The 72089-nt window shown below is 42.8% G+C and overlaps 3 protein-coding genes and 1 long non-coding RNA gene across 10 annotated transcripts in view; 1 reads left to right on the plus strand and 3 right to left on the minus strand.

Annotated features, from left to right (window-relative positions):
* The window catches only part of galm (galactose mutarotase), a 13498-nt gene extending 2397 nt beyond the window's left edge, over positions 1–11101 (minus strand). The window contains exons 1-8 of one of the 3 annotated variants that reach the window (XM_026190754.2): positions 10987–11101; positions 9892–10078; positions 8882–9036; positions 7721–7834; positions 7490–7582; positions 5785–5866; positions 936–1086; positions 646–820 (exon numbers count right to left, since the gene is read on the minus strand). In XM_026190754.2, the coding sequence (XP_026046539.1) occupies positions 646–820; positions 936–1086; positions 5785–5866; positions 7490–7582; positions 7721–7834; positions 8882–9036; positions 9892–10078 (957 nt within the window). In that variant the 5' untranslated portion in view covers positions 10987–11101. Of the gene's footprint in view, positions 1–645; positions 821–935; positions 1087–5784; positions 5867–7489; positions 7583–7720; positions 7835–8881; positions 9037–9891; positions 10079–10170; positions 10295–10915 lie in introns of those variants that run through there. The other 2 variants (XM_026190755.2, XM_080288290.1) reach the window with 2 other exon arrangements.
* A 4385-nt stretch (positions 11102–15486) lies between these two features.
* On the minus strand, positions 15487–42353 carry LOC113034857 (rap1 GTPase-GDP dissociation stimulator 1). Of its 5 annotated transcripts, none has more exons than XR_013901128.1 (15): positions 42142–42353; positions 37145–37249; positions 35110–35232; positions 34409–34534; positions 32873–33001; positions 31319–31444; positions 30601–30744; positions 27781–27912; positions 24651–24785; positions 24365–24490; positions 23597–23736; positions 23341–23467; positions 19408–19495; positions 17746–17907; positions 15487–15618 (listed from the first exon to the last, which is right to left on the minus strand). XR_013901128.1 is itself a non-coding variant. In XM_026189972.2 (15 exons), exons 1-14 carry the CDS (start codon positions 42152–42154, stop codon positions 17780–17782), a joined length of 1683 nt encoding a protein of 560 aa, XP_026045757.1. In that variant the 5' UTR covers positions 42155–42353; the 3' UTR covers positions 15487–15618; positions 17746–17779. The 5 variants fall into 5 exon arrangements, 4 of the variants coding, with proteins under 4 accessions (XP_026045757.1, XP_026045758.1, XP_080144414.1 ...); XM_026189972.2 differs by having other exon boundaries at positions 19367–19495; XM_026189973.2 differs by lacking the exon at positions 15487–15618 and having other exon boundaries at positions 17143–17907.
* LOC145419787 (uncharacterized) lies at positions 29141–29686 on the minus strand. Its single transcript, XR_013901129.1, has 2 exons — positions 29553–29686; positions 29141–29449 (listed from the first exon to the last, which is right to left on the minus strand). It is a non-coding gene; the product is annotated as an uncharacterized LOC145419787 (long non-coding RNA).
* A 15189-nt stretch (positions 42354–57542) lies between the features above and the next one.
* chchd1 (coiled-coil-helix-coiled-coil-helix domain containing 1) lies at positions 57543–60749 on the plus strand. Its single transcript, XM_080287681.1, has 3 exons — positions 57543–57941; positions 58420–58538; positions 60498–60749. Exons 1-3 carry the CDS (start codon positions 57803–57805, stop codon positions 60606–60608), a joined length of 369 nt encoding a protein of 122 aa, XP_080143807.1. The 5' UTR covers positions 57543–57802; the 3' UTR covers positions 60609–60749.
* Positions 60750–72089: the final 11340 nt, after the last annotated feature.

Raw genomic sequence — 72089 nt, forward strand, 5'->3', positions numbered from 1 at the left:
GATGACTGTTTGTCAGTACCACACATACGGTCTGGTCGAGTTCTGAGGAAGACTTTGAAAGATCATACATGACAATGGATGCAATCAGGGAAAAGTGACTATATGTATGGACTGTGATACTTATGAGCTTGTCTTCTCTGACAGAGGTGTAGCAACACAGATTTCAACCTCCTAAAAGTTTGGAGAGGCAAAGCCCGTTTCTCCGAGGAGCCTGCTGAATGACTTTGGTATCTGATAAGTTGGGGCCTCAGGTGCCAGATTGCCAATCACACTTTGCTCATTTGTGATGACCAACTTATACCATCCAAGAGAGCATATGTTTGCATGCCACAACAGCATTTTGCTGTCTACCCTACCAGGAGGCATAAACCTAGATAATATATATACCTATAGACTTGCCAAAGTGTGACAATGCATTCAAGAGTTTAGAAGTCAATGAAAAGTAGGCGTGAAGGAATTAAAAACTATTCTGGAGATGGGAGCAATCAAAGAGTCTCAGACAGATGAGTCTCTAGAGAGCTCTGCAGATTAACGTGAAGGATATGTTACATGCCTATCCATGTAAGGCCAGGAAGTGAACTTGACCGAAGGCTAACTTCCATCTACAAGAGAAAAAACACAACACTGAGTTTCTATTCATCATACCTGGTTAACAGCATCAGGCCAGTTCTGCGTCTCCAGACAGAAGGAGCTGTGCTTCCTGTACCTACAACCACACTTTCCTGCGATGGAGCCATCCAGGAAGTTGGCAGTGTAGAACTGGACTCCTGGCTGGTTAGTAGAAACCTCTAAGACACGCCCACTTGCTGGGTGACAGACTCTTTAAAATGAATAAATAAATAAACAATTAAGATGAGACTTATTTGTCCTCCTTAACTTCAGTGGATGTCACATGTGTCTACAGTATGTTTTAGAAAATGACTTCTGTGTCAAACCTGGCAGCGCGTTTCTCTGTCCATGGACCTCCGGGTGATGACAAACAGAAGTTGTGGTCAAACCCTGGGCCTTGAAGTTCCTTCAGACGAGGGCCAATGAGAACTGGTTCTCTGAGGTCAAAGGGTGTGTCTTTCACCTCTCTGATCTCTCCTGTTAGTATTTAGTGAATTAATTCATGACTTCGTATCAGGAATGTTAATTAATGTCACACAATCGATTCTATAAAGGTGAATTATTGCAGTTACGAGTTATTTACTGGAGCATTAAGATATATTAAATGACAAAAAGTCCATAAGTAACATGTTTAGCAAACTAAATCATTTGCTAGTGAGCGTTCTGCACACTATCTTTGCTGTACCTAGTACTTAGCTGCATCTCGCACTACAGGCACGTTCCTCTGCTTTATCACCATTGTCCAGTGGTTTCCATCAGGAGCTTGTCTGTATCTGAAAATCCCACAGGATCTTAGCTTCGTCATTCTCATCCCCACAGTGACCTCTGGGAGGTTTCTGAATTACTGTGATAGAACGCCAGCCATACAACAAGTCCAAGAGCCAATCAAAGGCCTCCAAACATTATGTGGCCTTCACATGAGCTCACGAACGGTGGGTTTGGTTTATATAGTTAAGCACCTGCATACTAAAGAGGAAAATAACTAGAATTTGTCATTTCTGGAGAGACTGCAGTGGGATTGTAAAAATTCAAACTTGCATGTACCAGATGGGTCAGTTGTGAGAGTGCCACAAACATGGAGAGCCACACTATGGTGAGACACAGACGAAACCATCCACAAATGAAACTCAAATGAGGGAGGCAGGACATCAGAAAAGACCCACTTTTCTCTCTGTCAGTCTGTGAGAGCAGCGCTGCACCAAAATAGCTTGTTGCTGTAGACTGAACAAAAGTGTACCTAACAAAGAGGCACAGTGTTCTTTTACTGTCAGTAACATTCAGCACATAGCTCTATGCTGAACTGAGGTCAGGAGAGCGAGTTCAAAACTGATGTCTTTTTCTTTCTTTCCAAAACTGGTTGGAAAAATTAAACAGGGAGTAAACGGGAGCAGAGGATGACTGAACCAAATGGCTCCAGTTCAAAAGTTACACATCTCTGGGCTTTGAGGAAGGACTCGTTGAAAAAACGACACATGTAGCTACATCTTGAGGGTAAAATGATCACTGTAGGGTGAAAACTGTGGTCACAGCGGCAGGTTAAAGAGAAAGTTTTCAGCCGAGATTTTCTGCCTGTCTCACACTAAATCACAGGTGTTGAACTCCAGTTATGGGCTCAAAATGTGGTCGTAAATATTTTGTACTTGTAAATCAGGATTTGTATGTGTAAAAATAATTTGTGTGTGCGTAAAAAAGATTTGTGTGGACTTAGCCAAAAAAACCCTGCAAGTGACAAGTACAAATTTTGACCCCTATTTTTCTTCCTTTCATCTGATTGGTCAATGTCATGTCAATCACAAATGTAACAATCCAATCAGAGAACAGATGGGTTTGGCTGCCGGAGGGGCGCTTTTTTGAACTGCAGGTCCTTGAAGGGTGATACAGTTTGGAGGATCGCTATATAAATATCCGATAGCAGCTAGGTCCCCTAACTTTCAGCAGCTGTTGAAAGGAAAAAGTTGTGCTATATCAGTGGTTAGAAATACCATTATTACTTTAGGATTAGTTTAACACAAAGTCAGGGCTGACCCAGGACCATTGCTGTGAGTCACAGTGCGCAGCATAAAGGTCCTTTCACATCGGACGCAGGATGTGCTGCTAATGCTAACTGCTAACTAAAAGCAAAGGATCCAGAATTTGTTGCGCTGGCTGCTGAGCTCTGTGGGTTTTTGCAGCAGCTCTACCTGTACTAGATGCACCTGCTCCTTGTCTTTTCTATCTCTGACTTTATGTCCTCTACAAGAGTTTTGGTTTTTTTGCTGGTTCTTCAAATGTTCAATAAAAACATGTATGCTAATTCATAACGAAGAAAGCTTTGTAATGAAGACTGTCATTTCCAAAACACTGCCCGCCCCCACCCCGCGGTCCGCAGCGCTGTTGAAAAGGCTGTGGAAGTCCCTGTATTAAACACGTAGACCTGTGACACAAAAATCACCACACTCGGACGACCACAGACTGTTTTCCTTAGTGGTGATGAAGGAAAACGCTGGGTTGGCATGTAAAAGAGCATTTATTCCCTTCAAAGACCTGCAATTCAAAAAAAGCGCCCCTCGACAGCCAAACCCATCTGTTCTCTGATTGGATTGTTACATTTGTGATTGACATGACATTGACCAATCAGATGAAAGGAAGAAAAATAGGGTCAAAATTCATACTTTTTCTTTTGGCTAAGTCCACACAAATCTTTTTTACGCACACACAAATTCTTTTTACACATACAAATCTTTTTTACAAGTACAAAATATTTATGACCACATTTTGAGCCCATATCCAGTCCTCGAGGGCTGCTGTCCTGAAACTTTTCCATGTGTCCCTGCTGCAACACACCTGCCACCTTCAGCATTCAGTCAAGTTCTACAGAGTCTCGCTAATGACTAGAGATGGCACGATACCACTTTTTTATGTCCGATACCGATATCATAAATTTGGATATCTGCCGATACCGATATGAATTCGATATAGTGTTTTTTGATCAATGGAACTGTTTTTTTAATATCTTGCTGCTTTTTGTACAAGTTCATACTCAAGTTTTAAAAAACAACAACAACAACACTAAAGCTATTCTGTTATACCTGTATGTAAAAAATACACTGCACCCAAAATATTTCATAGTTCAGCAAAACTGATCAATCTAATAAACTTAAACCTGCTCCATCCTCCCTATTCTGGTATTTTAAAGAGTACTTAGCAGAAATATTAAGCAACCTAACTAATAGGGCTCTAAAACTCCCAGCAAAAAAAATAAAAAAATAGGGAACCACCCCCCACCCTCCACCTCATGATGCTTAATCGACATAATCAACTTTAATTTGATGCAGTGTGAAAAAAATGCATGGAAATAAATTATTTTTCAAGAAATATTAAATAGATTCAACATCTTTCTTCAACAGAACTGCAGACTGCACAGATAGTATCTTCCCAAAGGAAAAAATACTATAGCTTACTAGGGTATATTAGACTTAACAGTTACTATATACAGTAATGGACTTCTATACATTTTACATCAGATGAAAACTTTGGGTGTAAGATTCGGATTATTTATTAAAAGCTCGACATTTTAAATGAGAATAAGAAAGAAAAGTATGTCTTTGTGCCCCCTTTTCCCAGTTAATGCCCTATCGGCCCCCCTGGCTAAACTTTGCTAGATCCGCCCCTGCACAGTTACGTCAGCTGTGTAGAAAAAGATCCTCGAGTAGAAAGTAATATTAAATACATGCTAACAACAGCTTATCAAGCTTAAACGTGCTGCTGTTGTTCAGCCGCTGGTTTCCTCTTTCTGGTGCAAAGTGGACCAAAAACAAAGAAGAGAGACGGAGTCGCGACAGAAAAGCCGATCAGCTGATCATTAAGCAGTTTCATGATTGAAGTAGCAGCCGGAGAGAGAGGCAGTCGCTCCATATATCGCTTGTTAAGCTTAACGTGGGAATGCTTTGCAAACACTCAGAGATGAACTTACACACTTGCTTTACTTCTCTCTGGGATAACTTTGTCGGAGATGAAATGCCGGTTTGGTAGCGAGGCTACAAATACTCACAGCCGCTCTATCACGTGATGCACACTGCTGCGACGTGCTACAGTTATGAGGCGAGTTACGCCATGTTGCAAGTTTTGAAGTTTTGTGAGGTGCTTTTCTGATATTTAATGGATTGGATTACATTTTTTATTTCTCTCCGATATCCGATCCAGTAATTTACGTCGGACCGATACCGATACGTAATATCGATCGGTCCATCTCTACTAATGACCTACTTGTATTCAAGTGTGTTGCAGCAGGGACACGTGGAAAAGTTTCAGGAGGACTGGAGTTTGACACGCCTCCCACTAATAAAAACACATACTGGAATCATTGCTTTACAACAATCCCACTAGAAAAAGAAGTTGCTGATATCCTGAAATCCTGTAAATGGCTGGACAGAGCTGAAAGCTGACAGTATAGAGAACAACCCTGGAGGCACAGGAACAAGCCCTTTCCCCCAAATCAGCAGAGGCTGGGATCTACCACAGGAAAGACCCCAGATACTGTGCAAAGATGTCCCTGAGTCGAGCACGTAACAGCACATAATGTACATTTCAAATTCCTTTAATTTTAAATATGTTTATATTGTCTATCCTGTAAAATAGTCAGATGTCTATTCATATTAATGTACAGAATTCACCTGCTTGCTGCTACTACTGCACATTCACCCAATGTATATACTATATATATATAATGTTCTTCCTCTACCCCCCCCCCCCCATTTTTGCACATGTAGAGGAGCGTGTCAGGTTACTTTTCACTGTGTGTTATACTTGTATAACTATGCATGTGACAAATAAAGAACCTTCAACCTTGAACCAGGGAGCGAGATGCTAACGGGCAGGGCATACGTGGAACGCCAGGAGAACATGAGAAGTTCAAGGACTGAGAGGGGAGCTAAAGAGTCAAATGGATATGTACTTTAACTGATTATAAAGTCTGCAGTCTTGTTCCCGAGACAGTGTAACTGAAGTGATTTGAAGCACCAAACTGTCAGAGACTACCAATATGCTTGTATGCTTTTGACAGATTGATTAATTCTATTTGCTTATTTAATGAGAATTTTCCTATTATATCATTCAGTTTTATATTTGACATCTGTTAAATAAACCACTTCATTCCATTGACTTTTGCAGTTAAAGAGGATTGAAGTAAATCTTTACCTGTAGGAATTGATGTGTCATCCACAGGCAGGTACGACTGTGCAGTGATGGACACCTGATGGTCGTAGATATCTGCTACACCCTGGAGCACAGATAAGATTTTTCAGATCATCTGTCATCCTCTCCATACATATAGCCACGTTACTCATCTTGATGTGAGGAGGAAGGGGTTGATCTGTCTGAGACTCAACCAACACTCACTAATACCAGAACATCCTGCCAAAATAGGCCTGCCTCCTCCTTTAACAGTTTACGAAATAAAATTGTGAAAAACTGACTGAGAGTATCAGTGTTTGATATCACGAGTTTAAATTAATTTAGGGCAGAATGCTATTTTAGATTTCTCATTGGAATCACCTTTAAATCCATATAGTATGTAACAGGAAATGATGTCATCAGTAAACAGGAAGCTAGATGGGAGGTTGGGTTGTATTAAAGACGGAGCTCATATGTTTTCATTGTTATATCTGTACATCGTGAAGAAGTAAAAGTGATGGTGCCTCGTAGCAGATGTTGCAGTTTAACCTTTCCCCGTGTCGTTACTGTGGATATTGGACTTTTTAACCAACAGGACTCAGAAAGTTCGGGTCAACGACTCTCTTTCCGGTCTCCGTTCCACCTCCACTGTTCTCCTGTCACTGCTGTCAGGCACTCACAACACCACGGGCCCGCTGTGCAGGAGTTTGTAGGGTGGTGTGACGGCTCCAAACTCGAACTGAACGTGAGCAAAACCAAAGACATGGACTGGCTGCTTCAGTCACCACCACCATCCATGGGAAGCCAGTGGAGGTGGTTGAGGAGTACAAATACCTGGGAACCATCTTTGACAACCTCCTGAGATTCTCTGCTAACACAGAGGAGATTCTCAGGAGGTGCCACCAACGGCTACACCTCCTTAGGAAACTCAACTCCTTTGGAGTCAGCACAGCCATCATGATGACTTTTTCCTACGCCTTCCTGGAAAGCATCATGACCTTCTCCATCAGCTGCTGGTTCCACTCCCTCAGCCTTCATACAGGAACAGACTGCAGCACACTGCATCAGTGTGCTCTACAGTCATTGGCCTGTCAGAACTCTGGCTCAGGTTTTCAGCAACAGGCCCTCAGACAGGCAGCCTGATCATCAACGACCCCTCTCACATTCTTCACCCCGCATTTCAGTGGCTGCCCTCTGGGCGACGCCTCCGCTGAGGAGCGCCACCTTTGTCCCCTTAAGCAGCTCTGCTTTCTAACTCCAATAAGACCATTTCCCACACCAGAAACATAAACTACTCTACACTCTTTTTATACTGCCCACACTTTATTCACTTACAGTTATTTATTCACCTTTCAGTCACTTTAATTTAACAGCTTTGTAATTTTAAAACTGTGTATATCCTGTGTATTTATTATCTCACTCTTATTGCCTGCTTACGCCCTGTCCTTAGCTTCAACGTCATGCTGCTCTGTTGTATCTTAACTGCCCCTTGGGGATAAATAAAGTCTCTGATTCTGATTGTGTTACTGTCGTTACACCTGTGGACCAAGAATCAGAGTGTGGATGTGGGGAAGGAGTTTAGAGGACTGCCCGTTCATAGCAGAGGCAACACACTGAAACCACACTTCCTAGTGGGCAAAATATTGTTTTGTAAGCCAGGAGACTAGCAGTGCCAACCACACAAACACCACTGTGCAGAGGCACCCAGAAACGTGTCCATGTCACTTACCTGTCCGGCCAGGTTGAAGTAGGAATGGTTGGTGAGGTTGATGGGGGTAGTTTTGTTAGCCTGTGCTTGGTATTCAACAGTTAGTTCTTCCCCCTGAGCAAACAAGTTCAAACTCAATATCTGTGCTGGCAAAACAAATGTCTGAGTATCACTAAACAGCAACGTCGAATTAGCTCTGCCAAAAGGAAATTTGGGATGCAGTAGTATGAATTCATAACCAGATGTGTCTACCTGCAGTGTGTAGGAGACAGAGACCTGAACTTCACCAGGATAACCCTGGTCTCCATCTGGACTGGTAAGACTCAGCTGCACACCACCTTCCACTGCTGCAGCAAGCCAGATAGCCTGCAGAAGCAAACACACATGAATCGTGGAGTACACAGGATACATAAAGTGCAGCTTACAGAGCTCAGTAAAATTCAATCTACAGCTGCCAACAAGTAGGTGTTGTGAAGTGATGGGTGTATATTTCACTCTGTGAGACCAACCCTGCTGTTTTTGATGTGTGAGGGTTTTCCTGTGGCGTGGATTGCACATGTAAAAAAGGGCAGTGTGTCCAGTCTTCTTTTCAGCCATTCTTTCATTTGTTCAAATTACAGGTGGAGCCAGAAGGAACTCATCAACATGAAGAACAGAATCGGCAATGCCAAAAGCCTAAGAAGAGCTCTGTACAGTAGTTTAGTGTTAAAAGCCTGTGTCGGTCATTTTAGTCTAAACCCAGAGAAGGAAGCCCCTTAAAAAACAAAACTAGTTGAAGAATTATGGCAGGACTTCTTTGAGCAGTCTTGTAGGATTGGGGTCTAAAAGACATGAGAATTTGTGAAGAAGTTCATGAAGTCATTACTAGTTAACGTTAAAGGGATGGTTGGCTCAACAGAGCTCTGACTGTTTGTCAGCCTGGCTACAGAGCTGCAGAGAAACCTTCTTATTTTCTTCAATCAGTGATGAATAGTAAGATGTTCTGGCTTTACGGAGGGCTTTCCTATAAAGCAACAAACTATTTCTCCAAATGATGATGATCTTCTACATTTGTGACACACCATTTCCTCTCCAGCCTACGAGTCATCTGCTTTAGGCTACATGTTTTACAATTATACCACGGAGTCCAGTACTTCTGATTTAAGGGTTTTTTCACAGGAGCTACAGTATCCAGAGTCGTACGGAGTAAAGCTTAAAATTGTTAGCAGGATAATTGATGCCTGTGGGAGTCGTGTTCAGGTAGCTGCTCTGCACTGTGTGCACAAATTGTCACACATTACAAATAATGGTCAAACACTTAGCTGTGATTGGTGAAACATGTACACAGAGGGAAAACACATCATTTATACAGTTTTCCACAAATTGTGCTCCATGTTAAGATTGGAGCACAAACTAATATTAACCAGACCTCACCTTGTTGAAGCCTCGCAGGCCTCCATGCAGTGCATTTGGTCCATTGTTAAGATCCAGCTGGTACTCCTTTCCCTCAAGGACAAAACGTCCCTTTGCAATCCTGTTTGCCACACGGCCCACCACAGCGCCCAGGTACCGCTTATCTGATACATAACCTGACAACAAAGCATAATACTTCTTATTGATATATGGAAGCTGGATATTGTAGCGGTAAGACTACACACTTTTGGGGCGGGAGTCACAAGTTCGATTCCCACCCAGTACTGAAAATTCCTGAAGAACTTGATTCTGTACTGGACTCAGCCGTGAAAACTGGGGACCAGAATAAGGACCAGACTGGTGCACTCTTGCCTATTTCATGCAGACGTGTTAGCTGGATCTGTGATGAGAGGTGCAGCGATGTGCAGCATGCAATGTTGAAAAAAAACTGGAGTCCTCGAAATCAAGACAAGTGATGATGTTTCAGCTTTCGTATATTTATAGAGAAGACTTATAATGGCCGCTATTTTCTTTGTGAATCTTTGTTACATGGCAGTTTATTACAAGTACCATTAGTGTTAAAACTAAACACTTGACACACTGGAAAGTGGCAGTGAGACAGAGCTGCAGGCCGTACTGCTAGTGACACAATAAGTATCAGGAATATAATGTGCACGTTTCTGAAAAACACTGCTGGGCGTTGTAAGAGGTTAAGATCAGTGAGCGCATCACCAATCCAATATATTAGTGACAATCATCTCTTTACTAAACAAATAATGGGTGTTTCCAGGGGTGGGAAAAGACACAGAAAGTCTACTGCATGAGCTTCACTTTAGCCGTCGCCTGATGTTCAGATTCATGTGAAGCAAAAAACAACCCACGATCACGTCTGCCTGCACTAGAGAACCTGAACAACAGACATCACTTTCAGGAGTTTGTGCTTAAATTAACCACTTTAATCATCTCATTGCTTTTTATACAATTAAACCGGTTTATGTGCAGATAACAACACAAGTTACTTTCCCTCCTACCTTCCAGGTTATCATAGCCAAGGACTACATCCTCCATTTGTCCATCGTTCCCTCTGTAGCTCACTGATCTGATAATGGCACCTAAGGTTAGGACTTCCACCTTCACCTGAGGAGACTGGACAACCCACAGGTCCACGGTGCCCTGGCCAGGCCACTCTCCCCATGGATGATGGCTTACCTGAGTCATCTTGGAACGAGCACAGGAACAGAACATAAGCTTAAAATAATGGTTAAAATGTTACTTCACATTTAACTCAAATAAGTTTGGTCAGCTCTTACATTCCCACAGGCTCAATATATCTTGTTCTAGCTCACAGTAGAGTCAGCAGTTTGTACAGAGGCTACGAACATCTGTGTAAAGCCTATTAATGCTGACTGGACTGTGCGCAAAAGAGTCAAAATACCAGCTTACAGTATTCCCACGTGTCTCTTACATACACACCAACACAGATAGTAAAACCGGTGTTGAGCCAAAAAGTGACTGTCTGCAAAAAACTGATTTCCGGTATTTACCAAAAACGGATTGTTCGTATTTAAAGTGCTATAAGTAACGTGTTGGGCTATAATATGTGAAACATATGTCAACTGCATCCCTCATGGATGACATAAAGTCTGGAGCCACAACAACATTCGTGTAACAGTAACAGCAGTGACTTTTATATAACCTTTATTTCTGCAGTAAAAAAACAAATCTCATTAACATTAACAATGTCTTTTGTAAGAGCAGCGCTGGCAGCAAATATTACGATAGTTCTGTAAAAGTATTTGAAGTGGGGATAAAGGAGCGGATTGGTTATAAACTACAATAACACAGAGTTGTAAAGACACTTGACAAACAGATCATTTTTAATTCTACATGTAACCTCTTTGTAAACGCTGTTCACCGAAGTCTATTTACCAACATACGTGATGATATTACACGTGAAAAATACACGGAAACATTGGAAATCAGTTTTTGGCAGACAATCGCGTTCTGGCACAACAAGTTTGCTCAGTTTAGCGTATACAGGATATGACGCTCAACCTCTCTTTACAGTCAGCAGTTATTCAGCACGACACGCTCCGAGCAGCAGCAGTACACCCGCGCGTTCTTACCTTGAATACTTCACGCACTCATTACTAGACTTTGGACCTGGTCGTGTTTTCCTGCTTCCGTTACTGATGACGCAGACGCGCAATGGGTGACGTCAAAGCTACTGGGCACGCCCACGTGGCGGGCAAAAACTATGTTTTTTAGTATAATATAGACACGTAAACAGTCGCTCATTAATGGCGTGTATATAACAGAAGAAGTATTACTGAGAAGACTGAAAAGCTAGTCTCTGTGTCGACTTTACTCACAAACTGCCTGTAATATCAGTTCCAGCTGATATGTTTGTTAATAACACAGCTGATGCCCACAAAATGTAAGAAAAAAACAGGACTAACGTAGCAAAGCGCTGTATTTATGTGCTAAAACCCAAATGATGGCATTCGGGTGCCAATTAAAAAAAATGGAATAATTTTTCCACAGAGGAATTTTTCAGCACTGACTTTTTACATTTATATATTGTTTAGTTTGTTTTAAATATCCATTCATCTTCATCCGCTTTATCCGAGGCCGGGTCGCGGGGGCAGCAGCCTAAGCTGTTTTAAATATTCAGGTTAAAAATAAGCCTTAATGAGGTATTTTTCAAAAAGTTACTTATTGATGATAATGTTAGTCTTTATTGATTTCATTATCATCTGCTTATGCACACATGTTGATGACTGAAAACATCTCCACCAGTTTACTCCTTGACACCTTTAAAGGTAAGAAAAATATGTATAATTGTAGCTATATTTCAATTAACCTCAGCACTCTGGAGGACGCAAAGAAGACCCGGACAGTTTACAGTGGTGTAATGACGAGCACGTCGAGCACATGGGGAAACCAAACAAGGTGCCGTGTCTGTGAAGTTTCTCAGTCATCCAGGTCATCATAGTTTAAGGAGCTTTAAGGAGCTGGACTTCTTTAAGTTGCATGAAGACGTTTCACCTCTCATCCGAGAAGCTTCTTGAGTTCTAAGGTCAAATGGTGGACAGTCCCAGATTTAAACCCAGTGGGAGTATCCCCACCCCAGTGTGTGAATGGGTGGATGACTGGATATGTAAAGCGCTTTGGGGTCCTTAGGGACTAGTAAAGCGCTATATAAATACAGGCCATTTACCATTTTACCATGATCCTCTACCTAATCACATGAGCCAAGGAGTGAAAACGGGTGGCTCTGAGTCAGAATTCTCACATTAAAGCCAGAATTCTGAGAAAAATAGTCAGAACTATGAATAAAAAGTCAGAATTCTGACATTGAAGGCAGAATTCTGAGGTTAAAGTCAGTCCATTTTGTTCCACTTGGGTGGGGTGGGGGCTGGAGCCTATCCCGGCTGTCACAGAGCAAAAGGCACGGTCAATTTCTCACATTAAATTATCCAATAACATTTGAATAATAACAGTACTTTCTGAGAATTGTAATGTAAATACTATTTATTTAACATAAAACATCCACAAAAATACACGGAAATGAAAGCTACACAACAGTTTTTTGTAGAGAGTTTTTCCCCCTTAAAAAAATGCTGTTAAATCCAGAACTGAATTTAAAATCTTTCTCCTCAGTTACAAAGTCTTGAATAATCAATATCTTAAAAACCTCATAGTGCCATCACCCAAACAGAGCACAACAGAACACGTCTGCTCTGTTCGGGGTGAGTGTGGCTCTAGTGGTAGCATGGTATATCTGCTAGTTGAAAGGTCAGTGGTTCAATCCCCGGCTGCTTCAGTCTGCGTTCAAAAGTGTCCTTGGGCAGAATGCTGAAGTCGCTCACCAATATGTTAGACAGAAAGAACTTGTACACATAAATGTGTTGGTATCGATGGGTGAATAAGGCATGTTTGTAGTGTTGAGTGCTCAGGCAGAGTAGAAAAGCACTATATATTAAAACCTGTCCATTTACACCACTTTGGGTTTCATCATTAGTTCTTATTAACCTCTGGCTCTCTTCCACAATGTGTCTTCGTCCCCTCACCAGTCATGGCAGAGGGTTCCCTCCCCCTGAGCCTGATTCTGCCAGAGGTTTCTTCCTGTTAAAAGGCAGTTTTTTCTTCCTACTGTTGCCAAGTGCTTGCTCATAGATGGTCATCTGATTGTTGGGGTTTTTCCGCATTATTGTAGGGTCTTTATGTTATAATATAAAGCCCCTTAAGTCAGTACAGTTTAGGCTGGCTGTGGCTCAAGAGTTAGTGCATATCATTTACTTTTGGAAAGCTGAAGGCTTGATCCCTGGCTTCTCCAGTCTGTATTTTGTGTCCTTGGGTTGGAGGGTTGTCGAACTGCAGGCCTCGAGGGCCGGTGTCCTGCAGGTTTTAGATCTCACCCTGGGTCACCACACCTGAATCAAATGATTAGTTCATTACCAGCCTCTGGAGAACTTCAAGACATGTTGAGGAGGTCATTTAGCCATTTAAATCAGCTGTGTTGGATCAAGGACACATCTAAAACCTGCAGGACACCGGCCCTCGCGGCCTGCAGTTTGACGCCTGTGGGTTAGATAATGAACCCTCAGTTTCTCAGGATGCAACCATTGGAATGTGAAGCGCCTTGAGTCAGCTGTTGCTGTGACTTGGTGCTTTATAAATAAAATTGAATTGAATGTTGGAATGTCAGAAAACGTGCTTAGCCATAGATGAAAGCAGCGTATGTATAGATCCGTCAGCAGAGCTTCAGCTGTATGTTCAGTGTGTATCATGCTCTGGCCTCTTCAGAAACACAGGTCATTTCACACCAGCCAAAGAGTTGTTTCTGTTCAGTTTCTGATATTTTCTTAGATTTCAGATTTTGTTGTGTGTTGTTGTTGTTGTTTTGCCTAAAACCCATAACATGACTGAAAAAAATGACACCGTAGAAACAAAATAGAGGAAGACACTGTATAACTTTATTGTTTTCACTCTAGAACAAAGCTTCTAAAAGGCCAAAAAAATGCCCTCCCTATAAATACACATCTGTTCACGCATGTTGAGTGATTTGTAGTTACATCCAGAACATACTTTCACACAAATATTACATTAAACATCACAGCAAAAGTGTGCTTCACGCCCATCAGCACATTATTCACTTTATGTTGTACAGAACACACATGCTAGCCACTCCCCAAAATGACCCAGCTACAGATGCACACTGAAAAAGTGTTGCTACTACATAAGAATGTTTAGTTTATATACAAATGTTAAAAAGTGCAGTGTATTGAATATCTTCTTCACATTGTGCTTCCTTTAAAATGGATTGTAGGTATGGATATTGCTGTTATGCTCGAGCCCCATTAGTCTGTTGAGTAATCTGTAAAATTCAAAACATGGATGAGAGTAAATTCATTTAGACAGCGCCAAATCACAACAACAGTCGCCTCAAGGTACTTTATATTGTAAGGTAGACCCTACAAGAATGCAGAACAGTGACTTTGTCCAACAGGCAGTTCATTTGTTGTGTATTTTTTTTATTCTACAAATGCATCCATTTGAAATAAAATGATTTGGATCTTTTATTTAACTATATATAAATGTTTCTGTAACACTGAGCGGTATTAGCATGAGCTGTGTTGCTGATCGGACGTTCCCATCGTGCTCTGGGAAAGTCTTTATGCTACCTTTTTCTATTCTAATTTTTCTAGTTACAAAAACATGACATGACCACTAGGAAGTCTTCAATCGTAGAGCTTTTCTATAAGTCAGACAACATGACTGCAATCCTAAATATGTTAAGTGCTTCAGCCAGCACTGTGACATAACACAAACAAAATTCAAAGAAAAACCAACATCAAATGTCCTGGTATAGTTTTGCCATGGTCATCAAAGACCACGAGGACCGTGGACAGGGAGGAGCGCTGGTTTGAGCGAGGAATCAAGGAGGACATTTATGTGAAAAGGGAAAGACCATCAAGGGTACATGTGTCCCTATAAGGAGCTTGGAAAGAAAAGCATCTGGACTTCATCCTCAAGAAACTTAAAGAAGTCCAGACGTTTTTCTTCCCAAGCGCCCTAGACTACGATAGCCTGGATGACCTGAGAACCTTCACAGACATCTGTCACCATCTTACAATGCTGTGATTGCAGACATTCCCCAACTCTCTGTGAATGGTGGTCGTCGATGAGTGGTTGTTGATCAATGATCGAGAAACTGACCTCACAGCCATTGTTCATCAGTGGTGCTGGTTTCAGTCATTACACAAATGTTACTGTTTATTTTTATCGGGGAAACCTGCAGTCAGCCGAGACTGAAGACGTCACCTGGATGAGTTTCTCCGACTAACAAAAAGTGCTACGTCCAGAGGAACACAGTCAACTATCCTTACTTCGATGATTGCGCATGCATCAAGACATGTTCATCTGGGTCTTTAACTTAAGATGTAAAGCGCCTTGAGGCAACTCTCAGTTGGTGCTATATAAATAAAACTATTGAGAAGATAAATGTGATCTTTCAGAAACACACACCTCATAGCCAGAGGCTGTTCTCAGGCTCTTCCTTTGTTGCTGTTATTTGTATGTTCATCCTTCACATCTGTTGCAGTTCTTATTGGAAGAGTATATGCCATAAAGCAAGTTTTAATGTTTGAGTCCACTCATCAGAATATCACTGGTGATTTACAGACAGCCTGGTTTGATAGTAGCTGACAGGCTTATTATAAAACGTAGACTGTGTCATCTTCAACAGGTTCAACCTATCAGAAAATAAATAGAAACATCACCTCAGCTGCCACAATACAGACAAACCAGAGCATTGCACATTCACTTGTACATCACAATCTTATCCAGTAGGTCGTTTTGTTACTGGAGTAATTAAAATAAAACTACTTTAGGTCAAACAATATTGCTTCAGAATCATCACTCTTCATATCACCGGCATGACAAAACAAGTTCCTTGATATCGTCAAAGTTTCTTTTAATCAGTGATGCAAACACGTCACTTCTTCACCTTCGGGATATTGAGAAAAAGGTCCGTTTGTTTGGTGAACTATTCTGGCTGCATATTCAATAACATCCGATCCATCCATTTTCTAATGCTTATCCGATTTAGGGCCGTGGTGGGTGTGAGCTTATCCCACATATGTTGAGAAGCGGGGTACACCCTGAACAGGTCACCAGTCACACAGAGACAGACAACTACGCACATGACCGATGGCCACATTAGAAGTGGCAGTTATCTAACAGCAGGGTTCTCTCTCCATACTTTGCAAAGCTGGCTGGTCAACCTGTTGAGGAATTACCATTCCCTGTTCACAAGCTGCTAGAGCCCAGCAAAGGTTTTCTTAGCTTTCTCACTGAAACGTTTACCTGACTAATATTTTCATTCTTGGTGATTTTATGATTGTTCCCCGTTAGTATCGGCTCACCAGCACGTGCGTCGGTCATACGAGCTGAGACGCTTCATTTGGTTCTTTTACTTGTCAAATCTGTGTGTACATGCAACGCTGAGGATGCTACTTTCTCTCACCACGTGCCAGCCTTTTAAAATCAAGGTTGCTGAAGTAAGAGTCGTGACCATGCTGCACTCTCGCTTGTGATCAGCTGGCTTGGCCCATTTGCAGAATATGTGCTGAAGTGTGAGGCTCTATCTCTACATCGGTTTAACGCTGTCTGCACTGCTGTCCTTTGAGGTCATACCGCCTTAAATGAAGGGCACTCAGTGCAGGAGAGCTTGCAGTGTCTTATGAAATTTTAACAAATATCAGGAGGCTGTCAAGGCCTCAATAGCACAAATACTCACTGGTGCATTTCCTCAGTCTGAGCATGTTCCCGCCCTAACCAGCACTGTTGGCAGCTCTTCATCTTTTTCTTGTAATTAGAACATTAATTTTGAGAATTATAAATGCTTGGTTTGTGTTCACCCAAACACATTCCTCTTCTCATCAGCTTTCTCGGCTTCAGACTAGTTCCAGTTTGTCCCATTTTCCCCAGTGCATTTAATATGATCATTTCTACATTATTACTTATCTCTGCGTCAGGCTGGGGTCCTGTCCAGAGTGCCCCCCCGAGTATTTCAATTGTTCTTAAATTATTGGTACCGTTTACTGACATCCTACTTCCTGTGCAGCACTTGGATTAGATTACAAGCCTGGAATCGCAACGCAGAAAGAGCTTCCACTGCACCACTGTGGTGCTCGCATTCAGTGATATTCAATAACACTTTATATAACATGAACATATATTATAATAAATTCTTTGCCAATGACCGGGTACTGGAGTTACAGATATTAGCACTGAGGTTTTATTCGTAACTTTTGTGTGCCCTCCACACCTGTGCACATGCGCCTCCATCAGGTGGCTCTTAGTAAATTTCTCCATCCATCCCCTTTGGTCCAGAATACTGTAGAACTCGGTGCACCTAACATGTGTTCTCCAGTTAACTTCACCTGCCCTCTTACCCTTTCTTTTTGCTATCTTTGTGAAATGTCTACGATGTTGCTAGTCATGGTACATGACTGCCTGAGACTGGATACTTTTTCTGTGGCTATTCATTCAGTCGTTACCTTTGAGCCCCACATACATACTCATTGCAGACCATCTGATTCATAAATGTCTCATTACTACTCACAGGAAAACCTAAATAAATGAGCTTAGATGATGTCTGAATTGTGCAGTGTAAAGATAATGTTGAGCAAATCAAACACGTAACTCAAATAGTCCTATAATCTGTTGCCTGCCACACATGCACACACCGGGACTAAAAAGGGCCCTTCATTTTTACAGAACAGGTGACAAGAAGCCAGTTCAATACTTTGCAATATTTGTGCAGTAAAATATCTGTCGTTTAAGTATGCCACTGAATAAGCTCGATAAATCCATACAGCTGATGGGTCCCTGTTGCTGCAGGATGCTGGTTTAGCTGGTGTCACCCAGGAGGGTCAGTATGGAGCTGGCCTGTGAGGCAAGTTTACTGCTGCTATGATCTGTGAGTTTACTGATGCTTTCCTTCATATTCACAGAGTTCAACGCCTCCTTCATGACACCTAGAGCACACAAGAACAGAAAGAAAAGAGAAAAGTAAGAGGTTGATTGAAACAGATCAAATTATGCAGATGCACTGTAGCATATTCTCTGATCATCATTGGGTGTACAGTAGACTTTGTGTTCTTTAGAGCTTGGTTTGAATACATTACACACCTGAGTCATTCTACACCAGGAGAATCTGTGACACGCTCAAACCTGGCTCCCTAAGAATCAGCCATTTTTCTACAATAATGCTGCCGTTCTATGAAAAAGTCTTTGAAATAGCTGAGGATGCATGAAAATTCTGCTTTTTAAATTCTCTTTATTTTTTCCACCATTTAAGTACACGAGGTAGCTACACAAACATTCAGGGCTGAGAAACACATTTAGGCTGTGCAACCAAGACAACTTTGCACCAAATTGGCACCAATGTAAACACACTACTACTACTGGAAATTCAGAAAACCGAATATCTAATAACCATTTTGAATGGCCTTCGTGTCCTGTTACTATTAACATCGCTATCTGAAACACAGAGCTGAGTGACACTTGTGACGTTGTCATGGTCCCCGGGGTTGAAGGGTGTCGTCTTCATTAGGACTTCATGGTCTATTTTCTAGTCTTGTTATTTAAGTCTTCTGTTAAATTAATCACGACTTTGTGTTTATAATTACTTTCTCTTTGTCTTCAACTACATTTCCTCTCTGGTTACACTGTCTCAGTGTCCATTGTTGTCCCACATAGCTTTATATCTCCTAGCTCTGGTTTCCTGTGCTTCCTGGGTGAATGCTGCTCAGTGTCTCCTGAGCAGCGGTTGAGCAGTAACACAAGTAACGTGTTACTGTAATCCAATTACTTTTTTCACGTAATGAGTGAAGTAAAGAATCAGTATTGTAAAAAAGTAATTATATTCCTGTTACTTTCTCGTAAGCACGCTGCGTTACTAAATCGTGATTGTGTTTGTGAGAGCGTCTCATGACAGTGGCGAGCGTGCGGCGTCTGTGGCAGCAACAGACGTGTGCAGATCAACAATGGATAACATGGAGTGATGGAGAGAGTACGACCGTGCAGCGTTTACAGCGTGGACGTACTGACATAATTTTGATTCTGTAAAATGTGACAAAAACATCAGCGTCCGCCGTTCACTCTGCGTGAAAAATTAAACTTCAAATCTGAGCGAGCAGCACCCGCCGCGCTCCTGCTAAACAGCTGAACGTAGATTTAAGAGCAACAGGACTCAGTGCTGCTGAATCTTGGATTTTATTGTTTTCTTCGGGCCTCCATATTTCATACTTCCTGTAACCTGCCTGTGGGGATTTAATCTCTGTGACACTGAGCTGTAAGCTAAAAGGTGCACACGAGGTTTGCTTGCTGCATTTTTGTGGCTCCTTTGACACTGACATCACAGCTTTATCATTCTACATCCACTGGACAGAATTACTGCAATTTCTATGTGTTGCTTTAAAATCAGACACATACTGGAGTTAGCCAGGCTGCAAATGAGACCTAAAGCACTGAACTTGACCTCGACCGCTCCCACAGGATCCTCCAACATCTTCTTCAGCATGGGTAACAGGTCTGCCTCCCCAAATGGATCCTTCATAGACTCTGCATTGTTTACAGACATGCAAAAATAGGTAAACATATATTCTTTGATGGACATCATCTCTGTTCAGTATTGACATCAAACATCTTGTGTTTTGCTAAATTGCAACAGGTCATTATTGTGTTGTATTGTGTGCTGATCTGTGGAACCAGCGCTCAGTGGCACCTCTCTCTCTAAGGGGGAGCCAGGATCCCTCCCGGGCTTCTAGACTTCTGATTGGCCAACATTTCACACAGTCAGGATCTGGCATGAGCGTTTGACTTTGGTTTTAGCGTTTACACGTGGATGGAGATGTTTTTTCAAAACTGCACGTATGGACAGGATTTAAAAAAATTTAAAACTGAAAATCTCCATTTTCAGAAATACCCCCGTGTACGTGGCCTAAGCTGAGTTGGTTGAGCGTGACTAATAACTGCATCATAAGGAGATAGTTAACATGGAGAGGAGTCTTTTTCCACTTACATTCAGATTTTCTCTTTGGTGGCGGATATGATCACTGATCCAGCGGGAAGAATTTGTAACTTGGACTAATCTGAATTTTAACATGATGCAGAATTGGTGAGCATACATGATTCAACCAATTCATTAAGTCACTGATATCTGAAAAGGTAGTTGTTGATGCAGTAAGGTCAGAGAGCAGAAAACTGAGCTGCTGAGTGCTCATTAAAGATGCAAGGTGTAATCGTTTTTCTCTGGGAAGACAACACTGGACGCACAACGGTGTCAAACATTATGCATTTGTGATCAGACGTGTACAAAGTGCTTATAGAGAAGCCAAAAGTAAAACCTGTGTCCAGTGTGTGGCCACCACATGTTGCACTAAATTAAACGCCTTTGCAATGTTAAGAAATTCTGTGGTAGTGCAGTTAGAGGCACCATGAATATGTAAAGTCAGCTACCAAGATGCTTTTACCAAAATGAACAATAACAGATAAAAGAATTCATTTAAGAAATTATTGCAGGATTTGGGAGTTGATAGATTACAATATACAACAAGCTGTTTAAATAGTTCCGGGCGTTTGAGGAATGATGTGAAATTGTCCACATAGGCAATGTTTTCATTCCTGCAGCACCCTTGAACCAAATGTGCAGGTGGTCAACAGCTGAAGAGCAGTCAGAGTAATATCCTTCACACAGGCCCCAGGAGAGCAAACGGTACGGCCACCGAGCATCGCCAAGTGTTGAGCCATAGACGTGGGTAGACTCGGCCTTGAGGAGGTGGTCGATGATGAGCAGGGGCATGACCACATGTGAGCGCCAAGATGCAGCTGTGGCAGCAGCGACAATAGTAGTAGTACCTGGCAGAGGAAAACGGCCTGCGTGGCAGGTCTGTGGCGCCACTGCAGGGAGGCTGACACACTGGAGCTGCAGCAGCTCGTCACGCCTCCTCTGCATTCAAGTCTGTACTGGGTAGTTGTTGTTGTGTATGTGTGGCTGGCAGCTGAAAAGCTGCAGCCGAGTGCAAAAGAAACAACAACTGAGAATAAAGAACAGTGTTTAAAAGTGTAGTGGTCAGGTCCGCCATGCGTCTGCTACAGCCTGGAGGAGAGAGACGGCTAGGCATCTGTGCTGGAGCCAGGCAGCCTGGAGGAGTGTTGAAGTGGCGAGAAAGTCCGGGGGTGACACAGCTGCGACAGCCAATCCAGTGCTGAGCAGGCCATGAGAAGGAGGAGCATGTTGAGGAATGAAATTGGACCAGCATCCCTGTTGGGCAGCCATCCCATCTTCATTGTCCAAACGGTCCCCATTATCGTTGGGCTGAGCGAGGGGCATCCAGTAGCCACGGATGCTAAAGCATCATCCTGCTCTGGAGCAGACGGCCCCACAGAAGACTGAGTATGGTGGGAGACCACAGACAGCCGAGGCTTGAGGACAGAAAAAACTGACAGACAGGCTAAAAACAAAGTCAGCCTTGGTAGAAGACAAACCAAGTCGGGAGCCTTCATGGTGTGTTGATTAGCAGTGGTTGCACCGTTAACCTTGTAAAGGATGTCAAGCAGAAATTACAGTTTCAACAGCAAAAAACTTTAGAAGCCAGCAAAATATGGTTTGAAAAACAGCACAGAGGCACTAATCATAGCAGCACAGGAACAAGCCCTGAGCACTAGATCCACAGAGGCTGGGGTCTATCACACCAGGCAAGACCCCAGTGTAAAGGTGCCCCTGTGACAATCCAGCACATAACAGCAGGGTGCAAGATGCTAGCAGGCAGGGCATACATGGAACGCCATAACCATCGTGTACAGAAACATCTGTGCTGAATATGGCCTGGAGATCCTCAGGTCACACTGGGAGACGCCCCCTGGTTTTGAATACCAAGCTAAGATACTGTGGGATGTCCAGGTACAGACGGACAAACTGGGTGAGTGGCTCCAACAAATCCCAAGAATGAGTTCCGAGACCCTGTCCAGAGGAATCCTCAGTCCTGGGAATCTGGTGGAGGACCTGTGTGCGTGTAACATACAACCTGCTGGTTATGGTAAAATATTTTTAAATCCCGGGTGGGTGTGCATGGGCTGGTAGTGTTTTGACGTTTCAATCATGAGGTCATTCTATGTACAACATATTTACGTGAGCCCAAACTACTGTGATACTCTACACGTCACTCACTTCCACAGACACCAAATTACAACGTGTTGTGAACACTAACAGACAGTGTTGGGGAGTAACAGAATACATGTTAAGTATTTAAAATACAAAATATTACTGTTACAGTTACTGTTTAAAAGGTGGTATTTAGAATACAGTTACTTTGTTGAAATAAATGGATTCCACGGCGGTACTTTCCTGTTTCAGGACTGTTTGGGTTTTGTTTGTTCTGTTGTTCCAGGCGGCAGCGTTATGGTTGCCATGGTTACAGTGACACGCGCGCTCTCTGTGTGTTTCCTGGGTGAGAGAGCGCCTTTTTGTTGTTGTTGTTGTGCTAAGCTAATAGGCCGAATGCTACAGGCATCGCCCTAAAGCATGCAGCCTGATGGGCCGTGTAGTCCGTGCTGCAGGCAGAATGGACCGCCATACCGTTATGTGTCTGTGAGCGAGGGAGGGAGAAAAAGGTACGAGCTGTCACCGAGCAGAAACGGGAGCTGGAAGCATGTAAATATAATAACAACCACTGCAGCCAAGAAGAGTGCCTGACGAGCCCAGCTGTGAGTAAGCTGTTAAGACTCGACTGTACGCCGTGTTCCTGTTTTCCTCTGAAACAATAAGCAGCCTTTCAACGCCTCTCTCTGTCTCAAACTTGACCCAGACAACAAAGTAAAGCTAGTTTTCAGCTACGAACCCGACGTATTAGCCAGCCATTAGCCTTTACTACGGTTCGGAGCCGCGGACCTTCAGTAACAGTAATAAATCACAGCAATAGTACATTCACGTTGTTGTAAACAGCATGATAATATATTAAGTAATCCAAAGTATTCAGAATACGTTACTGTCATTGAGTAACGTAACGGAATACGTTACAGAATACATTTTGGGGCATGTATTCTGTAATCTGTAGTGGAATACATTTTAAAAGTAACCTTCCCAACACTGCTAATGGAGTGCCAGGCTCTTCCTTTGATACACCAAATAATTCAAAGTCACTTCCAGACGAGACCAAACTAGTGTCTGATAGTTTGTACTTTTTAACCAAAGCCAGTGTTGGAACGTTCCCAAATATATTCCAGAGTAATTGCTCATTCCTAGCTGGAGAACCCTTCGTAGTAACACTTTGGATCCTTCTAGGATTTAGAAGCGCTGCAGAGCTTCTTGGGCCATCAGAAATCTCAGGCCCAACTTGAGAGATCTCACTAGAACTACACTCTGACATGTCTGATAAATTCAGCCGAAGAACTTGAAATTGCTTTACCAATGTCAATGGCACTTGCAATTGCCAGGGCAACCAGGGCTTCATTCTGCATGATGACATGTTCACTTGATGCCATAGAAATAAGATGCCGAATTCCATTGGCTCTGGCTACCTCACGGACAACTTCCTGTTAAAGAGAGAGAATCAGCCGATCATAAGATAATAAGTGAACATCCGACAAAGCGAGTTCGATAACCAACACAAACAAATTAGAACTTAAGCAGAGAAACATTCCCAGTAGAAGAATCTGACTCACAGAGTTCTGACTATGTCTGATGAGAGCAGCCAGCAGGCGACTGGCTTCTCCTCTGACTCCTGCATGATCCTTGGCTTCGCACCACTCCATGATCCGATCGAGTAGGTCAGCATCTCTCCCCAGCACTAACGCAGCTTCCTCTGACACACAGTGCAGCACAGGGTAGAAGACGTTTGTTTTGACAACGGTTAATAAAGACTGCCAGCTGTACATGGGGGAAAAGATGTACTGTGTATTACATTAATCGGAGTGAAGCATGAACTTTTGGTGGGTCTCCTCATGTGAAATGTAATTTTGATCCTCGCACAACATTTCTGTTGAATTAACGTCAGGTGTTTGACTTGGCGAGGTGCTTTTCCTTTGTTGTTCAGCGTTGTGTTGACGATGGCCTCGTTGATACCTTCAAATTTTCGGCCTGGATGGAAGTTTCCATACTTTCATTTCATATTTTCATTTAATTTCTTTAAACGGGCTTTCTGTTTCAGACGTGTGAAAATCTGGTAACGACTACAGAATGTGTCCCATACAGAAACCCAGAGCACTCATTATCCCAATCCCCTTCAGACCTTACACCACATGGACAGGTGTTTCACTGGATCTGCTGATACATTAGCCCCATAGTTTATTTTTGCAGGAAAGCAGTGTGTTTGTATGCTGTTTGGTGCCCAACGGTCAATAAGAGGTCTTCTACCAAAGGGAAGAATCAAAGTTATCACATGTCATCAAAACTAAACAATTGTTGCTTCCAAACTGAAGCATTTTGCTCACCGTGTCCGTCCACCATCATACGCAGAGTGCCCAGCAGTTTGAACTGAACTGGGGGCATGTCCGAGCGCAGCAGCGTCTTTATTCTGTCAGTCACCCCGTCCTCCAGCATTCGCACTTTGTTGGTGGCTGGGAACACACACGTCATATTATCGACTTTCTCAGCGTTTCACTTTTACTTTATCAATTCACATTGATTTTAAGGACAAAACACATTCAGGATCATTTTAGGTTATGAAATGTACTTGAACTTGTTTCTTTTGATTGCTTAGGCAGTGGAAGCCTGTACCCGGAATGGCAAGGTTTCTGAGTGCGCTTAGTCCAGCATGTTGAACAGATACGTCTCCTTCATCTACGTGCTGCTCCAACAATGTCAGGATGTGAGGAACCACTCCGAGGTCCAGCATCTTCACACAGTTACTGTCTGACAGAAAAACAACAGTCCTCAAAACCCAACTACTTAAAAACAAACAAACATTAACATGAAGGTCATTTGGGGCTTTTCTCTCTACTGTGTAAAGCAAGAATTGGTGCACAAGTTTTAATTTTGTTATTATTTTTTATTAATTATACACACAGTCTCAAATACATGACTCGTGCAGTAGAATAACTGACTAACTGCTAGTTTGTCTGTGCCAGCAGGACTTGTGTTAGGTTTAATGTATGTGCTGTAGGTTGCCATTTAGAAAGCTAGAATGCTTCTGTTTGCTATCGAGGTAACCCACGCACATGACTACGTGCACGACATTGATAAGGGCAACAAGCAGCCTTGAGAAGAACAGATTCTACCAACAACAACCTGGCAGAGCTGCACTCCCATCATATAACCACACATTGTATAACCATGCTTGCACAGCACAATCACACTTTGTAACCAGTTATAGTAATTTCTCATAGGTAATACAGCAACATGCTTTATGAATGTTCATGTGTGTAAGCAATAAAAACAACCTGCAGGGGGAAAACAAGTTGAAGTGGGTTGGAGACAACTGCTTCCCCCTCGCGAGTGAAAACCTGAGCTCTGTGTGACCTCGTCCCTGAGTGAGCTGTTTATCCAGCAGTATGAGGGGTAAAACTCTGACAACTTGTGTGACAGTACTCACTGGGCAGACCAATACACAAGCTACTGGACCAGAGTGAAGATCTATGAAGAACTGCAGATTTACACAACCTGGGAAGTTCTCCTGGGGCCATTTCTGTACAACTACAGATTTCTGAATCACCACTTCAAACAATTTATTCTGATATGTCCCCACTTTGTCCATGTCTGAGACCCACACTGTCCACAATGATGCAATTTTTACATTGTCTGGGGGGGGGCTGACAAAGAAAGAAACCCAACCTTGCTCCACAACCGACACCTTCAACCGTGACTGAAAGTTGCTGCTGCCCTCATGGATGAACCAAATGCCTTCTGGAGAAAAGGTTTATGGTCAGAAGACACAAAGATTGAGCTAAAATGTTAAGAGGCATGCTTGGAGGAGTAACGGCGAGCCTTTCAAACTGGATGTGGGCCTGAAAAAGACTGAAGTCTACCTTATCTCTCATCACATCTGAGAGTGGGTAAAAAAGTAAGAACTATTTGTATTAATGTGGATTTAATACTCAGATTTTTACCTTTATGGTTTCACAAAGGGTTAAAAAGAGGATGCACAAAATTAATATGATTTACTTTTTGCAAACGCGCATAAAGAAACTCTGTTACAGCACTTTGCATCACTGTAAACATAAAACCTTTCACCCACTCTCAGATGTAATGAGAGGTAAGCTGGGGGCACTTCAATCCCACCTTTCTTCACGGTTTGGAAAGCTCAGCTTTACTCCTCCACACATAACTCTTATCATTTCTGCACAGCAGTAGTGTAAATTAGCCTTTATACACGTAGTGTTTTGCCCATTTTAAAGAAACAGATCTTTGGGCAGCTTTCCAAGCCACTGATTTAAACCTCGTCCTCTTCCAAAAGCGCTGCCGCAGCAGGTATGTCTGGTAGGAGTGGCTCTGCAAAGCTACTCGGGTCTCGCTTTTTTTCCCTGGAGGCTAGAGGCAGTTAGAACAGCGTCCTCACTCACCGGCTCCATCCAAGCTCTGCACTGCCTGCTGGGTAATGCTCATAGGATCAGAGACTGGACTTTTTAAACAGAGCGCTGACCCAGACTTCCTGTAGTGGGGTGCTGGTTCCACAGATCAACAAAACCTAAGAACACCGTACCAGCAATCCACCATGGTGCTGGCAGCGTTATGGTCTTGGGCTGTTTTGCTGCCAGTGGTAGTGGTACAAGCTGGATGGAATAATGAAGAAAGAGGACTACCTCCAATTCTGTAACTTCATCTCAGATCAGCAGCAAGACAGAAAGTTGGACACAGCCGGGTGTTCCAAAGGGACAATGATCCCAAACACATAACACGACTGGATTAGGAAAAGATAAAGCAGGCTAACAGCCCCAAACTCAGACTTGTTGAAAATTTGTGGAATACATTTCAAATCTGGATTCATCCAAGGAAACCAACCAATTTGAGTAAACTATCAATTCTGCCAAGACGATTGGTCAAATATCCATCCAGCATTATGCCAGAAGCTTGTCGATGGCTACCAAAAGCATCTGGCCGAGGTACAATATGTAAAGGGATATAAAACCAAATATTAGGGTATAATTGAGTATTTTAGTATACTTTGACTCCACGTGGATTAGAAAAAATTCAAAGTAAATTCCAACTTGTGCAGCCAATTGTTGTTTTTGGGGTGATTAGAGATGTGTGCTCTACAACAGCGGTCCCCAACTCCCGGGACAGAGACTGGAGCTGTGTGGTTCTGGGCCGCGAGAGCTGGGGCTCAGGTGTGAGATTGGTGGTTTCCCTGGGTCTTTTCCCGTGTGTTATAAATACATTTTCTTTCTTTTGGTACCGGTACTGGTTTTATTTTGTTGCATTTATTTGCGACACCTTAAAAGCTGGTTTGTGAAAATATTGTCGGACATAAACCGGTCCGTGGCGCACAAAAGGTTGGGGACCGCTGCTGTACGAGCATTTCACCCCAGAAAAACATCACGTGATAACACTAAATACCACTGAACACAAAAAACAGTATGTTAAAGAAACTGTTAATGAATGAGAATGACTATATCGTGTTTTGATCCGTTTAAAACATCAGATTTAAAAAAACGTCCATTTCGAATTTAATGTATAAACTGTAAACTGTCTGGACAGATAGTCTGATGGAACCTTTCTGCTGAGGAAGTAGAAGAAAGTGGGTTTTTGAGATGTTTCACCCGGAAAAAAATGGGTGAAAACCAAGAAAAATAAATCTTAAGTTATCTTAAAAAAAAGTTTAGAGAGCTGTAAAGAGTGGAACTGTCTCTCCAGACTCAGTCAAAAACAGTCAAAAAGACCATGTAGTGTGTCCTTTTGACAAACATCTCACCATTCCTGGCGAAGTTGGCGATGGCCAGCGCTCCCGATAGCTGCAGTTGGGTGTTGGAGCTCTGGAGCCATGACAGAACATCCTGGTACACCAGACCTGATCCTTCACCAAAACACTTCTGCATGGACTCATCTGACACACAAACAGTCTTTTGAAAATAACTGAAAAAGCAACGTGATTTAGATTCACATGCAGCAGTGACATTAGGTAAATCAATACACTAGTGCACCAACACCAGAGATTACATATTCGATTGGTCACAACACATTCAGTGACAAGTGCAGTGCGTTTCTTTTATTTACTAATTTTTGTTTTGTAACTCGACACAATGAACGTATTTACTGGACAATCAGAGAGAAAAATGCATCTTTCCCTGACGGTTATTAGTCCTCGTCACCAGTGATTCAAGTGTGCCTGTAATCAGTTTTAGCCAGATGATCAGACATATGTTCTACCTCCGTGCTCTTTGAGTGAAACAAAATCCAATTTTGGCACTCCCCGTTTTTTACTATTAAATGAGCCACTAAATACTTGCTAAATGTAGCTGTTTCTGAACCAATCATAGATGTTTCTTGTATAAATGCTGCATCTGCCCAATGTGATTTGAGATAAAGCAAACATCTCTTAAGCTTAATGGAATTATTAGCACCCCTGCTATGCCATGAAATTACTCTGTCCCTATATTATTAATACAGGATAATATATGTTCATATGGTATCCTTTCTTTTGTGCTTCCACTCTTTAACATACCTCTGACTTTTGCCCAGGAACAAACGTTTTCAGAAGTAACCACAAAATACCAAAATACCCCTCCCCTTGAGTAAACAACCTGTCAAACCCACCAACAAACAACACACCCCTCACTGTGATGAAATCCAGTGCTATGTGGTCATCAAACCTCATCTACAAGAACGGAGTCACAGCATGGCAGGGAAGGTCAGCGTGAGCCAAATATTCTTTGTCTGCAACTTTCTACGTGCTTTAATAATCTCACATTCTTTTTCCATGCCCTGCACCTCTGTTTTATGTTTCTCCTTCACTGCATCATCACTCGCTCACATTCCAGGAATGTCTGGAATATTCCAACGATAGTGTGGCAGTGGTGTGGTCTTTGGCTCAAGGGGCAGCGGCAGGGAGGGTGATGGAGCAGGTGGAGATGTGGTTCTAGTGAGGTCTCCTTCCCTTTTTAGTGACCTGAGACAGCAGTGAGGAGTCAGCTGCAAAGACGTCGGTGCCAAACGAAAGAAAAGTGTCTGGATCATTTACAGAGAGGTCTCAGCTGATGATCATTATCCAGAATAGGCAGAGTTAGGTCTATATATATATTTGGACACTGACACAAGTTTGTTTTTTCCCTGTGTACCTAAACATATTCATGTTGTGAAGACTCTCAGCTTTTATTTGAAGGTATCAGCCTTTAAATTGGATGAACTCTTTAGAATTTCAGCTCTTTAACATTTGCCACTCTGGCAAATGACCAAAAACAATGGGACACTTGAGTCAAAGCCTATTTCAATGCCATGTGTGGACATTTCCTTTGTTGTTTCATTATCAACTAAGCAGGTTTGGAGTTGACTTGAGGTGGTGCTTGCATTTGGAAGATTTTGCTACGAACAGACAACATGCAGTTAGAGGAGCTCTCCATGCAGGTGACACAAGCCTCCTTAAACTGCGAAAACAGAAAACAAACACCTGAGAAATTGGTACAATATTGGCAAAACCTACAGTTTGGTAGAAAGAAATCACAGGTGAACACAACGACGCAAAAACACCTGCAGGTCCAAAGAAGACAACAGTGGTGGATGATCGCAGAATCATTGTCCATGGTGACGATTCCACAAAGAAACAGCAACTGAACGTCGCTGCAGTAAAGTCCTGGAGGCGCATTCAAAAGGAGGAAAGCCGGTGATGTCCATGAGTTCAAGGCTGCAGGCTGCCACTGCCAGCAAACGGGTTTTAATCAAGCGTTAGAAACGATTTTTTTATTTTCAGCTATTTAATTTGTCCAATTACTTTTGAGCCCTGAAATAAAGGGATTGTGTCAAAAATGCTTTTTGTTCAACTGAATTAAAGCTGAAATTCTGCACTTCAGCTACATCTGAGTCGTTTCGTTTCACTGTGATAACGTGCAGAACAACATTGAGAAAAACGTTGTCTCCGTCCAAATACTTGTGGACCTGTATGTACACCACCTGTGCTATCAGAGGTTTGATATGGTCTGTACAGTTTTGCACCTTCTACACGTTACTTCACTCTAACAATCACAGATTAAGACACTGCTGCTCTTTCTAGCTGGTCACGCCTCTTCGATGTCTTTAGCTTCTAGCCAGCTGTTCATAATGCGACGATCTGCCTCTTCCAGTCTCTCATTTCTGTCGGCAATATCTGTGTTAACTGAACTTGTGACGTTTTCACAGCACAGACGTCCTCCTGCAGTTGTTTAAGCACACTACTGAGTTGGGACAAAGTTCAACAAAAGCATTCGATGCAATACTCCAGGCTGTTAGAACTTTCAGCGTGGTCTCTGTCACCATGCTTGCATAGCTTCTGCCCTGTTTAGCAATGCCACTCTTAGATGTCATTGAAATAAAAAGAAACCTCTCAACACTAAGGGAAACTACTTACAGACAGTAGATGCCCAATGAGAGGCAAAGCCAGGGGGAACAGAGGTTTTGCTCAGGAGCTCTGCATTATGCGAGCGTCTTGGTGAGTGGATCCCAGCGCAGTGCAATTTCAGCACTTTGTCTTCCTGTTTGTCATCTGACCACTTCTTCCTTTCAAACCTACACTAAGACAATGTTGTTGCTATGCATTACGTACCCCCTAAAAGCAGGGACACCATTAGGTTGGAGGCAATCTTGATGCTGCAGAGGTCATGTGGGTCAGACCCTCCCTGCAGACTCCGAATCATCTCGGATAAAGCTTCTGGGACTCCTGACTCTGCAAACTGTAGTTTCAGAGTATCTGGTGGCACAGAACAATTCATTTCAATTTACTCATAGAGCACCGGATCACAACAACAGTTGCCTCAGGACGACAACCCAACAAGTTTTACTACTGTCTCCATTAATCATGAACATATGCATGAAGAAAACTAATGTTTGGACTTTATTTTGTTACTGAGCAGCACATGTGGTAAAAGTCTTTGAGTGCTTTCATAATAGGAGACACATTTTCTTAGTTCAAGTCAAGGCAATGTATTTCACAATAAATTGAAAACAATAAGCACATGCCAAGGCTGCTCTCCATCTCCCTCAAGCTTCCTACAACCCAAACTCCAGAAAAGCTGGGGCTCTGCGTAAAAAGTAGAGGAAAACCAAATACAACGGATCTGCAAATGTCGTAGACGCATTTAAACTGACATTAAAACACAGACCACTGACTTAATATTTTAGTAGCTCATGAAACGTATTAGCTCATTGTGAATTGGATGAAAGCAGCATGTTTCAAATAAGTTGGAAGTGGAGCAACAAAAGGTTCGAAAAGTACACGGTACTAAAAAGAACGTTTCACCGATCGATTAAAAACATGCCCTTACCGCTCTCTCCCAGAGAACCCAGTATTTCCAAAATGACATGTCGCCGTTCAGCATCAGGGGCCTGTTTCAGCTGAAATATCAGTACATCTGCAACATCCAGCTGTGCCAGCGCCTCCCTTGCAGAGTCTGCAAACACATGTGGTGTGTAATCAGCTACAGAGTTAGTGACATATCATAATCACAGCAGAACAGCTGCACAGTGAATCGTTCTTTTTTCATTTCTGAAGTATTAGCCCACCTCCCTCTGGGACACCTGGATATGTTAACTGTGTAAGCTGTAATTAGTCACCCCATTAGATCACAGTAGCTAAAAAGAACTGTGGCTAAGGAGGTAGAGCAGTTCAACAGGTCAGTGCTCTGAGCAAGATACTGAACCCTAAATCTCTCCAGGTGCATGCCATATTAATACCAATACATTTGTAACGTACAGTTTGTTGAGTAGTTCGAGTGCTAAAGCATGGCTAAACTCAAATGCTAAATGCTTTCTTCTGTTAAAAGGCTTAAAAAGATTACTCTGGCCTGATGTGGTTACCACAGTGAGTGACAAAGTATTTACTGTGTCAGCCATTTATCTCTGGCATGTTGCTCACAAAAGAAAACCCTCCCTGCTTCATGTTTAGGGTTGCAGGCAGTGTTGGGTGTAACGCGTTACTGTAATTAAGTTACTTTTCCACTGAAAGAGTAGAGTAACTGATTACTGTTCATTTTTAGGTATTTCAATTACAGTTACTTACAATGTACTTGCGTTACATGGTAAAATAATTAAACTGGCTGAATATTTCATTTCAATCATTTGTCTTCTAAACGTAGAAGTAAACTCTGCCGCTTTAACATGGCTGTAGTGCAGCTGCGCGTCATTTCACACCGGTTTGCTGCACAGTCGTTTTCTACAGCGGAAGCTGTCGGACTGAAGCGAGTGGCTGTTTTTTGAGGTGGACATATTCCCGTCTCTTCACTTTTCTGAAACGAGCAGACAAGAACATTACAGTAATATGTAAAAACTATGGGCTGCTGTTCATAGCACGAGTCATCTACTGAAGTGCCTGACACGGAGCATAGACGAACACTTCTGAGCGATCCTTGTTCATCATCCATGGATAACACAGCGGCAACTCCCGCTAGGCAGCAAAACCTGATTTTACTTCAGCAGCGCAGAAAGCGTCTGAAGGTGAGCTTAAAAACGACTGCAGGCTACACTGTGGAAGAGATGCTGCCGCTGCGTACTGCAGAGTCTCCGTCTTTATTCATTATTTAAAGAGTTTAATTTCTATCGTCTGCCACTCGAGGTTTAGAGGGATTCTAAGAAGTATTTGGTTAAATTACTTATTTAGTAATTAAGTTACTTTTCTGACACAGTAATTAGATAAGTATTTAAAATACAATATTGACTAAGTAATTAGTAATGAATTACTTTTTTAAAGTAACTTACCCAACACTGGTTGCAGGCACATTAATTAAAGGCAATGCTGTAGCTGTAAAGAACATGTGTAATCACTAAAGCACTGACGATCAAACTACATCTAACAGCACTTAATACAAATAGTAAATAATCACCCATGTCTGCCAGGTTACACAAGGCCAGCAGACAGACGTTGACCAGTGGATCGTTGTCAGGATACGCCCTCATTATGGAAACGAGTCTGGGGATTACACCACTCTGGACCAACTGGTCCTGCTGGTATGCTAGGTAAAAAAGGTAGGAGACAGAGATAAGTGTTAAGGAATAAAGTGGGAGACCTCTAGATATCCATTTTTATCATTTTGTTAAAAAATGGATCTCAGAGCTTTTTCTCAGGATGCTGACAAGTTCTAAGCGTTTAACGAGAGGCAGTTCTGTGGTACACGGACTGGTTCTTATCGAGCTCTTTTCCACTCTACCTTAGTATTCAAAGTGCTTTATACAACATTACAATATGGATGCAAATGTCTTGCTGTGAAAAGCTGGAGGAGAATGAGAAGACTACAGCAGCAGATCATATCAGCTCCTCCCAGCCACGAACAGAAGCATGGCACGCTGAAGACTGGAAACATGCAACCTGCTACAAGACTCTTTTTTGTTTTGACACAGCAACTTATGGAAGCCCGCCACTAAATAAAAACAAAACAGCTAGCATCCAGAACTCGAAATGTCGAGTTATTTTCTCAAAATTTCAAGTTACTTTTCTCAAAATGTCGAGTTAGCTCTGCCAATCAAAAATATGCGTGAATGAGGTCGCTTTCTTGTTACCCGGAAGCATATGGCGCAGAGGAGCGCGCACTCAAAAACGGATCCCAACAAATTGGCGCTTTGGCGAGTACGCTTGCTGATAGTAACACCGTGTGATTCAGCTAATAACAGGGATTTCATCATTTGTGAAGCCAGGCTGAAAACACTCAGCAATCTGTGCGACTGGATGTAATACCTAGCTTAGCTGTAGCATTTGTAGCTGACGCTTCAGCTTCTGGGTAACGAGGAAATGACGTCATTCACGTAGATTACTGATTGGCAGCGCTAACTCGAAACTTCGAGTGGCTTTTCTCAAAATTTTGAGTTAATAACTTGAAATTTTGAGTTATGGATCCTTTTTTTTTTTTTTTTTGTAGTGGCGGAAATGGGCTTCCATAGAAACTAGTACACTAAGACAGTGTACTGGCAGGCTTACTCTACACCAGTTAACCATGCTTTGAATGCTCCAGCGCACCCTGTGTAATGTTGTTGACTGTGTGCCTGCTTTTATGGCGACAGTCTCACATATTTCAAAGCATAAGTTAGCTCCTATATAACATTTCACGCTATATCAGTCCGATTATGGCAGGATCTGGACAGTTTTGGCAGTCAGGAACAAAAATAGGCATCATACAGTTATTTTATCTTGCATAGTGCAATAATGGATGCAAAGCAACGCTGCATCTAGGAAACCTGACACATGTTCTGAAAGCAGCTCGCATGACTGATCTGTAGTTGCCTAACATGATGTAGTTACCATGACAAGAATATCATGTAGTTTGGAATTAAGATCTGTCACTCTCTGTAGCCTTCAAAAGAAATCAGACTCATCAGCACACTGAGAACGCCCTGCTGACGGAGCCAGCAGTGTCCCACCAACTCACAGTTGTCAAAGCAGATGCGCCCGATGGCCCTGCCAGAGTTCAGCAGCATTTCTTGGTCATCGCTGTTCAGATGGGGAACCAACACCTTCACCAGGCCTGCCTCGATGCATGGCTCCCTCACTGCAGCTACAACACATGCAAGGACATTAAACCTTGTAAACGCTGGTATATTTTAAATGCTATGTTGCATATGTTACTCAACAGCTATGAAGCAACCTGGTGTTTTAGTCTCATGACGCATCACTGGAGCATAAGCATTTTTTAAAAGCATCACAGCCACTCTGTGTGGAATTTAAGTGCATTTTTTCATATCAGAAATAATATTAAAAAAAACACAACAACCTCGTACAGATAAAACGTCAACCCAGTAAGTTGAAAGTGGCACTAAACTAAACCAGTTTGGACGTTTTCTAAAGTGGCTTCATCTGTATAATCCTACACATACTGGCTTTAGGTTACTTAAAAGGGATAAAAATGTTTCCTTATACACTGCAATATATTTTTATTTGATATTTAATAATTATTGTAATTAAAAATAAACATAGTACAAGGTCCTTAACATGAGTTAAACTGGTTTTAAGGACCTTGTAGAATCCTAAAGCTCTTCAAAGAGAACATGAGACAAGACAAAATAAGGAAGCTTATACTGTACAAACTGTTTTATGAAGCACACCCAGTTTTATAGTATTCAAGTGTTCTACCTTCTCGGGCCATCTCTGCCACCACCAAAGCCACCTGGCAGCTCAGACTGCTTTTTCTCTGTAAGGCCTGAGCCAGTATGGGTAGAATACCACTTTTGGCAACGTCGATAGCAGCATCTTTCTCTGTGAATGCAAAAGTCCGTTCATTTAGAATGATAAAATTCACTGTGCAATATGTGATGTTAGTTGAAAAGTGACTCAAAAAGTTGATTCTGTTCATCTGGACGAAGCGTTTTCAGTGGGACAAATGTTTCAGCACTCAGCTGGGGGACTTCTTCAGTCTCAGCTGACTGCAGGTTTCCAACCGTAGGCTACGTCCACACTAGCCCAGATAGATTTGAAAACGCTCCGCGTCCACACTAGTGTTTTCAGTCGTTTTCACAGAGTTGTGCATCCACACTGAAACGGCCCAAAACGCTTATGTTCCAGTCCTGCGCATGCACAAAAGCGAGTGAGAATTTGAAGAAAAGCTATCTGGAGCATGCAAACTGATATTAATCTTAAACAGGGCTGTCAAAATTGAGAGCAATCAAAACAACTGCTGTATAATGCCCTCCGCTAGCTTTAATTGGTCACTTGACTGCATCAGATGACTAAAATGTGTCATCATTTTAGAAAGTCCGCGTTTTCGAGAACGTTTTGAAAACGCTGTGGTTTTCCTTGAGGAAAACACCGTCTCAGTGTGGACGGGAGACCAAAGCAGAGAGAAAACGATGCAGTGTGCACGTAGCCTTAGAAACGGTGCATTTGCATAATGACTGAAGCTAGCACCACTGACTAACAATGAGCCGTGAGGTCAGTTTGATGATCTTTAATATGCAAATTGTCACAACTCAATAAACATTGATCAGTGGCCATGAGTACCATTCACAGAGAGTTGGGGAAAGGCTGCAATCACAGCATTGTAAGATGGTGACAGATGTACCCTTGGCCTGACGAGGTGGCTCTTCTGTGCTGTGCCATCTGCTTTGCCAGAGGTCGTTTGGTTTCCCTGATGTATAAATCCTGGAAATCCTCCTGGCGCTTAACAGCGTACACCATGTTACTGTTTGTGCCGAGAGGACCCGATCTTCAGGGTGGACCGGTGTTTTGTGAAAATGCGTCTCAGCTGTTCCAATAGTCCTGACACATAAAGGGTCACTAAAGGTTTTCGCTTCCATCTCTCCTCGGTCATCTGGAGCTTTCTTCAAGTGCCTTCCCAGTTGGATATTTGTCAAAACTGGGATAACCACATTCACTTAGCACATTCTTGGTATGATGTTCTTCTGCTTCCCTGGCTGCTTTGTCTGTGGGGATGGTATTCCTCTCTGATGACACCCAGTTTGTGCTCCAATGGATGATGAGAGTCAAACCTTAAATACTGATCCGTATGTGTAGGTTTATGGTACTCATTAACGTTTAAATGTCTCCCATTACTGATGGAAATCTCACAGTATAACTTAAGGCTAGCCTGCCATTTATCGACCGAGTTAATGTGATCAGTGAACTCAGCACGTCCTGAAATTTGATTTCCCCCCAGGTGTCATCCACATACCCGAACCAATGACTGGGCGGTGTGCAGGGTAGGATACCAGAGTAAAATGAGTTTGTCTCATATGCTCACCGAACAGCTGGATCTTTGCCTTCTGGAGGACTTTTGTTGCGCAGGCCCTTAACTGAAGATCTCAGTTGCAGACTTTTAGGAGTAATCCTGTTTTGGTGGCAGCTGTAGTCAGCCATCTCTCGTGCTGTTTGCTCGTACTCACGTACTAGCTTTAGGCAGTCCTTGTCAAAGTGGGTTAAAATGTCTTCATGCATGAACATTTCTCCACTCTCTGTGAATGGTACTCATGGCCACTGATCAATGTTTATGACAATTTGCATGTTAATGATCATTAAACATGGCCTAGTGGTGCTAGTTTCAGCCATTATCCAAAGGTACTGTTGATAAGGTTGGAGAAACCTGGAGTCAGCTGAGACTGAAGAAATGTTTCCCACTGAAAACGTCCAGATGAACAGAGTCAACTTCCTGGGATGTGTGTGTTATATGACTTACTCTTTTCTAGCAGCGCAGCCAGCACTGTATCCAAATGAGGCTTGAGCTCTTCTTCAATCAGCTCTGTACTCACACTAATAGCTTTTAACGCCTCACACAGAGAGTCTGCCACACACAACAAGAGTTAGCTGTTAGCTTTAGTAACACGGAAGTCAAGGTGAGCCATGCCATTTTATAGATAGCACACAACTTGAATAAGATTATGATTCTGACAACGAAGCAACTAAAAATTTGCCAACAAGATCTGGAAAATCTGTAGCACTGACAAAATAAGGAGCTGGGTTACCTTGTTACCAACACAAAATCGTAGACAGATACTGGTTAGTGGCTACCAAGCACTAAGTCCTATATGCCTAACTTGGCATTCAGGTTTAAGTGATCCTATAATTCAATTCAGTTTAATTAAATTTTATTTATACAGCGCCAAATCCCAATAACAGTCACCGCAATGTGCTTTATATTGTAAGGTAAACCCTACTATAATATTAAAAAAAACCCAACCCAACAATCATATGACCCCCTATGAGCAGCACTTTGGCGACAGTGGGAAGGAAAAACTCCCTTTTAACAGGAAGAAACCTCCAGCAGAACCAGGCTCAGGGAGGGGCGGGGCCATCTGCTGCGACCCGTTTATAACAGGACATTTGTTCGTATCTGTTGACAGGCTAAGCTTACAATTTGTTACATTTGGTTTTATAACCCACAACACAGCAAGGTGTTCATACACACACATAATAAATAGTGATCGTGTTACCTGACATGAAAAATAAAAAAACATACCAACGAATGGCTTCTGGAACCTTAAGAATGAAGTTTGACTGAAAACTTGTTTTGTTGGAGAAATGTTAGACTGAAATGAAAATGGTCCACTTACAAAGAGCTGAATTTAAAGACACAACAAAAACCAAAGTGAAAGCATGGAATTTAATTTCATTTATATAGCGCCACAACAACAGTTACCTCAACACGCTTTATATGACAACAATACAAAGAATGCAACAATCAGAAAGCCCAGCTGTTGCACGGCAGTGAGGAAAGACATGTTTTAAAACCCCTCCTTTAACAGGAAGAAACCTCCGACAGAGCGGGGATCAGGGAGGGGCTGCCATCTGCTGCACCTGGTTGGGGATGAAGGACTGATCCTTCACAACCCAGAATGATATACAGTAGATTATACAGCTCCACAGTGAGCAGAGGGTCCGCTACAGGACGTCAGGCTCTTAGGCCACACTTATGAAGTCTGTTTCTGATTGTTTGGTCAGAGACATTCACATCCAATTAGGGCCGCTCGATTATGGCAAAAATGATAATCACGATTATTTTCACTGAAATTGAGATCACGATTATTTGACGATATTTATTTAACCCTTTAAGACCTACTATAGAACCAAGTCCACCAGAGCTTATATTATTTTTTTACATGCTGTAGTGCCATTTGTGGGAGCATTTCAAGTTGCTATACATCAATACAACTGTTATAGCCCATATTTTAATAATATGTATGCATTAAGTCCATAGTAATTACATAAATTGCAAAAAAGTGCAATAAACTACAAAAAAAATTGAAAATCGCTTTTGTTTTGTTTACATATATTTCTACTTGGAGAAATTTAAGAGGTTTATCCCTCGAAACTTTAAATACAATAAAGTTGCAAAAAATAGTTTCCCACCACAGGAAATTTATTTTGAGTGTCTTCATAGTTTTATTTTGGAGATACAGTTTTTATATACTGCAGGAAAAACAAAAAACAATCCTATGATGCAAATTTGCAAAGAAAACAGCATGTGCATCATTTCACTGTGGGAAGTGTTACGAACAGCTGATGGATCGGCAAAGCGTGTTTCTGGAATATTATGTTTTTGTTCCTGCAAGCGCTTTTTATGCAATTTTTGCAAAGCTATATGTGGAAGGAAACCGTGACCGAGGACAAGCTGATGGCATCAGATGTAAGTACAACTCCTCCGGTTTCGATTAATTGAGCAGCCCTACATCCAATGGCCTGCTGGAGGTCATTTTGTAGGACTCTGGCAGTGCTCATCCTGCTCCTTGTTGCACTGCTGACGGCTTAAAATATAAATATATAATAAAATTCAAAAATAGTGAGAAAACAGTCTGGAAAGATAAGGACTATAAACATTCAAGCTACCCTAATTAATAAAGCTTCATTATAAGCAGAAAAGACACGATGAAAAGCAGAATAATCAACAAAGCAGCAACTGAGAAAAAAGTGACAAACTGGCATTAGAGCTTTAGCCTGCGAGATTGCCGACGTCATTATCCGACAATTAAAAATGTTTTTCCTATTTTCTTCTACAAGTCTTGGCAGCGCTCTTACGGGTATTGTAGCTGATATGATGCTCCACCACATGCAGAACGTATATGAAGAAGCTGCTGGAGACCAGAGCTACTACCACTAAAAACCACACTAGAGTCCTGCCAACAACACAACTTCTTCAAGAAATCATCAGCTGAAAGTCTAACGAGGTCAGAAAGAAAAGCGTCTGGACTTCTTTCAGCTGCATGAAGACGGGACTGGGACTCTCCACCAATTGACTCTTAGAACTGAAGAAGCTTCTTGGATGAGAGGTGAAACGTCTTCAAGCAACTTAAAGAAGTCCAGAAACTTTCCAAGCTCCTTAGACTACGATGACCTGGATGACTGAGAACCTTCGCAGACATCAGCTGAAAGGTTAACAAGAACTGGGGACAAATGTTTAATTACATCAAATATCAGGAGTGAAAATCCTCCTTATTTTTAGAGTGTTTTATAGAGCTTTGTGGACTGGTGCCAGCTGAACTACCTCCAGATCAACGCCAGTAAAACCAAGGAACTGGTGGTAGACTTCCGCAGGCACAAGCATTCTCCACTGCAACCACTGAACATCCAAGGTATGGACATTGAGGCTGTGGACAGCTACAGGTACCTTGGTGTTCATCTGAACAACAGACTGGACTGGACTCATAACTCAGACGCCCTCTACAGGAAAGGGCAGAGCAGGCTGTACCTGCTGCGGAGACTCAGGTCGTTTGGAGTGGAGGGCCCACTCCTGAAGACCTTCTATGACTCTGTGGTGGCTTCTGCTATCTTTTATGGCGTGGTCTGCTGGGGCGGCAGCATCTCTGCTGGGGACAGGAAGAGACTGAACAGGGTGATCCGAAGGGCCAGCTCTGTTCTAGGATGCCCTCTGGACCCAGTGGAGGTGGTGAGTGACAGGAGAACGGCGGCTAAGCTGTCATCCCTGATGGACAACGTCTCCCACCCCATGCAGCAGACTGTGACAGCACTGAGCAGCTCCTTCAGTGGGAGACTGCGGCACCCACGGTGTGGGACGGAGAGATTTCGCAGGTCTTTCCTCCCCACTGCTGTCAGACTCCATAATAAAGACTTTAACTGATCAAGCACACACATCCATACATATGCAATAATACTAAGTGCAATAATCCTTTCTGTCATTGTTGTATTTTTACTCAGTTGTATATAGTATTTGTATTCTATTTTTATCTTATTGTATATTTATTTTATTTTATTCTACTGTATATAGTATTTTATTCTATTCTGTACAGCTGTGTACTGTATTTATTCTTATTGTATTTTAATTTTTGCCTCATAACTTTTGCACTGTCCACTTCCTGCTGTGACAAAACAAATTTCCCACGTGTGGGACTAATAAAGGTTATCTTATCTTATCTTATCTACTATTTGCCAAATTCAGCTGAACTCCCACAACAAAATTATATTTCTCCTAATCCTGATCTTGTACAATATATAATACGACTTACATGATGCTTTTTTTCCTCTTTTACCCACCAATAAACAAAGTCTTGGTTAAACTTAAACCTTTAAATAAGTATAAAGGAAACAGCAGATTTTTCAGGAGCCGTCCAACACTGATGTTTCTGATGTGGTTGGATAAAGTCTGAACAGTTTACACGTGCCAGCAAAGGGCTGTGCACGCTTGCACATTTCTTCAACCAGAGGCACGGAGCATAACTCAATAACAAAGCTAAAGAGCTTCTTAAACACATACAGTCCATTTCAGTCAGACGCACACACAGAGTGCAGATGGTAATCACCTCGGCTAATCCCTATAAAGTCGATTGAAAATAGCCCGGGTGGAGGGGGCTAGGAAACGGATACACACACTTGTATGTCACGATCTAGCCCTCGTGTCCTTCTGCATGTGTAAAGACACTTATAGACTCTTCTGTGCTGAGCACTTGTTACTACAAGCCCCATTCAGCCAGTCGCACACACATTCATACAACCACTTTCTTCTATAGCGTTCATCCACACACACTCAGACGAATGAAGCGCAGGCAACTCGGCATCTTGCCCAAGGATATTTTGACATGCAGACTGCAGTAGCCAGGGAATCGATCCATCAACCTTTGGATTGGTGGACAACCAGCTGAGCAGTCAGGGCGGCACTGTGTGCATGCGTCTGTGTTAAAGCACAGGCCAACAATTTCCTAGTCAGTCTCACAATGTAATGCCAAGAAGTCCCCAGGGTGCCTATATACAAACGTGACTGCATGCATGGACACAATAACAGCAACAACTGGGAAATCCAATCCCATCAGTCCGTCCGCCACTAAATCCTGTCACTGTGATGCTCGTTGTGTTTATTCCACTGTTAGACTCCGCGGTACATTTTGGATAGTACTGGTATTATGATGGTATCTATGAGCAATGAGGACGCAAAGAAATGGTTCATGCCTCAGAGCAGCAGTCAGCAACGCCACAGACCGGAGAAGCCGCTGCACAGACGAGGCTGGTTGTTTGATTGTGTGGCTCAGCTGGTAAGTTTATGTCCATCCACCCCTGAACTGCACAGTGCTGCAATCTTACTGGCCGGTGGCACAAACAACTCACTGTTGCTGGTCTGCAGAGTGGCGCAACAGCACAGTGCACCACGCCGGCTGCAAATCGTTTTATCTTTTATACAGAGCAAGAAAGGATAGAAGCATCACACACACAGAGGATGTAGCTACTCACCAGTGTCTGTCATGGCTGCTGGCTAACTGCCTTCGCCTGCTTGCTAGCACTGAGTGCGCGTCTGTGTGCAGAGAGGCCGCCCTCCCTGATTCAGTCAGGTGTGTCCCGCCTCTCACTCTGCCTGCTTCCCTGTCCTTGCTCTTCCTCCACTAATCCTATTACCCAACTCTCCTTTTCGTTTGCCTCGCTTCACGCTGCCCTTCTCTGCTCCCACTGCGCGTGCGTCGTGTGTTCATTCTTTCTGCCTGACAAATTCAAAGTACAGGTGGTGAAAGAAAAGCTACAAACGAACAAAGACAATTATGTACAATATAACAAGCAAATCACGGTGATATTTACATATTTGATGTTTTTAAAAATATATTTCACTGTTATATATTATTGTATGTATATTTTTATCATATAAAACAAGGGACTAGTTTAGAGACTGATGGTGTAAACATGATATCACATAGAAAAGACTGACAATATCTGGAGTTTTTACAAATGAAATACAAATATTTCTCTTTAAATGTTTTGGGAAAACAGGCTATAACTTAAGTGCGTGTCTGTGTGCATTGCCCTTTCTGATTTTTTCTCTTTTTGCATATTTCAGATGGTCAACTTTTAATATTTGACATAAAGAACTCTTGTAAACACAAAATGCAGCGTGTGATAAAAAGGTTATCCAAACCTTCCTGACCTCGTGTGTAAAACAAAAACAAAAGCTGATTGCCCTCGAATAAATGTGTTTGTCACTCTTCATGGCAAAAAAGAAATTTGTAATAACTGGCAATGAGACTTTTTCATCACTGTACAGGAATTTTTGGCCCACTGTTCTTTACAGACGTGTTTTAGTTCACCCACTCTGGAAGGTTTGCCTGGTTAAATCATGCTTCAGTCTGATTTGTGTCCAGACTTTGACTACGCCATCCCAAATCCTCTTTTTGAGCCATTCAGAGGTGGACTTGCTGCTGTGTTTCAGATCGATCACGCTGAATAGCCCAGTGTGTTAAAGATTCATTGTCATATGCACACTAAAGAAACATGTTTCCCCCCAAATTCTTCCTTTGCTGTCTGTAACAAATACCCAAGAGGAGAAAAAACACTTATACAATAGATAAATACAATAAATGATTTAAAAACAATAGAAATAATCATAAAGGATTATACTAAATACAACAAAAAGGGGGAGGGGCAAAAAATACACATGCATAATCTATGTGTATATATATATCTATGTGGTAAATGGCCTGTATTTGTATAGCGCTTTACACATCCAGTCATCCACACACTGGTGATGGCAGCTACATTAGCCACCCTGGGGCGCACTGACAGAGGCGAGGCTGCCGGACACTGGCACCACCGGGTCCTCTGACCACCACCAGTAGGCAACGGGTGAAGTATCTCGCCCAAGGACACAACGACCGAGACTGTCGGAGCCAAGGCTCGAACCGGCAACCTCCGATTACAAGGCGAACACCCAACTCTTGAGCCATGATCGCCCGATAGCATTGTGCAGCACGTAAGAGCGACAGCGCATAGTGTGCTTTGAGGTAGCAGCCAAGAAAGGTGTAGTTTGTGTCTGTGAGCACCCGTGTGTACACCTGTGAGCATGAGCACGCTTGTATTCAAAAGGTTCCTTCATGTAACGATCTGCTAGAGGGTGTGGGGGGTGTTGTGGAAGTTTTCCATTAAATAAAGCCTGCAGACGAGCGGTAGCTAACATTCTTTAATCAAACACACAAAGGACAGACAACCAAGCTTGATGAAGTCCCTGCATGACCGCGGGGCAGACGGTCAGCAGAGTCTGAGCCCAGCATGGCTCTCAGTTAAATACCTTCTCCAGGAACAAAAGGCAGTACACAGCTGTTTCACACCTTAAGGTTCACACTCCCTTGCTGCCTCCCAGAGTCCTCGAAGACACAAAAGACTCTTCCTGTGGAGTCGTCTGCTTCCCCCAACTTCCTTACTGGACCCCCCACCATTTGTCTTACTGTATGAGTGTGAGACATGTTAAAATCCAGTGGCACCAAGGTATCATACAATAAAATAATGTGATTAATACATAAGTAAAAGAAATTCCTATACAGAGGCCACAGCCCCGTCCCCCAGGGCATGAAGCAGGTATGGAGGAGATCCAGGCTCCAGACATCCAGAGGCCCCCAGAGCATGAAAGTCCAAGGAAGACCAACGGAGGGGCAACCACGCCACTCTCCTGGAAAGAGCTGAGGAGAGGCCCGGGCGAGGGGTCACCCAGCACCCACGGAGCAGAAGCCAGAGGGGGTTGCAGTGACGTGCCCCTGAGCTCCACCGGCAGCCAGCTGTGCCAGAGGGGACTGAGCCGCAGGCCCAGAGGCCGAGGGCACCCCACCCCCCAAAGGGGCCCGACCGAGCCACAGGCGCCAGGCCCCGACAAGCAGCCGGTGCATACCTGAGTACCCAGGCGCGGACACCAAGAACCACCAAAGCACCGATGTCTGAGGGCGTCAGCCACCGGCAGGGAGAGTGGGGAGACCAGACCATATAGACACAGACATGCCTCCCCTGCACCCTGGTGACACACCTGCACCCCAAGGCCCTGCATGTGTGGGTGATTGTGGTGGAGCAGGAAGAGGGAGACAGGTGGGGGTTAGGCAAGTGGCCCCTCCCTGGGGCCAGCTCCCCCTACTGACCCCAGTAGGCACCCCCGCTCTCTGGAACCCACCAAGACCAGGGGGCCCAGGCTCATCTGGACCGGGGTCCACAGAAGCACCGCCCAGCCCCACAGAATCTGGAGCAGCCCACCCGACCCCACCACAGAGAAAACTGTACCCACCCCATCATCCACTCATCTCCCAGACTACCCAAGACAATAGACACCCAGGTTAAGTTCATTATCCTCTTCTCCTATATCTCTCCCCCACTCTCACTCTCTGGGGGAGAGTTTACATTTCGAATGCTTCAGCTTCAGGAACTGTACTGGAATCTGTGCTGCTGCAGGAACTAAAACAGGGAAGACTTAGGCTACGTTCACACTGCAGGCGAAAGCGCATCAAATCAGATTTTTTTGACCCTATGCGACCCATCTATCCGATCATGGTGTGACAGTGTGAACGGCACAAATCCGATATTTTCAAATCCGACCTGGGTCACTTTCATATGTGGTGCTGAATCCGATACATATCTGATGTTTCAGAAAGCGACTGCTGTTTGATGGTCATGTCGCATTAAATCCGTCTTTTACGTCACCGACACAAGACAGACGCCAATTATCAGTGCCGGAGAAGACATCGTGAACGCTTCCTGGCCATCCGGTGTAGATGTCAGTGAAACTGTTGGGAAGACAACGTTGGAGAAACGTGAACATTTTATTTGTTCTGTATAATCTGCAGAGTCTGACAGAAATCTGCAGCTATCCTTTGAAGCACCGCTCCTCTCTAAAACAGCAATAAGGATCATTATTAGGTTATTTACATTATTAAGTCACATTAAATCCGTCTTTTACGTCACTGACACAAGACAGACGCCAATTATCAGCGCCGGAGAAGACAAACGAGAAAGCATGGTGGCGGAAACTGGAGACGGAGCGAGTCAAGGGCCACTCACTGGTTCCGACTCCATGTCCATATATACCTCTGCACCGAGGTAGCAGCCACTGCTCCAAACAAGGCCACTGTTAAAGCACGGGCTCTCTGTTTTCTCAGTGTCCTTCTTTCTCTAATGAATTTGTCAAAATTCTGTCGGTTACGACTGTGCACAAATTGATAGATTCCTGCAACAACACCTACCAGCTCTGTAGCCGCCATTTTTACTTCCGTAAACAGAGCACGTTGTGTGACGTCTTCTTTTGCGCATGCGGGCCGCTTTGAGGACCGTGAACCGTTCACACTAGAGCGTGTTTGCTGTCACATTTTATTTGTAGTGTGAGCAACATGACAAAAAAAATCGGATTTGATCAAAAATTGGAATTGAGCATAAAGACCTGCAGTGTGAACGTAGCCTAAGAGGCATGGCTGTGAGGATTGCCTGTTCCTGTCTATAAAGCTTAGTTTGGTTCAAAGCTGGTACAAAGGATTGTGCGTATAAGGTAATGTCCTCTGCTACCTGTTGAGTGGGCATCTGTAATCCTGACTAATGGTCAGCAGCACTTATTAGTTTTATCAGTTTCATAAAATATACTATACTAATGATTTACAACTCTGATTAATTGAATGAGTTACTATTGTCAAATACCACTGCTGCTAATAACAATAAAAATAAATAATGATGATAATAATCATGTATCAGAAGTAAAGGACCTGTCAAGACTGCGGGCAGCAGATCATGTAGAGTGCAGAGTGAGGGCAGGAAATGAACTTAACGAAAAGTGAACCATTTAATGATTCTAAAACAGTACAAAGATAAGAAAACCAATCAAAAATGAGAAACTAAAGAGAAAACCTGAACTGAAAAAACTGTAGAGGCTGGGAAACTCTGGGAACACAGATCCTGAGCGACACAGGGATAGAGGAACAGACGCTCTCACAGAGGAAACATTATATACATGTGACTAGAGTCACTAACGAAGTGGAGACATATGGGAACGCAACAAGAATATTTATTTATTATTTATGCATTTATTACTCTTCTAATGAATTCTACCCGTGTCCACCAGGGCTGGGGAGTGACCTGCAGTTTCACGCTCCTTCCACCGGATGGAGCCAGAGAGTACTTTAGCTCAGTCCTACCACTTTTTTTCCTTTTAGCTGTAATACCCTCTTTTGCACACACGGTGTCACACTCTAACAAATAAAGACCCGTGTGTACCACTTCTTCCTTTTTTCTCAGTTCTGTGGTACAGTGAGTTGAATCATTCGCCACAACTAATACAAAGCCATATCTCCATGCACGCTGGTGATTAGTGATGTGCCATACCACTGATCTCCTTTCTGATCCGATACCGAGTAAAATTCAGGGTGGTATCGATGACACTGATCCGATACCGATACTTTGTGCAAAAACTTAATGTGTTATTGTATTTCAGATTATAGCTTCGTAATGATTGCAGGACATCAGACTGCTTGTTCTTATTGTTTAATTATGAAGAATTATCATATAGAAATAAAGAACCTGAAGCTGTGTGTCGATGCTATTTGAACACACATATGTTGTCATTTAACATGTAGATACTTACCTGGACGCTTCACCAAAAACCTTCAACATTCACACTTTCCCTCGTTCACAGCAGTGCTGTGCCACACTACACATTTTGGTATCGATCCAGTACCAAGTAAATACAGGGCCAGTACTGTCGATGTGACTCAGGCAGCTAAATGGGGGAGAGTAGTGTGCCACGATTAATGAGACGAATTCTCAACTAGCAAATTGTGAAACATTTTAAACAGAAACTGGGTTTTTGGAGACCTGGAATGTTTTTGTGTCTTTCAGCACACAAAAAGCTTTGGACATTTTTCATAGTGCATGTTGGAGGTTTATTTTTCCCAAAGACATAATTAACACAGTTCAGCGGGCTACACACTGAAGGATAAAAGCAATGTATCGATCCGATACCAATACTAGTGTTGGTATCGATACTATCGATATTGATCCGCACATCTCTGGAGAAATCGGTTCAAGCTGACGCGCTCAGAAGGCACCTCCATTAAAAGCAGTGGGCCCATGGGCACTTTAGGACTTTCCATTTGGTTCTCACACTCAGGGCAGGGCGTGCACCATCGGAAAATCCGCCTGGAAAGTTATTTCCCGGTAGATTGTTAGCACCAACAACTGGGTATTTTCCTCTTGCGTGCGAGTATCACCATCAATTTTCATCACTTGGTCAAAGGCTGAGTGTAATATGTCATCACGAGACTGCTCTAGAGGAAAAGTGAAAGTGAAGGAGTGAATTACTGCAGCTGTTTCAGCGTCACATGCAGCTGAGTGCAGCAAAGTTGCTACACACTCCTATAGGTCGGGAATGCATCAAAACACACTGCCCCAACAGGTGATTAAACCCTGGCCAATGCTTTGCCAGAATTAAGGGACGCATTAGGCAGGCGCTAACTGCAGCTGTAACTCTACACGTTTGAGTTTCACAAACACGGTCAGTTCTGTACTCAGGTAAGGATCTCTCCTAGTGGTGAGACAGTTAATTAAACTCAGGTGAGCAGGAACAAAGGATGGGAAGCAAAAAAGAAAGGATCACCTCTGCAAGACAAGGGCGTGGTTCGCTGCACACTCTCACACAGACAGAGAGGGAGAGAGCAAGAGGAGAAGAGACAGAAGGGCAGAGGAGCTTTGCAACACAGTCCTCTTTGGTAACATCTGGTGGCCACAAATATGAAGAGCAGTTTGAATGTGAGTGTATCACTGAAAGCCCTGGCAGCCAAAGCCTACTGCAACATGACTAAGAGAGGATACACATTTCTTTTTATACATTTTTTTTTAGAAATTGCCCACTCTGCTGTGGACACCTTCAGTCTATATATATGTATATATCTATCTATATATATATATATATATATATATATATATATATATATATATACCCTCAGAAGGTCTGCTAGATGATGTTAATGCAGCACTACGGGCAATACCTACAACCACGATTGCCGACACTAACAAGCTGATCTACAATACGGCAGCAGTGATCAGTGAGATGCTTGGCTACAAGTTGAACAGCGACAAGGGGCAGTACCCTCCATGGAGAAGGAGGCTAGAGGGCAAGATCAAAGTAGCATGGAGGGAGGTTAGCCAACTAACGGAGTTGCAGAAAGGTGCGACAAAGAAGGTGCATAAGAAATACAGCAAACTGTCCATACCTGAGGCCTTGGAAACTGCCAAGCAAAGACTCACAGCCTTGGCCAGCCGCTTGAGGAGGTACACCAGAGAGATAGAAGGCAGGAGAATAAACCAGCTGTTCTCCACAGAACCAGCAAAGGTGTACTCTCAGTGGCAAGGGAACAATAAGAGAACAGCACCACCAAGGCTGGAGACGGAGCAATACTGGAAGAGCATATGGGAGAAGGATGCAACCCATAACGGCAATGCTCAGTGGCTAGAGGATCTGAGGGCAGACCACAGCGACCTCCCTGAACAGGGTCCAGTAACCATCACAGTGGCAGATATCCAAGAAAGGGTCTCCAGTATGAAGAGTTGGACAGCACCAGGGCCCGACATGGTTCACGCCTACTGGCTGAAGAAGCTGACTGCACTCCACGAGCGTCTGGCAGCACAAATGAACCAGCTGCTAGTTAACGAGAGACACCCAGAATGGCTAACCAAAGGTCGGACGGTCCTGATCCCCAAGGACCCCAAGAAGGGACCGGTCCCCTCCAACTACCGACCAATAACCTGCCTCAGTACTACATGGAAGCTCCTGTCAGGCATCATATCGGCTAAGATGAACAGGCACATGGGTCAATACATGAGCGGGACACAGAAAGGAATTGGCAAGAATACCAGAGGTGCAAAACACCAGCTACTGGTAGACAGAACAGTCAGCCGAGACTGCAAGACCAGACTGACCAACCTGTGCACTGCCTGGATTGATTACAAGAAGGCCTATGACTCAATGCCCCACAGCTGGATACTGGAATGCTTAGAATTGTACAAGATCAATGGGACCCTAAGAGCCTTCATCAGGAACTCAATGGGGATGTGGCGTACAACACTAGAGGCCAACTCCAAGCCCATAGCACAAGTCACCATCAAGTGCGGGATCTACCAAGGAGATGCTCTGTCCCCACTGCTGTTCTGCATAGGCCTGAACCCCCTCAGTGACATCATTAACAAGACTGGCTACGGATACCGACTACGGAACGGAGCAGTTGTCAGCCACCTCCTGTACATGGATGACATCAAGCTGTATGCCAAGAGTGAACGAGACATCGATTCACTGATCCACACTACCAGGCTATACAGCAATGACATTGGAATGTCGTTCGGACTGGAGAAGTGTAGTCGGATGGTAACAAAGAGAGGGAAGGTAGTCAGAACTGAGGGGATTGAACTACCAGAAGGCAACATTGCAGACATAGAGGACAGTTACAAGTACCTGGGGATCCCGCAGGCGAATGGGAACCATGAAGAGGCCGCTAGAAAAGCTGCAACCACCAAGTACCTGCAGAGGGTCAGGCAAGTCCTGAGGAGTCAGCTGAATGGTAAGAACAAGATCCGGGCCCTCAACACGTACGCCCTGCCCGTGATCAGGTACCCTGCTGGGGTAATAGGCTGGCCAAAGGAGGAGATAGAAGCCACTGACATAAAGACAAGAAAGCTCCTTACCATGCATGGAGGGTTTCACCCCAAGTCCAGCACCCTGAGGCTGTACGCTAAGCGGAAGGAAGGGGGCCGGGGACTGGTGAGTGTCAGCACCACAGTCCAGGATGAGACAAGGAACATCCAAGAATACATTGGGAAGATGGCCCCAACTGACCGAGTGCTCAGTGAATACCTCAGGCAGCAGAAACCCAAGAAAGAGGAGGGAGACGAGGAACCATCATGGAAGGACAGGTCCCTGCACGGTATGTACCACCGGCAGATAGAGGAGGTGGCTGATATCCAGAAATCCTACCAGTGGCTGGACAAAGCTGGACTGAAAGACAGCACAGAGGCACTAATCATGGCAGCACAAGAACAAGCTCTGAGTACAAGATCCATAGAGGCTGGGGTCTATCACACCAGGCAAGACCGATGTAGCGGTCCCGAATGACAGCAACATCAGGAAGAAGGAACACGAGAAGCTGGAGAAATACCAAGGGCTCAGAGAAGAGCTCGAGAGGATGTGGAGGGTGAAGGTAACGGTGGTCCCCGTGGTAATCGGAGCACTAGGTGCGGTGACTCCCAAGCTAGGCGAGTGGCTCCAGCAGATCCCGGGAACAACATCGGAGATCTCTGTCCAGAAGAGCGCAGTCCTGGGAACAGCTAAGATACTGCGCAGGACCCTCAAGCTCCCAGGCCTCTGGTAGAGGACCCGAGCTTGAAGGATAAACCGCCCGCAGGGGCGTGCTGGGTGTTATATATATATATATATATATATATATATATATATATATATATATATATATATATATATATATATATATATATATATATATATATATATACATACATATATATATATAGAGAGAGAGAGAGAGAGAGAGAGAGAGAGAGAGATAGATAGATAGATAGATAGATAGATAGATAGATAGATAGATAGATAGATAGATAGATAGATAGATACCAAAACAGATAAAAGATTACGTTTACTTATGAACAGGTGGAAGGTCATCACTGCTTCCATGTCCCATTATGTCGCGTACTGGTTCGCTATCTCTTTCACCAAATCACCACCTAAACACACATCAGATCGTGACAATGATTCACAAGTCAGCTGATCACCTGACAGCTGAACCAAGCCTTGACACAATGCTTCTGAAGCTCAGCCTCAGCTTCAAACAGGTCATGACTATAACCTAGGTACTCCCAAGGTTTAGTATATTGTTGTGAAGTTGGAAAATGATCCTGGAAAAATTGTGAATAATATAAAGTTCGAATAATTGTCACATTGTGGTGTGATCTTGACCCGATTTTCACCAAAGTTAAATCAGCTCCAGCTGGTATTGGTATCTTGAAAAAAAAAAGTGGTCTGCTAACAGACAGACAGACAACCAAACTGAAGTGAATACATGCTCCAGCCCTTTGGGGGGAAATTACACTGACAGAATGTGTTGAAACATGTTCTGAAGTGTGTGAGCCGACGGGGAGTTAACAGGAAAGAGTTTCACCAGGGGTTTAAAGAGTGGATTTACCAGTTTTTTAACTAATGAGTAAAGTGTGTGTGTTTTCAAAATGAAATTGTAGTTTTTGTGAAAGTTTTAAAAGATTATCTAAAATACAGAAAGCAGTTTGAACGCACACTTTCCTTTAACGAGTCAGGGTTCATCTCTGATAGTGATGAACAAAGAATTATTTAGCTGTCTCTTTGTTGTTCTGAGATATTCCTCCTGCCCTCTCGTTCACACGTTCCGCTCGCAGCTATTTTCAGACAGAGAGCTTCAAAAGGCTGAAGAGTGGAGTCTGAGTACAGCCAGTCCTGCAGCTAAGGTGACATTTCAGATTATGTCTCATGATTTCCTCATATATTTTTACAGTATGACTGTATGGGTGTGTTATTTACTCTGAAAGCTGTTGTTACAAAGCTGGCACATGATACCACGCACCGTACCAGTGTTATTTGTGCTGATGCCGCCTCCCTCAGACAACAGCAGATGTTAAGACTTGTCCTGCATTCTCTCTGAACACCATGTAGACATAGACCAAGTAGAAGAGAAGCCGAGCACATACTGAGGATCGAGGAAGGCGAGGCAGAATGAGACCAAATGACTGTAGTGATGGACATCTACTTCGCCACCTTAAAAATGTTCTTCAGATTAAATTAATGTATCTTAGTGATGTGCACTCCACTTATAATCTGACATTCCTTTAGTTTTTTTTCAACGCGAGGGGTCTTGAGTACTCCATTAGGCAAAATCTGTGTTTCTATTCTGTAAAGGGCAAGTAGATGACAGCATGTTAATTTCAGCAACGCATATCGGTTGAACATTAAGATTTGACATCAGAACATTTTCACTTACAACACAAATATTTAATTCAATTTCAGGGCAAGTGGAATAAGACCGTACAGCCACCCAAGATTTAGTCTGATTGACCCAAAACCAACAATAATAATAACAAGAAAAACAGGAAAGTGATATGCTGATTAAACCTGCATTAATTGTTCTGTGTAGACAAGAAAATAGAGAAGCACAGAAAGCCTCTAGTGTGGATGCAGATCACCTGATTGAGTGGCGTGATGTTCTGGGCTGAACTCCACAGACTTACGGAGCGTGCTCGGAACATCAATAAAATACCGTAGACTGTCCAGGTCTTGTTTGCAGTCCTCCAGAGTGCTGAAGTCGAATAAAGTATGGCTAAAATCCTTATTTTTCTTATCTTCACAGGTGTCAAACTGGCAGAGAAAATTAGTGACCCATAGGGCAAAGGAATAAAACAGTCTTATCAAACTTTCTTTGAACTTTGTTGAACAGTTTTAACTGAAATTAAGCTGCAAGTCTCTACCAGCTTTGCACATCCACAGATTGTAATTTTCACCCATTCTTCTTTCCAAACTAGGTCCACTTTACTCTTTTTTTGGATGATAGATTGAACAGTGCTCTTTGAGATGTTTAAAACTTGGGGTTTGTTTTTGTTTTTATAACTTCTCCACACTTTCATCCCTGACCCCCTTAGATGTGTTCCTCAGTCTTGGTGGTGGTGCTGTTTGCTTACTAATGTTCTCTCACAAACATCTGAGGCCTTCACAGATCAGCTGGATTCATACTGGGTATCAAAGGAAGCTTAATAAATAATCACATCACATCTGTCAAACTTTTATTTGTAAAACATTTTAAACTCCCTGTAGTATTTTCCTTCCACTTCACAATTCCACAGTACTTTGTGTTGGTTTATCATGATATCCTAAACAAATACAGGTGTGTGGTAGTAATATGACTAAATGTGAGTTTTCTCCTTGGAAAGCTCCCATGGACCCCTGGGTTTTGTGACCTCCTGGATGAATCATCAGTGCAATCTTGGAGTAATTTGGTTTGGGAAGGTTCTCTTCTGTTCCAGGTTTTCTCCATTTGTGGACAGAGCTGGACTGAGTAACTGTTGGGAATCACTTTTATCTTTAAGGCTAATATCTCATAATTAGCACCACATATTTGTATTTATACTTCTTCTCTAAGGACTTTGGGGGGAAGGGTATGTCTCACTATTGAAAGCACCAGAAGGTAAACGTGATTGCAAATTGCTTGGTTGGCCTTACAAACACTGACAGCTGACCATTCCTTGATTTTCATTAGATTACCCAGTTAAATCTCTTAACGCAGCTGACTCATTCCTGGCCTTTGCGGTGAGCTCGCGCTCCAACAGAGTATAGTGTGGAAGAAATGGGGAAATGGTGGAGCTGTAAAATTGAGAATAAATGCAGCAAAGTGTGTCAGATGAACCGACGTGTTAGAAGTCAGGGCTGCAGCAGCAGCTGCACCATCAACTGTAGCAGCAACAACAAGGCTCACATGAGGCTGCTGTTACTAGCACCAGCTGTGCAGAAGCACCCATGGTCCCAACAAAAGTGTGAGGAGGATACAGAGGAAGGTGAAATTAATGTTGTGAAAAATAAATGGAGGGAAACAATTATGAGTGGAAAGATTCGGGTAAAATGAATGTCTACTTTGACCAAGAACCATTCCTAATAGCTATAGCATGGCTTAGAAAGATATCCTATCCCAACAACTGACAATCAACCAAAATTAAATCTTTTAGCCTGCTTCAGTTTGTCAGACAGGTTCTGCTTAAGGGATTTCTTGATTCAGCAGGTGTGGCAGTACTCACACCTGAAACTGATCTGAGCTTTCCAAAATATATTGTTATTTAAAGAAATTCAGAATTTAACAAGGTTAGGCACTTTGTCACATGGGCGGGTAGATGGATAGCGTTTTTCCTTCAATAAATGAAACCATCATCAAAAAGAGTCTGCATTTTGTATTTACTAGGGTTCAGAGATGGGCAGTAATAATAATAATAATAATAATAATAGATTTTATTTATGAGCGCCTTTCAAATCACCCAAGGACACTTTACAATAGGATAAAACACTTAGTAAAACAATGGCAGAATAAGAACAATAAAATAAAAGCACAAGATAAAATGAACAAACAGTGGATTCACAGTGAATATGCAGATTTGAACAGATGAGCTTTGAGTTGGGATTTAAACTGGGAGAGAACCAGTGTTTCTTATTTCAGGGGGCAGAGAATTCCACAGCCTGGGAGCAGAGCAGCTGTAAGCTCTGCTTCCCACGGTGGTGAGGCGGAAGGAAGGTACAGTAAGCTGGATAGAAGAAGAAGAACGAAGTGAACGGGCAGAACAGGTGGTGGTTAACAGGTCAGAAAGGTAAGGAGGAGCGAGGTTATGAAGGGCCTTGAAGGTGAGCAGAAGAAGTCTGAAAATTATCCGGAATTTCACTGTGAGCCAGTGAAGTTCCTGAAGAACAGGTGATGTGCTGGTAGGAGGGGTTCTGGTGAGAATGCGAGCAGCAGAGTTCTGAACCAGTTGAAGCTGATGGAGGGATTTTTGGGGGAGACCATGCAGAAGAGAATTGCAGTAGTCAATACGGGAGGTAACAAGACTGTGTACAAGAATGGACGTAGACTGGGTGGAAAGAGAAGGAAGCAATCTGTTAATGTTACGTAGATGGAAGTAGGCAGAACGGGTGAGATTACTGATGGGAGATTTATAGGAAAGCGAACTGTCTAGGATGACACCAAGGCTCTTAACCTGAGGAGAAGGGAAAACTGTGGAGTGATGGTGAGTGAGAAAAGGTTAGCCTTCAAAAGGCTGGATTTGGTGCCAATAAGGAGGATCTCAGTTTTATCCTCATTGAGCTTTAGAAAATTAAAAAACCAGGATTTTAACTCGGATAGACATTCTGTAAGGGAAGAAGGTGGGAGGGAGGAATCAGGTTTGCAAGAGAGATATAACTGGGTGTCATCAGCAAAACAGTGAAACTGAAGATCAAATTTGCGGAAGATGGTACCTAGAGGGAGGATGTATATTATAAAGAGAAGAGGGCCTAAAACTGAGCCTTGGGGTACACCAGAGGTGACGGGGAATAGACGAGAGCGGAATGATCTTAGTTGAATAAACTGGGAGCGGTCGAGGAGATATGATTGAAACCAGGCGAGGGGTGTGTCAGAGATGCCGAGAGAGGAAAGTCTGCTTAGAAGGACAGAGTGAGAAATGGTGTCAAAGGCTGAGCTCAGATCTAAAAGGACGAGAATGGCGTTACTGTAATCCGATTACTTTTTTCAAGTAACGAGTAAAGTAAGGGATTACTGCAAAAACGGTAATTAGATTACCGTTACTTTCCCGTAGGAACGCTGCGTTACTGCGTTACTAAAACCATGATTTATTTTGCGAGAATGTCTCATGACAGTGACGTAAGCGAGTGCGACGTTAGTGACAACAGCTGTGTGCAGATCAACAGTGGATCATATATCAGTGCAGAGAGAGTATGAGCGTGCAGCGTTTAAAGCGTGGAAGTACTGACCTTACTTTGAGTTTGATTCCATAAAAAGTGACAAAAACATTAGTGTCCGCTGTGCGTGGGAAGAAAACTTCTTTTTACAGCGAAAAAAACCCCTAAACTTCCAACAAGCACCGAGTAGCTACGACGTAATGGGAAACTCACAGAGAAACTCGCGGATTCTTCCACTGACCGCGGCACACCTGCACCAGGGTAAACCTCCGCCTACCCCACTCCTGCTTTACAGGTGAAAATAGAGCAACAGGACCGCTGAGTCTTTGACTTTATTTATTTTCTGCTGTGTTTTACTTGCATCTATTTGAAAGACTGAGTGTAAACACAAAAAAAACCAAACATTTTATGTGCTGGAATGTGCAGAAAATAGGTTTAAATGTTAAACTAATTTCTTCCAGTCAGAGAGTGTTGCATATAATTACATTTTTGCTTGATGCTAGAATTTTATCATTTCACTTCTTCATTGGTTTCAGTATTAGAGGAGTTAGACCCTGATGTATCTTCCTGGAATGGTGAAGCTATTTTCTGGAAAACTAACTCAACATATCTCCAGTAATAGAAAACTTGTAAATTTTATATTATTGATTATTATCTAGTATAATTATTCTCATCTCATTGAAAGTAATATTTGTGTTATTTTTTGATTTTTATAAAGATTTGTATCAAGCCGATGCTACCACTGAGTATCCTTTTATTGTTGGCTTTGGACCATGCCATTATAATGCCATCAATCTGTTCATTCATAACTGTAAATTTAGCAACAAGAACCCTGTCCTATTTTTTACATTAATGAAGCTCTATTGCTGGCTGCATCAACCAGAAAGCTGTGAAAACAACTTGAATTGTGTAAGAAACTGCAGTTTTTATTTAAAATCTCCTGCTGTGTATTTACTTATTTATGAAAACATTATTACTGTCTTATTTCATTATATTCTCTGACTCTTAATGCTATTGCTGTGAGTCCCTGGCTTGTCTTTTAAACGTTTTTGTGTTCTTGTAACTTGTTTTCCTTCAATTATTTAAAAAAACGTTTGCAAATGATGTCACGCCACACGTACACATTACGACACCGACTCTGCAATAGAGAAGAAGAAACAACAGAACATGTTTTAGTGCATCGTCAGAAATATGATGCTGTAAAAAAGACAATGATCCAAAAGCTTGGTGATGTGAACGTGAAGCTGGACTTGGTTGATTTATTTCGTAAGAACTGGAGAAGTGAGAGTTATCAGGCCATAGTTTGTTTTTAAGGCAGACTCGTTTGTTTGGGAGGATTTGATTTTTTATCTTTATTTTTTGACATTTCGGTCCACACTCCACGCCAGTTGGTGGCGGTAATGCAGCGTTTTGCTGCAATGCTAATATATGCCAATAATAATATAAAGCAGAAGAAGACCTTTACGACAATTAATTTCTTTCTACGGTAAAACATGGCGCCGCGCAGCTAAGCTTGGTGAGGTAATGAAGCACCGAGACAAACACTGAGAGCTTTTCTTCTGCTTTTTCATTCTCAAAGTTTCAAAATATTTCCTCGGCGAGGCAGCAGCTCCCCGTGGAGCTGAGGCACAGTGAGGGGAGGACTTTCACACTACGATGGCCACGCAGGGAGGCATCGTGTTCCAGGAGAAGGTCAGCAGACTGCTCCGCGGACAGAACGGAAAACCAGTGCTCAAACCCAACAGGGCTCTGGTTCTGAAAGACGCTGTAGCGAACCGAAAACCCAAGAAAGGGGGTAAGAACATAAAGACATGAATACATCAGCGCGGCAGGATTAACGGACCGAGAGGGCTGACTGCAGAAGGCCCACCACAGGCTGACTACATGCAGCGTAGTTCAGTGCTGATGGTAGCAGCAGGGTGGAGCTTGGGGCTGTGCTCCACTCAAATTGAACTAAATGCTGCAAAAGTGACCGGATACTGATGTGGTAGAAGAATAGAAGAGCAATATTAATTGACAGATGTCTCCGCCTTTAGATGATTTAAAACGTCAGTTTGATCTGCAGGATGTTTCAGATCAATCACAAATAGACATTTTATTCATTTATTAAACGTTTTTCTCAAAGAACTACAACAGAGTTACGTTTCTGTGTTTATACACAAGTATCTGGATTTACTTTACACTTGTAGTTGCCTGTAGAAGTCCAGTTAAATGATTTATTATGAATGACTCAAGTTGGATTAATGTGTAAACACGAATGTCTTTCTCCACAGAGGCCTCTTGTATCACTGAAATGTCAGTCCTGATGGCCTGTTGGAAGCAGAACAACTTTGTGGACACTCTGTGCTCTAATGAGATTAACAGCTTTTATATGTGTGTGGAAAAGGCTCAGGTATGTCCATGCTCTGCAGAATTCAGTGAAACATGCCCATGCATTAACTGTGACTCTAGCAGTACAGAAAAACTAAGAATGGGGATGGAGAAGAGTGTTACTGTTATTTTAGAGTAACACAAATGGAAAATAAATTATGCATCATATGCAAATTATGTATCCTCGTGTGATCTTGATGTACAACTTACCTTAACCAAGTGGCAGAAAACAACCATTCCTAACAGATATACACTACCAGTCAAACGTTTGGAACCACCTTCTCATGTAATGATTTTTCTTTATTTTTCCTCATTTCTACATTGTAGATACAAACTGAAGGCATCAAATATATGAAGCAAGATACACAGGATTATGTAGCAAAGAAAAAAAAAAGATAACTAAATAAATGGATAAAAATATGTTTCATATTTTAGATTCCTCAAAGCAGCCACACTTTGCTTTGTTGACAGGGCTGCAAACCCTCGGCCTTCTCTCAGTGAGCGTCATGATGTTGTCACCTGACATGGTCACCTCACAGGTGAGCCTGTCAGCGTTCATTTGTGGAGTTTCTTGCCTTCTTATTGCTGTTGGGACCATCAGTTGTGTTGTGCAGGGCAGGTTGGTAAATAGTTGACAGCCCTATTTGACAGATCCAATCAGCTAATAAAGAGAAACAACAGCCCATCATGACTTTAAGAACTGAAGGTCAGTCAGTCCTAAAAATGGCTAAAACTGACTGTGTGCAGTGCAGTCACAATACCATCAAACACTACAACAAAACAGGCTCACATGAGGACCGTCCCAGAGTCCCCTCTGCTGCTGAGGATACATTCATCCGAGTCACCAGCCTCAGAAATCACAAGTTAACAGCTCCTCAGGTTAGAGCCCAGATAGATGCCACACAGAGCTCCAGTAGCAGACACATCTCACCATCAACTGTTCAGAGACGGTGTGAATCAGGCCTTTATGGTCAAATAGCTGCAGAGAAACCACGACTAAGGAGAAGCAACAAGCAGAAGAGATTTGTTTGGGCCAAGAAACACAAGCAACGGACATTAGACCAGTGGACATCTGTGCTTTGGTCCGATGGTCCACTGCGGTCTGCATGCATGGTTCCCACCGTGACCATGGAGGAGGAGGTGTGATGGTGTGGGGGTACTTTGCTGGTGACACTGTTGGGGATTTATTCAGAATTCTGAACCAGCGTGGCTCACAGCATCCTGCAGACACATCCCATCCAGTTTGCACTTAGTTGGACCATCATTTATTTTTCAACAGCACAATGACCCCAAACACACCTCCAGGCTGTGTGAGGGCTATTGGTCCAAGAAGGAGAGTGATGGAGTGCTGCACCAGGTGCCCTGGCCTCCACAGTCAGCTGACCTAAACCCAGTGGCGATGGTTTGGGATGAAGGCAAACAGGCCGACAAGTGCTCAGCATCTCTGGGAACTCCTTCAAGACTGTTGGAAAACCATTCCAGGTGACGACCTCGTGAAACCCACGGAGAGAAGGCCAAGAGTGTGCAAAGCATTAATCGAAGCAAAGGGGGGATTTGGAAGAATCTACAGTATAAAAAAAGTTGAATTATTTCACATTTTTGTGTTTACTACATAATTCCAAATGTGTCCATTCATACTTCTGATGCCTTCAGTGAGAATCTACAATGTAAATAGTTATGAAAATAAAGAAAAAACATTCGACCTTTGACTGGTGGTTTACATCAGTTTTCTGTGTTTTGACATTGAGCTGAGAGTTCGGTTACTTTATAGAAGGTACAGTTACATTTCAGTGAACCGGCCAGCTCAGCAACAGCCCTGGGAGACTAGAAGCACACACCTGTGCTTCTTCCTCATTATTCTTTCTAAACTCTGAACTCCTGCAAAATGTTGGGCTGAAAGTGGGCAGAAGTGTCCTTGTTGTAGTTTAGAAACATTACTCTCATAAACACATCTGTAATAAATCTTCTTCTTCCTTCGTAGGCTGATGCGAAGAATAAAGCTGGACAGAGCAACATCCAGGGAGGACGTCTGCCACCAAAGCAAGCCACGGCGCTTCTGAAGAGATATCCCAACCTGTGCAAAGAGATCTGATACACAAACATTTTAATGCTCTTCTTGTACAGCTTTGGACTAGGACGCTCTCGGAGATGAATTTGGATTATGTCCTGGTGTGTCGAGCTGCCAGTTGCCAAACAAATAATGAAATAAAACAAATGAGTGGAATATTGAAAAGGGTGATTGTTGCTTTTACCCATTACTGTAAGGTTCCTTCATACCTCTGACTGGTAGTTTGTAATGTGCACTTGTGTTCTTGTCTTATTTTAAAACAAGTTTTAAAATATAAAGGAACTGTTTCATGTCCTGAATTGAAACTCTTTTTTTTTTTTTTTTATTTATATCTTTTTTTTATTAAGGTTTCAAAAGCAGGCATTCACAGTCTGTACATCATGTAAGCATACTTCTTGCTTAGGTTATCTGCCTTAGATACCAAAATAGTATTTTAATTTACATCCAAGTCATAAAGAGAGAATATTTACAACTATAGAAGCAATTGAAACAATCACATAATCCAAAATAAGAAAACAAATAAAACCAACAAACAAAACAAAAGAAACAAAAAAACGGATGTGTTGGTAGGGGGTGATCCTATAAATATATGCTCTCATACATCACAGTTATTGGTTTGTAAAAATAAAATCTGGCCTGTGAGGCGTGATATATTTGACCCAGTTTTCCCAGTATGATGTAAATTTCTCCAGCTTGTGGTTAACAGAAGCTGTTATCTTTTCCATGTTATAGATTTCCATTGTGATTTCCATCCATGTACTTACAGTGGGGCAAAAAAGTATTTAGTCAGCCACCGATTGTGCAAGTTCCCCCACTTAAAATGATGACAGAGGTCAGTAATTTGCACCAGAGGTACACTTCAACTGTGAGAGACAGAATGTGAAAAAAAAATCCATGAATCCACATGGTAGGATTTGTAAAGAATTTATTGGTAAATCAGGGTGGAAAATAAGTATTTGGTCACCTCAAACAAGGAAAATCTCTGGCTCTCACAGACCTGTAACGTCTTCTGTAAGAAGCTTTTCTGTCCCCCACTCGTTACCTGTATGAATGGCACCTGTTTGAACTCATCATCTGTATAAAAGACACCTGTCCACAGCCTCAAACAGTCAGACTCCAAACTCCGCCATGGCCAAGACCAAAGAGCTTTCGAAGGACACCAGGAAAAGTATTGTAGACCTGCACCAGACTGGGAAGAGTGAATCTACAATAGGCAAGCAGCTTGGTGTGAAAAATTCAACTGTGGGAGCAATCATCAGAAAATGGAAGACATACAAGACCACTGATAATCTCCCTCGATCTGGGGCTCCACGCAAGATCTCATCCCGTGGGGTCAAAATGATCATGAGAACGGTGAGCAAAGATCCCAGAACCACACGGGGGGACCTGGTGAATGACCTGCAGAGAGCTGGGACCAAAGTAACAAAGGTCACCATCAGTAACACACTACAACGGCAGGGAATCAAATCCCGCAGTGCCAGACGTGTTCCGCTGCTGAAGCCAGTGCATGTCCAGGCCCGTCTGAAGCTTGCCAGAGAGCACATGGATGATACAGCAGAGGATTGGGAGAATGTCATGTGGTCAGATGAAACCAAAGTAGAACTTTTTGGTATAAACTCAACTCGTCGTGTTTGGAGGAAGAAGAATACTGAGTTGCATCCCAAGAACACCATACCTACTGTGAAGCATGGGGGTGGAAACATCATGCTATGGGGCTGTTTTTCTGCCAAGGGGACAGGACGACTGATCCGTGTTAAGGACAGAATGAATGGGGCCATGTATCGTGAGATTTTGAGCCAAAACCTCCTTCCATCAGTGAGATCTTTGAAGATGAAACGAGGCTGGGTCTTCCAACATGACAGTGATCCAAAACACACCGCCCGGGCAACAAAGGAGTGGCTCCGTAAGAAGCATTTGAAAGTCCTGGAGTGGCCTAGCCAGTCTCCAGACCTCAACCCCATAGAAAATCTGTGGCGGGAGTTGAAAGTCCGTGTTGCTCGGCGACAGCCCCAAAACATCACTGCTCTCGAGAAGATCTGCATGGAGGAATGGGCCAAAATACCAGCTACTGTGTGTGCAAACCTGGTAAAGACCTATAGTAAACGTTTGACCTCTGTTATTGCCAACAAAGGTTATGTTACAAAGTATTGAGTTGTATTTTTGTTATTGACCAAATACTTATTTTCCACCCTGATTTACGAATAAATTCTTTACAAATCCTACCAAATTCAAATTTTATTTGTCACACACACACAACCATACACAGTATGACATGGGGGTGAAATGCTTGTAGCTGTACAATGCCCGACCATTAAATGACAGAAGAAAAGTTTTACAATATTTACAATTTACTACAAAAGTTTACAAATTAACTTAGGAATTTACAGTAAAGAATGTGCAAATAGCAGAAGAGATTATAAAGATAAGGATTATAAATTATAGGAATTATAGGATTATAGGAAATGTGTGGTGGTGCGTGTGGTGACGTGTGTGAGAGTCCAGTCCTACACCTGGTTCAGGGCCCGAATAGCCTGGGGGAAGAAGCTCCTCCTCATTCTCTCTGTTTTGGCCTTAAGGGAGCGGAAGCGCTTCCCAGACCTCAACAGTGAGAAGAGTCCATTGTTGGGATGGGAGAGGTCCATCATAATCTTCCTAGCTTTGGACTTGCACCGCTTGGTGTAGATGGACAGCAGGTCAGGGAGCTCTGATTGAATGATGCGTTCTGCCGAGCGCACCACCCTTTGCAGATCTCGTCTGTCCTGCTTGGTGCTGTTCCCAAACCAGGTGCAGATGTTTGCCGTCAGGACGCTCTCGATGGTGCAGGAGTAGAAGTTCTTGAGCACCTTCAGTGGCAGATGGAAGTCTCTAAGTCTTCTGAGGAAGAAGAGACGCTGACGGGCTTTCTTAACCAGGGTGTTGATGTGACAGGACCATGACAGGTCCTGAGTGATGTGGACACCCAGGTATCGGAAACTGTCCACTCTCTCCACTGGCGTGCCACTGATGATGAGGGGTTTGTAATTCCTCGCCTGCTTTGTAGTGAAGTCCACGATCAGCTCCTTAGTCTTGCTGACGTTTAGGAGGAGGTTATTCTCCTGGCACCAGGTCTCCAGGTTCCTAATCTCCTCCAGGTAGGCCGTCTCGATGTTGTCGGAGATCAGGCCCACAACAGCAGTGTCGTCAGCAAACTTGACGATGGAGGTGGTGTCGGATGTGGCTACACAGTCATAAGTGTACAGTGAGTACAGCAGGGGGCTTAAAACACAGCCCTGAGGCACTCCAGTGCTGAGTGAGATGGAGGGGGAGACTTGTTTTCCTACCCTCACTGATTGGGGTCTGTCTGTGAGGAAGTTGAGGATCCACTGACACAGTGATGAGCTGAGTCCTAGATCCGTCAACTTGGTGAAAAGCTTAGAGGGAATTATTGTGTTGAATGCTGAACTGTAGTCCACGAACAGCATCCTAACATAATTCCCTCTGCCAGTGTCCAGGTGACTCAGGGATGTGTGGAGCAGGTGAGATATGGCATCGTCTGTGGAACGATTAGTCCGGTAAGCAAACTGAAGTGAGTCGATGGTGGCAGGAAGTGAAGAAGTGATGTGATCTCTCATCAGTCTTTCAAAACACTTCATCACAATTGAAGTCAGTGCTACTGGACGGTAGTCATTGTGGCAAGCGGGCTGTTGTTTCTTTGGAACAGGGACAATAATGGACCGTTTGAAGCACGTGGGAACCACAGCTTGGGCCAGGGAGAGGTTGAAGATCTCCGTGAACACCGGTGCTAGTTGATCAGCGCAGGCTCTAAGGACCCGGCCAGGGATTGCATCTGGTCCTGCTGCCTTCCTGGTGTTCACCCTCCTGAAGGTGTTCCTCACGGCATGCTCTGTGATGACGAATGCATTTTCTTCACTGGTGCACTCCGAGCGCGCGCAGCCGTTTGTTGTTTTAATTGCTGCAGCGTCGAAGCGTCGACCATGTGGATTCATGGATTTTTTTTTCACATTCTGTCTCTCACAGTTGAAGTGTACCTCTGGTGCAAATTACTGACCTCTGTCATCATTTTAGGTGGGGGAACTTGCACAATCGGTGGCTGACTAAATACTTTTTTGCCCCACTGTATGTTTGGGCTCTCCGGGGATAACCATTTTCTGGTGATACTCTTTTTACAGGCCACCAGTGGAATATTTACTAAATGTTTATCATATTTAGGCCATTCCTGAGGTATATATCCAAAGAACATAGTCTTACTCTCGAGGGGTATTTCACATTTAAAGATATCCTGTAAGGCATTATGTATTTCTCTCCAATAATCCCTCAAGATAGAGCAGTCCCAGAAAATGTGGTAGTGATTTGCACTTTGATTTCCACAGTTCCTCCAACAAGCAGGGGAATTATCATCATAATGAGACTTCTGAGAAGGTGTTATAAAGTATCTAATTAGGCACTTCCAGCCGAATTCCCTCCACTTTCGTGAGCTGGTACACATCCACTGATACCTCCATATTGCCGTCCATTCTTCCTCTAATATTTTTATCCCTCCTTCCTTCTCCCATTTTGTTCTAATATATGAAGTCGAATGTGGTTTCAAATCCATTAGACCCTTATAGAGACATGTTATATATAAAGTTATAGCTTTTTATAAACAGTTCCATCAAGCGTGTGTTTATCATTGTTACGTTTCTCATCTTCGTGTCAGCATAGTGCCTTGACTGCAAATATCGATAGAAGTCTTGTTTTTCTAATGAAAATGTCTTTCTAAGCGTGTCAAAGCTGAACAATTTTCCATCCTTCATTATACTACACAGGGCTGTTATGCCCTTACCTGTCCAGTCCTTGAATCTAGAATCCAGTTCATTAGGTTTGAACTCTGAGTCGTAAGCACACCATTTAAGAACTGTAATATTGGTCTCGAGTTTATATTCCTTTATAATAGTTCTCCATGTTTTAAGGGTTCTTTTCACCCACAGGTCATCAATGTTTTTTATATAGGTTTGTAGATTATTGTCAGCTAGAGTTGCCTGAATAGGAATAGACAGCATTTGTTCCTCAGTGGTTTTCCATTGGGCAGTGTATGATGGGTTACACCAGCATATTATTGCTCTCATCTGCGCTGCAAAGTAGTAGTATCTGAGGTCAGGGAGGCCCCATCCTCCCTTTTGCTTAGCCAGCTGTAGAGTTTTGAGGCGAACCCTTGGTCTTTTACCTTGCCATATATATCTAGATAACATTTTGTCCCACTCATTAAATTGACTTTGGTTAATCTCTATTGGTAGGGTTTGAAATAGATACAAAAATCTTGGCAATACATTCATTTTAATAGAATCAATTCTTGAATTAAAGCTAAAGAAAGGAATTAAGTTCCATCTTACTATATCTTCCTTTATTTTTTTGTATAAGGGTAGGTAGTTCTGTTCAAATAGTTTTGTAAGATCTTTCGGTAAATTTATGCCTAAATATTTAAAACACTCTGTTTGCCATACCAGGGGATAACTACATTTTATTTCTTCTGGTGGGCTGTAGTTATATGAGAGTAGCTGGGTTTTACCTATATTAATTTTATAGCCTGATAATTGGCCGTATTGTTCAAATGATTGCATCAGTTTGGGTAAAGAATATGTTGGGTGTCCAAGGTAGACCAAAATGTCATCCGCATAGCAAGCCAGTTTATATTGCGTCCCTTTGATAGAAATTCCCTTAATCTCTTCGTTTTGCCTAATGAATTGAGCTAGTGGTTCCAAGTATAATGATTAGATTAGATTAGAGATTAGATAGAACTTTATTAATCCCTCGGGTGGGTTCCTCTGGGAAATTCGATTTCCAAAAAAGCACAGCACCGACAGAAGTTACAGAGTTACAGAATATTATATATATATATATATAATACACACACACACACACACACACACACACACACATATATATATATATAAATACAGAGACAAATATAAATAAAATATACAAAGGGGATAAATAGAATAAATAGGAATAAAAAATAAAAATACAAGTGAATTGCACATTTCAAGTATTGAGTCTATTGCACTGTTGACTATTAAGTATTGCACAAGGTATTGCACAGTGAGGTGAAGAGGCACTACAGCTTAGTTGTTCCCTCCTTTGTCCTCCTGTTTCCCCTCCCTCTCCCCTCCAGAGAGGAGTTAAACAGTCTGATGGCGTGTGGGACAAAGGAGTTTTTAAGTCTGTTAGTTCTTGTCTTTGGGAGAAGCAACCTGTCACTGAACAGACTCTTCTGGTTGTTTATGGCCGTGTGCAGAGGATGCCCGGCATTGTCCATAATGTCCATCAGTTTCTTTAATGTCCTTTTCTCTGCCACTGTCACCAGAGTGTCCAGCTTCATGCCGACCACAGAACTAGCCCTCCTGATCAGTTTCTCCAGCCTGGATGAGTCCTTCTTTGCTGTGCTGCTCCCCCAGCACACCACAGCATAGAAAAGTACTCCAGCAACCACCGACTGGTAAAACATCCTCAGGAGCTTCCTGCAGATGTTAAAAGACCTCAGCCTCCTGAGGAAGTACAGTCGGCTTTGGGCTTTTTTATACAGGTGCTCTGTGTTGCATGACCAGTCCAGTTTATTGTCCACCCACAGCCCGAGGTACTTGTACTTGTTGACCACCTCCACCTCCTCCCCCTCTATCTGAACCGGCAGTGGACCTGCTCTAGACCTCCTGAAGTCCACAACCAGTTCCTTAGTCTTTGAGGTGTTGAGTTGCAGGTGGTTTGTGTGACTCCATGCGACAAAGTTCCTCACCAGACTCCTGTACTCCTCTTCCTGATCATCCCAGATACACCCCATGATGGCCGTGTCGTCTGCAAACTTCTGAATGTGGCATAATTCAGAGTTGTAGCAGAAGTCAGAGGTGTACAGGGTGAAGAGAAGAGGGGACAGCACAGTTCCCTGTGGTGCTCCTGTGCTGCTGACCACTGTGTCAGACGTGATGTCCTTCAGCCTGACGTACTGTGGTCTGTCGGTGAGGTAGTCGGAGATCCAAGCCACCAGGCAGGGGTCCACCTCCATCCTGTTCAGTTTTTCCTGAAGCATACAGGGCCGGATGGTATTAAAGGCACTGGAAAAGTCAAGAAACAGGATCCTGACCGTGCCTTTTCCCCCATCCAGGTGTGAGTGGGCTCTGTGTAGGAGGTACAGGATGGCATCCTCCACTCCGACACCCGCCTTGTATGCAAACTGTAGTGGGTCCTGGGCATGTTGTACCTGTGGTCGGAGGAGGTTGAGGAAGAGCCGCTCTAGAGTCTTCATAAGATGTGACGTCAGTGCGAAAAGTAACGGTGACCATGCACAGCCCTGTCTAGTGCCCCTTTTTAGGGTAAAACTGTTGGATAGGCATCCATTAATTTTAATCCTGGCTGTAGGATTGTCGTATAGAGCTTGTATAGTTTTAATAATCGTATCATGAAAGCCAAATTTATATAATACCCTGTAAAGGAACTTCCAGTTGACGGAATCAAAGGCTTTTTCAGCGTCTACACTCATCACAATTGCTTTGATTTTGTGTTTTTGTATATGGTCCATAATATGTAGTGTCTTTCGTATATTGTCCTGTGTTTGGCGTTGATGTATGAAACCCGTTTGGTCGTTACATATCAGTGTTGGTAGGAACTCTTCTAGCCGTTTGGCCATGATAGATGTGAAAAGTTTATAGTCCACATTAAGAACGGAGATTGGCCTGAAAGATCCACATTCCATTTTATCTTTGCCTTCTTTTGGTATAACTGAGATAATTGCCTCCTTCCAACTGGGGGGCATTTGTGCCTTTTTCAAGACCCAATTCAATGTAGGAAGTAAAACAGGTATCAGTTCCTTTTTAAATTCTTTATACCACTCTGCCGTGTAACCATCTGGTCCTGGTGATTTACTTAATTTAAGCCTATTAATTGCAGCTTTTAATTCTTCCTCAGTTATATTCATTATCATTGCTTGATTTTGTTCTTCATCTAAAGTGGGTAAGTCTAGAGGGTTCAGGAAGCTATCAATCTGAGCTTCAGTCCCGCCAGGGGCTTCAGAGTATAGGGTTTTATAGAATCTTTCAAAGGCTTCCTGTATTTCATTTAATTTATTTTTTATCACTTTTGTACTTGGGTCCCTAATTTTATAAATTGTATTTTCCGCTGTCTTTTTTTCAATTTCCACGCCAATATTTTGGTAGATTTAATGCCACTTTCATAGTGTCTCTGTTTCAAAAACATTAAATCTTTCTTGATTTCTTGTGTGGCTAGATGTCTGTTTTTTCTTAATCTAATTTGCAAAGTGGTTTTATTCAGTGCAAAGATCCTAAGTGGATGTGATGGAATTATTCTTCTTGGGTTGCACGGCTCTGGCCGGAAGGTTACTGCTATCGCTGAACACTGAACCCATCGTTCCTGTGGAAGCTGATATTGGTGGTCAGCAATGTCAAAATTCAATCAGCCAGAGAGACTTGCATTAAGTACCAGTAAACAAGGTTAGTGTGTTTGATGCAGATATCTGATTGGATTTGAACACTTAAAAAAAACAAACATTCACAAGTAACTGTCTCTGACCCTGTCTGTGGCTTAACCTGTACTTACAGTATTTTAACAACAGTGTAAACCTAACGAAGCTGATCACGTGAGTGTGACTACTGCTGCTTCAACCTTACAGGCTCTATTAGCTGGGTTCTACCATTTGTGGACAAGTTACTACCAGTTCACACATTCCTCCTCCTCCTCGTAAAGCTCGGTTATGTTGGTTGGGTGTGCGTATCTCGCTTCCATCGACGCCCTTGCACTGCGCCACAGTCTGAAACTGATATTTTATCAAACACTTAAGTGTGTGTTCAAATGTAACTTTTTGAAGAGTGTTTATATGAAGGCTGCATTTCATGCACTCTTCACATCAGAGTATTGCTTTGGAATCCGTTTTGTAACACTGGCTTTGTGTTAAAAGATTTGAACTAGCAATATATTGTAACTCATTACAAAATATTATTATTGTGATAATATTTGTATATTTCAGTATCTGCTGATCTATTGGAATTTTACAACAATCTCTGGGGCTGGACTTCAGCCATGGAGGGTCCAGGTTCCCAGCTTAGCCATGAGCTGCTTTCGCACTGAAACACCTTCAATGCAACAGCTGTACGTGGGGCTCGGTGCCCAGTCTCAGGTGGAGATCATGATTGCTCCCCCCTGACATCCTCACGTCCCACTGTGTAGTATTTGTGTTGTACACTGAGATACTAGATGTTGGGTATCAGAGATTCCATAGGTCCCACATCCTCTTCATGTAACACCTTTAATTTTTTTGTATTACCTTATTTATTCAGTTACTGTAGTTGGTGGCTTGTGGGCATTTAGTAAGTCTAAACAAATCTATATAAATTCGTTACTTTGATCTTATTTACTGGATAAGTTATTGTAAATGATTTGTCATGACAAACACAATCAGAACTAAAACTGAATAATAAAGCTTTACAGTTATGCATTAGATTTAAAATTCTGTCACTGCTTTTACTTCACTGACAACACTATTTTAAGCTAGATTGATTTTTAAAACGTGGTTAATATGACGCTTTGTTTCTATTGACATTTAGCGAACCATGTTGAAAGTGTGGATTTGTTTCATGTTTTGTCTAAGGCACAGGAAGCATTTGCACCCGCCGCTGTGAGAACATTTTTCTGTTGCATCCCTGTTTATCTGCACATCATTGTACAAACCATTTCCTCCCTGCTTATCACTTCCTCCCAAATATCCACACTCAACAGGAACTTTCTTACAGTCCACAGTAATTACTGTTTCATACACACCTTAGGGCTTCTTACACATTCAATTACACCACATATATTATTTATTTACCTAATTATCTAAAAAATAACTGAATTATAGATTAAATATACACAAACCCCAAGTACAGCCAGTTTTAGTATATTCCCTGTTGTGTCCAACACTTTTAAATGTGAGGCTTATCGTATTAAAAAACACGGGAGCTACGAGTTACTGAGTCAACATTACTCTTAGCTGCTGTTCACTGGTATTGCACTAATGTTGCTCAGAATAAGTTTGTGACAAACGTTCCAAGTATATCTATTCAGTGACTGCTTTTGGAAAAAACAAACAAACAAAGGAGCCTCGGCGTGGTTTTGTGGTTCAGCCCACGTCGATGGCTGTTAGCACTGAGTGGTCCTGAGGATGTTCGCTTCTCAGAGTCTTTTTAGGGTGTTTCTGTGGGATCTCCGAATCTGTTGCTTCTTATCTTTGTCACCTATCTCTACGTATTGTTTTAGTTACACAATCTGTTCCAAACCCCCAAACTGTTGCTGATATACCGTTTCTTAGCACCTCCACGCCTGTAGTTGCCTTCATTATCAGTTACAGCTCCTGCACATTCTTCTGTGGTGCACTGCAATAAATTTGCGGTACTGCTTTGGCCATTCTCCCTTTAGTTCCCCTGTGGGCTCATTTTGTCCCCAACACTACTTACATCTTTATCAATCCTGATATTTCTGGTGATCCAGTTTATTATTGTAATCATTAGGCCTGTCTCTACTGCTATGAATATGTGGTACGTGTGTGTTGTGTATGTGTGTAGGAGCTGGTAATGCTAGCATTAACAGACAAGTACTGCCAGCTTGGAAGTTGTAGTGGGTTTAAAGAAAAATAAATACACTCCCCTTTTCCACAAATCCCCTGTGGGAGCTGGAGTGGGCAAATTGTTTACTTGGAGGTATTTCTTTTTACCTTTTCATTGTCAGATGCGCGACACAGGAACACGCGGTGTTAGAGGCATCTGAAGCCTCAGCCCAAAGACGGAGATGATTAAGATCAGGGTCGTAATCATCCTCGTTTTGTTTTGTTTTTTCTGGCAAACTTTCACAATCAGTGCCAAGTAAAACGCAGCTTATCGGGCTCTGCTTATCTGTCTGATCCAGTCCTGTTCAGAAGTTGTAGCAAGCAGAATAATGGTCTGAGGGAGGGAGGGGAGATGTTGAGGATAAAGCAAATACACAGGCTGGGTCTCCAACCGCTGCATCTGTAGCAAAGCATACTCAAATGATACACAACACCTAGGAAGCGACAAGGGGGGAGCGGCAGTAAGGGGAATCCCCAACCTTAATAACAATCTCCCAGAGGGACCAAGGCCCAGCAAGCCCCAGACTCAGGCCTAGTACCACACTGAGCCAGCAATGATCCAGGGAGGCAGTCAACAGGTCACCTATCACCGGGTAGAGTGTAGGAAATGTGGGTGTAGAAGACCTGCCTGCTCCTGCTTCTGCTTGTCTGTGTAATTTAAAAGTACAATAAAATGGCCTGATGTGACTGGTTCAGCCTGATCACAGACCTGCTGTTGATGACTTAGCTGGAGCCGTTTCATAAGTAGTGGCTTCAGTCTTTGCTGGACTGCTGTCTGCTAACAGTCAGTGCTGCCCAGCTCCTTGCCTCAAACCGTCACAAGTCTTTGGTCTTTTGGAAATTGTGAATAAATGTGTTGTTCTTTAACTGCTGAGTCCTGCATT

The sequence above is a fragment of the Astatotilapia calliptera genome, chromosome 13, assembly GCF_964374335.1.
Source record: "Astatotilapia calliptera chromosome 13, fAstCal68.1, whole genome shotgun sequence".
Classification (NCBI taxonomy): Eukaryota; Metazoa; Chordata; class Actinopteri; order Cichliformes; family Cichlidae; genus Astatotilapia; species Astatotilapia calliptera.

What these genes read in the sequence shown, in the direction of transcription:
- chchd1 (XM_080287681.1), top strand. Translation starts at nt 57,803, where the DNA reads ATGGCCACGCAGGGAGGCATCGTGTTCCAGGAGAAGGTCAGCAGACTG. An exon ending in CCGAAAACCCAAGAAAGGGG is followed by an intron (nt 57,942 to 58,419) that starts GTAAGAACATAA and finishes CTTTCTCCACAG; the next exon opens with AGGCCTCTTGTATCACTGAA. An exon ending in TGTGTGTGGAAAAGGCTCAG is followed by an intron (nt 58,539 to 60,497) that starts GTATGTCCATGC and finishes CTTCCTTCGTAG; the next exon opens with GCTGATGCGAAGAATAAAGC.
- LOC113034857 (XM_026189972.2), bottom strand. An exon ending in GTGTAACCTGGCAGACATGG is followed by an intron (nt 31,445 to 32,872) that starts GTGATTATTTAC and finishes ATGTGTTTGCAG; the next exon opens with ACTCTGCAAGGGAGGCGCTG. An exon ending in CGCCAACTTCGCCAGGAATG is followed by an intron (nt 24,786 to 27,780) that starts GTGAGATGTTTG and finishes TTTTTCTGTCAG; the next exon opens with ACAGTAACTGTGTGAAGATG.